Source organism: Hibiscus syriacus, unplaced genomic scaffold (genome assembly GCF_006381635.1).
Source record: "Hibiscus syriacus cultivar Baekdansim isolate YM2019G1 unplaced genomic scaffold, ASM638163v2 tig00109957_pilon, whole genome shotgun sequence".
NCBI lineage: Eukaryota > Viridiplantae > Streptophyta > Magnoliopsida > Malvales > Malvaceae > Hibiscus > Hibiscus syriacus.
The window spans coordinates 1,283,531-1,355,619 of NW_024062539.1; the positions used below are offsets into that span (position 1 = coordinate 1,283,531).

Consider the following 72,089-nt stretch of genomic DNA (forward strand, 5'->3'; position numbering starts at 1 on the left):
ACAAAATCCAACTTAATTATCAATTATAATATGGGTCAAAATATACATAAAATTATAATAAAACTATAAATTCCAAAAATAAATTATAAAATATTAAATAGACTAATTATTTAATCGACCATTTATTTTAAAATCATAAAAAATAATTAATTGTTAAATAATAAAAATATACAAAAATAATACTTACAAAAATTAAGGGTAAACTACACAAGTGACTACTCAACTATTGTCCAATTTCATTTTAATCATTGATGTTTCAATTTCGTCAATCAGACCATCCAATTATTTAAATAGTTCAATCAAGTCACTGTCGTTAAAATTTAATAGAGATGAAGATATCTTAGTTAATATTTTTGGTACAATTATACATTTGATCCGTGTTACTAACACAAAAAGTCAATTTGATCCTAATTTTAATTAAATACAATAAATTTAATGTTTTAATTAAATTGCAACATGTGTCAGTCCATAATTGGATGGTTAAATTTATTTATAATTTATTTATTTAATTCATTAAATTTATTTCCTTGAATCAGAGGGTGACATGTGTCACCCTTTTATTAAAAAAATGAAAGAAAATTGGAATTTGAGGAAATCAAACTAAGGGCGTGAGGTTGCCAAGCAAATGAGCTACCACGAAGGCAATGGTATTGAATGTTTTATACTTTACAACATATAATATATGTATTGTATACATATTTTTAAAATTTAATTTAAATTTATAACGTTTTATATATCTTAACTTGTTAAAATATATATTTTATTTTTTCATCCGACTTTTTTTAGTACAAAAAAGTTTAGGTCAGAGGTGGCTCCCCTAGTCCAGGACCTGGGTATACCTAAGACTCAATTGGGATTTACATAGGACTTTACAGATTGTCCACCAAGAGTGACTGTGATGGGATTCAAACTTGACCTTACAAGCTCAAATTTCTGAATATCAACCATTTGTGCCAACACTCATTGACTTTTCATCCAACTTATTAAGTATATTTTATTTTTATTTAAAAATATATTTTATTCCTATCTTAACTTTAAAAATATATTTTACTTTTTTATTAACTTAACAATATTTTTTATATCTTAACTTCATATATATATATATTGTAATACCCCAAATATCAGGTCAGAGACTTTATTGAAAAGATTTGAAATTTGAAGATTTATTTGAATAAATGGTAAAAGATGAGAAAATTGATTTGGAATAGTGTTTTAGACTAATTTGTAACAATGGATGAATTAAGAGGGTATTTTGATCTTTTAAGGGGAAATGCATTTAAAATACATTCCTTATTAGGGATTTTAAATAGGGAAAAAAGGAAAGTAAGTTATTTTTACTCTTATTCTTCTTCTTCACGTGGGTTGTGCTCTTCTCCATAACATAAGATCATAACCAAGTTCCTGAATCTAGCAAGAAAAAGGGTAAAGATAAAGTTGCTGAATAGCCAGACATCTCTACATCTTATTAGCGAGGATTACTAGGTAAGTGCATTTAGTATGTACTTATATATTATAATAGTCATAGATGCATGTTGCTTAATATATGTATGGTGATTACCAAATGGCACTATGTATGCAAATCTAAGAAATTCATAATAAGTTCATGAATTTCTGTATTGGTAATGGGTGTGCAACCTACGTAAATTATAATAAGTTTGTGAATTACTGTATTGGCACTACGTGTGCAAACTATATAGTTTATAATGAATTGAAAGAGTGAATTGATATTATGAATAATTATTAGAGTAGAAACTATTATAAAATAAAAAGATTAATGGTCTAGCTGTGCATTTGACAGAAAGGTGTCAATTATACCAGTAAGATGAAAGGTTAAATACCTTTGAGTAAAAGATTAATGGCCTAGCTGTGCATTTGACAAAAAGGTGTCAATTATGCCAGTTAGATGAAAGGTTAAATACCTTTGAGTAAAAGATTAATAGCCTAGTTGTGCATTTGACAGAAAGGTGTCAATTATGCCAGTTAGATGAAAGGTTAAATACCTGAGCAAAAGATTAATGGCCTAGTTATGCATTTGACAGAAAGGTGTCAATTATGCTAGTTAGATGAAAGGTTAAATACCTTTGAGTAAAAGATTAATGGCCTAGATGTGCATTTGACAGAAAGGTGTCAATTATGCCAGTTAGATGAAAGTTTAAATACCTTTGAGTAAAAGATTAATGGTCAAGCTGTGCATTTGGCAGAAAGGTGTCAATTATGCCAGTTAGATGAAAGGTTAAATACCTTTGAGTACAAGATTAATGGCCTAGCTATGTATTTGGGAGGAATGTGTCAATCATGCAAGTTAGATGAAAGGTTAAATACCTTTGGGTAAAAGACAAAATGCTTAACAGTGCAATTTGACATAAATGAAATGCATAATGGTGCATAAAAGGCATGAGAGGATGCCATAAATGAAAATGTGTAACGGTGCATTAAAGGCATTAAAGGATGCCATAAATGAAATTAATGAATAATTACTAAAGAATAATGGGAAAATGTACAGAAAGAAAGGTATGTTAGATATACTAAGAATGTTTACGAATATAGTATGAAAGAAATTTGGTTTAAATAATAGAGACTTTTGTAATCCTTATGGATAATACGAAGTAGTTCGAAACCAAATAAACATGATATACTTATGTATATAGAAATGTTTCTTTACAATACTATGTCTCATTAAATAAGTATTTCACGTGTGTTGATTCACGCGTAGGTAAAAGCAGAGATTAGTCGAGTAAGGAGTGCAGCCGTAGTAGCAGCTATCATCAATTAAGATTGACTTATCAATAACAATAGGACAATCTTATTTATTTTGAAAGCTTAGTTGGCATGTAATTGAACTCAAGTAAATATTTTGTAATGTATTTAAAGTGATAGTTCTAGTATTATGATTCTATGAATATTATACTTTTGTGGTTTTTAAAATTGAAACAAAATTTTAAGGGTGTTCAAATTACAAAAATGTTTTAAAAAATGATGTGACATTTGTATCTCGTGTACGAAAAGTTATACGGGAGATGGGTGTTACATATATATATTATTCTTTATTAATTTAAATAATATATTTTGTTATTATCTTAACTTCAAATATATATATATATATTATTCTTTTATTAACTTAAGATAATAATAAAATTATTATCTTAAGTTAATAAAAGAACAAAATATATTATTTATAATTAAATTAATAATAAAATATATTTAATAATTTGAATATATATATATATATATTTAAAGTTAGTATGTGAATTTAAGTTAAGATGTATAAAATAATATGAATTTAAATTAAATTTTAAACATTAAGAATACAAGGTATATATCATACGTTGTAATAGATAAATCATCCAATACCCTTGCCTCAGTGGTTGCTCATTTGCATGTTAATCCAAGCAACCCAAGTTCGAGTATTTTCTACACCAACACCTTCGTGTCACCACTAATTGAAGGAAAATAAATTTAATGAATTAAATAAACTATAAATAAATTTAATCATCCTATTATAAACTGACAATTATCCCAATCCAATTAGATTATTAAATTAATTGAATTTAATTAAAATTAGAATCAATTTGACATTTTGTGTAAGTAATAGGGATTAAATATGAAATTATACTAAAATTAGAATTAAATTTTTATGGCATGTCGCTTGATTGTACCATTTAAATAGTTGAATTATCTAATTGATAATATTGAAACATTAGTGGTAAAAAAATAAGGCAATAATTGAATGGTCACCCGTGTAGTTTACCCAAAAAAATTAATTAAGCACCGCATACTAGCATAAATCTATGAATATAAAATATAAAAGTGTATATATAATAGGAGTGGCAATACATTTCTAAATTATATTCAAAGATATTCTTACTAACATAGATGTCATCAGGGATGGATTAAGTAGGGAGCGGGCTGCCCATTTAAAATTATCATTATATTTTAGAAATCTATTTTTATTTTCTATTGATAATATGTTTTCGCCCCTAGAATTTTATAAGTTAATTCATCCTAAATTTTTAAAAATTATAACCCTAACATAAAATCATGAGTTAACCCTAAATGTCATAACTTCATACCATGAAAATTGAAAAGTAGAAACAAATTATCAATTAACAACTTCCTAAATCAAACATTCCATAAAGAAATACAATAAATATTATCTCACCAAACAAATCATGTATTGTAGAATATGATTTGAAATATGTCACGATGAGGGCTGACTTAGGGTTTGATAGTCGTGAATTGGGGGCTCAATCAAAGAAGAATTAGAGGTTCAATTGAAGGGAAAATCAAGACGAAGGTTAAGGATTCAAAATGAATTGGGAATCAAAGTACACAAGGGAAAGTGGGAGAAGAAATCAATGAGGCTGACAGCGGGTCTTAGTAGAGCTGAGAATACAATGCTGGACATGGTGGCCCAAGAAGCTAAGAAATATTATGAATGAACATGGCTAGCCATGATGGCCTACGAGGAATGAGCTAGAACGAGATTTTGTTATTAGGGTATAAGTCAGCAGTTAGTTATATTGTACAATTGTGAATTGGAATCGGTACCTTGTAAATATATAATACTTGCACATGTATGGGAACATTATCTTATAAATGAAATTGAATTTCTTTTCTCTCAATCTCTTATTCTCTTCTAAAAACCCTAATTTCTTATCACCAACTGCCCCATTCGTGATAAAATCTAAGCATGCCGCATAAACCTTTTGTCTCAATTATATAGAATCTTTCTTCATTTACAACCACTAGTCCTAAGATTGATCTTAGAAAAAACTTACGATAGATTAAAGTGGTCATCTGTTAACAGTACTTTCTCTAATGTAGGTTGTTCACATGCTATTCGAAGCTTAATTATGAGTTGTGTCTCATCTACACAAATCTAAATTCATTAGAATAGAGCCATGACTCCTGATTTTCGACTTTCAAGGGAGATTCATCAAGGAAATTTGTTGTCTCCATATTCGTTTGTTTTGTGTATGAAGCGACTTATGCTAATCATTTAGTGAGCGGTTGATGATGACACTTGAAAGTCGATTCAATTACCCAACAATGGTTTAATGCTCTCACATTTGTTCGCTAATGATTTAATTTTATTTGTGTAAGCATCTTTGGATCAACTTAATGTAACCTCAAGAATTCATAAAGATTTTTACGATAGCTCGTATCACAATGTTAGCATTTCAAGACTAATATTTAAAGGACCCATCTACTTGACATTGTTCAAGAGAATAGAGTATAAATGTTTGTATAGTGGAACCATAAGAAGAATTCGAAGAAACCAAATTATTTACCATTATCGAATATGTAGTGACATTAACATATCGGTGAGTAGAAAGCCATTGAAGTAAACTCATAATAAGTACTGTCAAAAGTAGTTGGTGAAGATGAAGTAATATTAGAATTGATATTGGGAGACCTCAGAGTCTGAACAAAAGTAGATATGCTAAGAAAGCTTTGGTCAAACCAATGGTAGCATAAATCAACTAGATGATCTATCTTAATTACCGAACAATATTAGAACCAAACTATAATAAATATGAAAAATAATCAGGATTTAATCATGTCAAATCATCAAGAATAAATACTAAATGTGGAAGTATACACGAATAAATTGATGGATTTAAATACTTGAATCTTTCTTCGATTATGATCTTCCACGAAGATATAATTCTATTGAGTACAAAGTCTCTAACAAGGATGAGAGAAAATACGATATAATCTATTTCTTAGAGGCCATAACCCCTTTATATAACTGATTTAATAATCAATTATTGTCTATACTTATAACTCTACCCCTCATCAAATTATAAATACAACTTTAATAGTATCTACACTTTTATTTCTATGGCACTTCTAATACATTATTACTTTATAACATAATTAGTCACTTAATTTGTGTCATAATTTATGATAATAATATACATTATAAATAAGTGTCCATAATTATGGATTTTAATCCAACAATCTCAAACTTGGGCAATATATGTTTCTTGATAACTATATAGCCTTATGAGCTCCAAATTTTGTTATCATGGACTAGATATTCTATAACAATCTCGTCCTTCAACTATATACATATAGGATCAAAGTGGTCTTTGTCATGCCAATCATGATTAAACCCATCAATAGTCACGTATACAAACATAATCAATCATGGAGAGTAGCATGAAAATTACATGCAATTTGAACCAAACATGTCTATTTCCAATTTGTCCTCTTTAAAAATTAGCGAGATTAATTTTTTTTTACCAAAGTCAGAGTATGGATAAACCAAAACAAACTTTATTTTTATAGAAAATAACTTTAAAATAAATATCCTTAAATTGAAGTAACTAAAATTATGTTTATAATAAACATGCATTAAAATTACAAACTCCCATTAAAATTGAATATCCTTAAATGATATTACACCCACATGAGTAGTGTGCCCATGAAAGACCTTGAGTGATAGTTCCTAAGTAAGCACACAATGATGAGTTTGTACCAATAAGCTCTATAAACACATAATCACTCTGAATTTTTTGTAACAACTAGAAACATAATGTAGGTGAGCATAGACTTAAGGTGTTTCTGTTATATATGAACTAAAGGACTATAACTTAATTGTCACAAAAAACTCAAATGGTCTTTTTTATCAATCCACAATTAACAGTTCATGTGACAAAAATTTGCATCTATATTCCAATAAATCAGAGTCCATAAACCTGATTATCTCTTACTTACTAGACCTTTGATATATGAGCATGTAACATTTTTGTTCTTAAATGTATTGTATGAATCAATTTGGCTACTATCCAACAATCCATACCCAAACTGCTTAAATACCTGCTTAATATCCTAAAATCATACGCCATGTCTAAATGTGTATAAACCTGAGTATACATTAAATTCTTTATTATTTTGAAGCATAAGGAATCTTTTTGCATTTTCTTAGTTTCAAAATCATTTTTAGGGCGTTGATCAAGGTGTTGGTACTGTCGGTGCACCTTATGGCTCAGCGAAAACAAACTCAACAGTCTCACCAGTGATCCATGTATGATAAAATTGAAATCGGGAGGAAGAGATACGATTTATCACCGTGGGCTCCTTCAATAGCAATAATACAACAACAACTCACGATCTCAAGAACGATTCAAATCCTAGCTTCTACGAAAAATCGTCTCAGCCTCTATTCAGTTCACCTGATTGAAAGTAGTTGAGAGCAATTTCTTTCTCAAAACAATTTTAAGGAATTTCGAAATTTTAGAATGGTAAAACGGCTGTTATACCAACATGTCCCTTTTATATCTGATGCTCTAACTATAAGGGTTTTAATATGAATTTAATAAGGATTATGATTACCCTAATTATATTCTTTTAATTAAATTTAATATTTAATGTGTAATTAAAATTACACGTGTATATATATCATATATTAATATTAACTATGCATTTTATTCATGTACAATAATTTTGTACATACGTAACACATTTATAAATTGCTCATTTTAACCATTGGGTATGACCCTGTATGTTTCCGTAACATTAGTAGTAATAATTATAACCATTCTAATATTATAAACAATGAGTGACATCAAGCAATATATCATTGTTACCTAAGTTTGTGAAGTCATGATTCGACATAATGTGTTCGTGACTAACTTTTTAAATATATTATATCCTTTTATCCTTTATATCTAGAATAGACACAAGTTTTGGAATAGTCACACTTGTATAGTCTATCTATTATTTCTTGAAATATAGAGTAGACTATAATAAACGAATAATTTGTGATACCTCATATCAATTTATTTGAGCATGGTCATGCATTTCTAGTCTCACTCAATCAAGTGGCCTGTGATATATTTCCTATTATGTTGAAAGGACAAATCCTATGTAGATCATTCACACCCTACAACATATATCGTGATATGTTCAATATCAGTCTTTATATTGCAACTTGTTACGGAGCATATTTAAAAGTATAAAAATACAACAATATATGTTGAGATAATAATGATCTCAATTCTAAGGATCATACATACAGTTGTCACCATGAGCAATATCGTGACCATCACATAATAATCCAAGACATATGCTCATATCGATTTAATCCAATACATTGTTCTCCAACAACATATTCATGTATCAATTCTGATATCTCTATGTCAATGACAACTTATTGTCATCAATCAATAGCACGTTAGTCTTAAGCGTATTATCATTGTTCATGCCCATAATAATACTTGAATAAAGATCTTTTAATAATAATCATATTATTATATGGACATTATTATCTTTTAGTTTATTTAATGCACATAAATATAACAAAATAAAATAATAATAATAATAATACCTTTATTTAATAAATACGGTAAAGAAAATGTGACAATACAATCATCATATGATTGGTCTTTGGGCATACTCTAACAATCTCCCACTAGCACTAAGACCAATCACTCATGTATCTAATACCAAGTGACTTAGTGTGACGATCATGCTTTTGGTGTGCCAGAGGCTCCATCAGGGGATCAACAATTTTGTCATCCGTGTGTACTCTGCATATCTCCACATTTCTTCGATCTATGATATCTCAAATGAGATGGAAACACCTAAGAATATGTTTAGGCCGTTGATGAGATTTGTTTTCCTTTTCATGTGCAATGGCTACATTGTTGTCAGAACACAGTTCTACAACATTTGATATACTAGAAACAACCTCTAGTTTAGATATGAACTTCTTGATCTAAACAACCTCTTTTGCTACTTCACTGACTGTAATATATTCAACCTTTGTTGTAGAATAAGCTATTGTGTCTTGCTTTGAGCTCTTCTAGCTCACGCACCTCCATTAAGACAAAACACAAAACTTGATTACGATCGTGAGTTATCATTGTCAGCTTAGAAGCTAGCGGCATTATAACCTTTTACACCAAGTTCTTTTTCGACTTCATAGAAAAGAAATGTATCCTTAGTTCTTCTTAAGTACTAAAGGATATTTTTAACTGGAACCCAGTGACCTTAATCGAGATTTACCTAATATCGACTCATCATGCTTAAAGCATACGTTACTCTGGTCGAGTACATATCATGGCATACATGATAGAACCAATAGCCGAAGCATATGGAATATTATTCATTCATTCTCTTTCTTGTGGAGTTGAAGAATACATTTCCTTCGAAAGAGAAATACCATGTCTCATAGGAAAAAAACCTTTCTTTGATTCTTCTATATTGAACCTTTTTAGAAATTTGTCTATATATGTACTTTGGCTTAGACCTATGAGTCATCTTGGTCTATCTCTATAGATCTTAACTCCTAAGATATACACTGTCTCACCCAAATCTTTCATAGAAAAACAACTACCTAACCAAGTCTTAACAGACTGTAAAGTAGGTATATCATTTCCTATGATGAGTATGTCATCTACATACAAGATTAAGAAAGCAAAAATGCTCCCACTAGCCATATTTTACACACAAGGCTCATCTTCATTTCTTCTAAAACCAAACTCTTTGATTACACCATTGAAATGAAGATTTCAGATTCGAGAAGCTGGCTTTAGTCCATAAATAGACCTCTGTAGCTTACAAACATTTCCAACATTTCGTGGAATGATAAAACTTTCTGGTTGTGTCATATACATATCTTCCTCGAGTTTTCCATTAAGGGGTTTTGACGTCCATTTGCCAGATTTCATAATCATGGAATGCAACTATTGCAAGAAAAATCTAGATGGATTTAAACATAGCAACATCACAAGGTTTCGTCATAGTCTATACCATGAACTTGTTGAAAACTTTTAGCAACTAATCGCCCCTTTTATGTTTCTACATTACCATCCATGTTGGTTTTCTTCTTGAAAACCCATTTACACCCTATAGGTTTGACTCATTCAGGTGGTTCAACCAAAGTCCATACTTGGTTTACTAACATGGAATCCAACTTAGATCTCATGGCTTCAAGCTATTTCTCAAAGTCTGGGCTTGACACTTCCATTTGATAAGTTCTAGGCTCATGTTGATCCATAAGAAGAATGTCTTCATATGTGGTAATGAGAAATCCATATCTCTCAGGTACATGGCATTCTTTTGTGGACCTTCGCAGTGGTTGTGTTTCTAAATCTGTTGATTTTCCTCAACAACTTGTGAAACATGCTCAACCTCTGGTTCATTTATTTGTTGTTCTTGAACTTCTCCAAGTTCAATATTTTACCCTTACCTTTCTTTGAGAGAAATTTTCTTTCGAGAAAGACTCTCATTTGGACAACGAACACTTTGTTCTCGTTAAGGTTGAAGAAATAATACCATTTAGTTTCTTTAGGATATCCAACAAATATACATTTATGAGATTTACGTTTGAACTTTATAGACATCAGATGTTTAAAATAATCTTCACAACCCCAAATCTTCATAAAAACATACTAGAATGATTCTCAGTCCATATCTCATATGGAGTATTTTGAACTGATTTAGTGGAACACGATTTAGTGCGAAAACGGATGTTTCAAGTGCATGTCCCCAAAAAGAAGTCAAAAGATCACTATGACTCGTCATAGATTGAGCCATGTTTAACAATGTTTGATTTCTTCCCTCGAAAACTCCATTCTACTGTGGCATACCTGGTGGTGTAAGTTGTGAGATAATCCCACACTCTTTTAAGAGTTCATCAAACTCTATGCTCAAGTATTCTCCACCTCGATCTGATCAAAGTTCCTTAATACTCTTGCCTAATTGGGTTTGAACTTTATTTTTAAACTATTTGAACTTTTCAAGGGCTTCAAATTTATGGTGCATAAGGTAAATATACCCATATCGACTAAAGTCATTAGTGAATGTAATGAAGTATTGGAATCCACCTCTAGTTGTGTATTCATTGGCCCACATACACCACTATGTATTAATCCCAATAAATCACGTGCTTGTTCACCTTAATTATTAAAAGGAGCCTTAGTTATTTTTCCTAATAAGCATGATTCACATACATCAAATTGTTCTAAAATAAATGAATATAAGAATCCATCTTTATGGAGCTTTGGTATGCACTTTTCACTTATATGGCTTAAATGACAATGCCAAAAATAAGTTTGCTTTAGTCGTTTATTTTTTTATCATTTAGTATTTATGTTATAAATGTTATTTTATTGATCCAAAATATAAAGAACATTAACCAATTGTGCCGAACCATAAAAGATATTATCAAGATAAAAGTAACAATAATTATTCTTAATAATAATCTCAAAGTCAATCTTGTCCAAACAAGAAATAGAAATAATATTTTTAGTCAAACTAGGCACACAATAACAATCATCTAAATGTAAATCAAGTCCACTAGGAAAAGATAAAACATATGTTCCTATAGCTAATGCAACAACTCTTGCTACATTTCTCACTCGTAGGTCCACGTATTCTTTAGCCAGATTCCTTCTCTTTTCTAGTCCCTGTACAGAAGTAAAAATATGAGAACCACAACTAGTATCTAATACCCAAGAAGTAGATGTTGAAAAATTAACATCAATAACATAAATACCTGAAACAAATGTTCCGTTTGCTTGTGCCTTCTTCACCCTTCAAGGTAAACATGGCAATTTCTTTTCCAGTGTCCGGTCTCGTCGTAATGGAAACATTTTCTTTTCTTTTTAACTCCCCTTTTGGGGTTCAATGCATTATTTCCTTTGGGCTTGGGCTTGTCATTACCCTTAGACTTTACCACTATTTTGTACTTTCCATTTCCTTTGTCCTTGCGGACCATCAGAATGGGCTTAGGTCTAACATTTTTCATGTTTCTCTCAGCAGTTCGTAACATGCCAAGCAACCACGACAAAGTTTTGTTGATTCCATTCATATTGAAATTAAAGACAATTTGATTGAAGCTATCTGGCAACAATTGTAGGATGACATCAGTAGCCAATTCATCCTTGAGTGAAAATCCTAGCTTCCTTAATGTTTGGATATAGCCTATCATCTTGATAATGTGAGCTCCTACAAGAGATCACTCACTCATATTGCATTGAAATAGATCTTTAGATATCTCATACCTCTTTTGATGTGTTGTCCTTCATATAATTCCTTGAGGTTTTTTATCATCTCATATGTAACCACGTCCTCATGTTACTTCTGAAGCTCAGGAGTCATGGTGGCAAGCATTAGACATCTCACGTCTAACATATCATCCATATGTTTTTTAAATTTATCTATGTCAGCTCTAGAAGCATTAGCTGTTGGTTCATTAGGAACGGGTTCTTCAATGACATATTTTTCCTTTCTTGTTTGATAACAATTCTCAAATTACAGAACTAGTCAAGGAAGTTTATGACATTCAACTTCTCCTTTCCAAGGAGTGATTGTAGTGATAAAGCATATTTTTCCATTTAATCTACAATAATGCAATATTAAAGTAAGTAAATTTACCAAATTTAAATTTTATAAATATGTCTTTATTTACAAATTACTCCCATTATTTTATTCAAAATAAAAACCCTCTTGTTTTAATTTCGAAAAAACGTCTTGAAAGTTTTTCTAATGAGTGAGGATCCAAATTTCACCCTTTTCCTAAATCAACTTGAGCTTTTCTTTTAGGATAATGGTTATTTAGGTATGTAAAACCTTACTAATTACATCATATGTAACTCCTCTATTTGGTGAACAACTCTTGCCCAAAATCTCATGATTCATCCAAATGATTAACCTCTAGGTTTCTAATCATATTAGAATTACCTAGCTAAGTTATTACCAATATTTAAACTGGTGAATATCAATCACTTATTCTTTTCATTTAACTAAGATAGACTCTTGTGCCATTGCTTTGGCAAAACCACATAGTATCGATCGAAGTCTTAATGAGGGTAAATATTGGACGGTTAAAATTAACTTAGATTATTTAGAGGGATTTCATAATTATCTCATCGATGTTCATTTTAATATTAGTCCCTTATTGATCTCATAAATGTTCATTATAGCATTAGCATGCTAACATACAATTCATCGCATCGTATACAAGATAGATATATGCAATAAATAAGATGAAATGGTTATAGTCCAAAAATAATAATAACTAAGATGGCCCATCCTAAGCCAATGAGAGAACCAAGAATCATAAAACCTAAGAATGTTTCTCAAACATCTTTTCGCCTAGGTCAATCCATTCTTCTACTCCTTTGAATCTTCATAGGATTACAATTTCATAAACTCATTTTATATACGAAGGAGTAAGATGGTAAGAGAAATACAATAGAAGTATAGTAAGGCATAACAAGCAATCTGTATTTAAAATTTTAAACCATTACAAATAAAAGGTTATAATCATGCATGTCAAACACCGTGAAATCAAATATATCATATATTCGTCATTAAAAATGTGTTAATAATTACCAATATGGGCCTTTAATCTATGTTGCTTAAGAAGGGGTCAAGGGGCATAGCCCTTTACGACGGTCGTTTGTAGCAACGCGGCTGGTGGGAAATCTTGAAAAACAACACTCACTGTTTCTATGAAAAAAGCTCACGATTTGATAACATTTATCAATAGAATCGTGTTTTTGGGATTTTTCAATCCCGAAGTTTTTTCACATAGCAAAAACCATTGTTCCTTTGCCGAAGACGATATGCTATAACGTACCCACAAATCATTACATCAACAATTAACATACGAATATCATAAACCCTTAGAGCAACAAGTACATGATTAACTCTTAACCACCGATTGTAAAGTTTATTAAACAGAATAACATATCAATCGTGGTTGTGATCAATTTCTTATTTTGCACAAATATCATATACTCGCCAAAAAACAGTAAAACTTAAACATGCATCTCATACATATCGTATCAACAAAGTATTTAACCTGAATCTGGATCGTACAAGTAGCTCTAATACCAATCTTGGGACTGTCGACGCACCCCATGGAGAAGCAAAAACAAACTTGGCGGTCTCATCAGTGATCTATATACGATAAAACCGAAATCGGGATGAAGAGATACCATTTCTCACCTTGGGTTCCTTGTATAACATCAACACAACAATCACTCATGATCTCATGAATGATTCAAATCCTAAACTCCACGAAAAATCATCTCGACCTCTACTCATTTCACCCGGTTAAAAGTAGTTAAAAGCAATTTCTTTCTTAAAACGATATTCAGGAATTTCAGAAGGGTAAAACGACTGCTAGACCAACATATCCCTTTTTTATATGATGCCTTAACTATTATGGTTTTAATCCGAATTTAATAAAAAATTAATCACTCTAATTATATTATTTTAATTAAATTTGGTATTTAATGTGTAATTAAAATTACACGCATATATATATATATATATATATATATATATATATATATATATACACATTTATTCATGTACAATAAATTTGTACATACTTAACACATTTATAAATTGTTGTTTTCAACCATTGGTGTGATCCTATAGGTTCCAGTAGTGTTCGTAGTAATAATTAGAATCATTCTAATATTATAAACAATGAGTGATATCAAGCAATATATCGTTGTTACCTAAGTTACAGGAAGTCATGATTCAACATAATATGTTTGTGACTAACCCTTTTAATGTATTATATCCTTTTGTTATTTATATCTAGAATAGTCACAAGTCTTGGAATAGTCACACTTGTATAGTCCATCTATTATTTCTTGAAATCTAGAGTAGGCTATAATAAACGAATAATTTGTGATATCTCACGTCAACTTATTCAAGCATGGCCATGCATTTCTAGTCTCACTCAATCAAGTGGCGTGTGATATATTTTCTATTATGTATGAAGGAAAAATCGTATCTCTGTCATTCACATCCTACTACATATATCGTGATATGTTCAATATCAATCTTTATAGTGCAACTTGTTACGGAGCATGTTTAACTGTATCAAAACATACAACAATTTATGTTGAGATAGTAATGATCTCAAGTCTAAGGATTATACATATAGTTGTTACCATGAGCAATATCGTGGCCGTCATATAATAAACCAAGACATATGCTCATATCGGGTCAATCCAATATATTGTTCTCCAACAACATATTCATGAATCAATTTTAACATTTCTATGTCAATGACAACTCATTGTCATCAATCAATAGCATTTTAGTCTTAATCGTATTATCATTGTTCATGCCCATAATAATATTTTACTAAGTATATTTTAATAATAATCATATTATTATATGGACATTATTATCCTTTAGTTTATTTAATACACATAAATATTACAAAATAAAATAATGGTAATGCATTTATTCAATAAATATGAGAGTAAACCAAATGAGATAATTACTTGGTGAAATTTGTTATACAATTAATGAGAGTCATATGTAAACTCATAAATGTATTTCCTTACTTTGTATATCATTAATTTTATATCACTAGACACAATTTTCTAGTTGCATCATATAAAATATTTCATCAATATTACCAATAAGAAACATAATTTTGAAATTCAACTTATATAACTGAAAATCAAATATGAACAACAAGTATCATGATTATTCTAAATTTCAATGAAATCAAAGAGAAAGTTTATACAAAACAATGTATTCTTTATGATTTTATCCTTTAGATGCAAGACATGTCTTATACTTGTCAACATAACCATTTACATCTGTCGGAGCCGCCTTTCGGTTGGTCCCGAAATTGGGCTTCGACTTGAATAATTGGGTTAAAGTCGCCACTGATCATTTTAAAATGATATTTAGGTAGTTCGGACACCATCTTACCTGATCTGCGTCTTACCAGAAACGTGTCGGGTTCGGGAGTCGGTTACGGTCAAGGAAAGATTAGCACCCTTGAACCGCCCTTTCGGTACTAATTAATTTTTCGGTTGTATTTAATAGCGAAAATTGAAAAAAAAATTAAATTAAAATTTAAAACATTCAATTCTAATTATTTACCTTTGACCGATTGGAACTACTACTAGAAAATAAAAAAAAATGTTAGATAGTCAATAAAAATATCGAGTAAAAATTAATTAAATAATAAGGGGAAAAATGAAGGGGATGTTAAATTTTAAAAGGAAAAGATGTTTAAAAAAACAAAGCAGAAAGAGAAAATATAAAATTTCTAGGAAAAAAATAAATAAAATAATAGAAAGGATAATTCCAAAAAAATAAAATAAAATAAAATAATAAAAGAAATCAAATGAAATGAAATAAAATAAAATATAAAAATATAAAAGAAATAAAAAAAATGTTAAGGTTTGAAATTAGAAAATGTTAGGAAGATAAAATAAAAACTAAATAAAGTAAATAAAAAAAGGGCCAAAATGAATTAAATTGGACTTTGTGGACTGAAATTGATACTAAAAAACAAACTGCAAAAAAAACAAAATTAGAGGGTTAATTCACAAAGTATAAACATGGACCAAATTGAATGAATTGAGAATCCAGAGGTAGAATTACAAATGGTGACTGGATTGTAATGTGATTCAAACTTCCAGGGATCGCGGAGAGAATTAAAAAAATCCTCTAATTGCAAGGAGGCTCCTGGTATATAAATACCCAAACACACCCCCTTGATATTCATTTCTCACATTTTCTCAAAGATATCATCTCTCAAACGCTCTCCACTCTCCCTCCCCGGTCGAACGCAGGCCGCCGCCCGATGGCTACTCCTCTGCACCGACCACCGCGTCGGCTGCCGCCGGCGGTGGCCAAAAAATCCTAACTCTCACCAAATACTCTCTCGTAAATCCAGCCTCAAAACAACAAAAAAACTCTAGATCGGAGTATATTTAGCCTGAAAGTTGTGGTTTCTTTCCCTTTTTGGCGAAAACTCTTCGCCTTCCCCGTGGCTCTTCGATTTGCTTTGATTTTTTTCTTGCTTGGATTTTCTGTCGGGGCTTTGGCCTTTGGGTTTATTCTGATTGTTTCTTGGTTCGATTTTGTTGTTTTTGTTGTGTGTTTGGGTTCTTTGGTTGTGACGATGGTTGTTGTTTTTTGGTTCACTGTGTGGGTTGTTCTCTCGATGATGTTGCTGATGGTTTTTTGATTATGGTATGATGGTTCACGGTTTCTCGTGTTCGACGTTGGCTACTATTTTCTCGGTGTGTTTTCATCGTGGTTCTGTTTGTTTCCCGTTGTTGGTTCTCAGTTTTCTCTAATGTATTTATACAGCCCCGATGGGGATTGTTTATGATGATATGGGGTTGATCCCAGATATTCTAGGGTTGTTCTATTCGTGGTGGCCCGGCCATCTCGGGATGGGTCAGTCTCGGGATAACGGTCGCTCGTTTCGCCCATGACCCTTTGACTCTCGTGCGGTACGGTGACTGAACATGTTTTAGGGTTTCCAAACCCTAAACTCCAACGAGCTGGATCAGACCCAAAGCTGGACCGGACTTGGACTGGACAGTTGACCCATTTGGACTTAAACGAGAAAAAAAGTAAAATAAAATAAGTAATAATAGTAAATAATAATAATAATAATAATAACTATATAATATACATTTTTAAAACTGTTTCTTTTAAAAACTATATATTATATATAAATTTTCAAAAATGTTTTTAAAAAACTATATAATTTTTAAAATGTTTTTAAAAACTATATAATTTTCAAAAATGTTTTAAAAACTATATATTATATATGTTTTCAAAATGTTTTTCAAAAACTATATATTATATATTTATTTTCAAAATGTTTTAAAAACTATATAATATATATATATTTCCAAGAAACCGTTTTCAAAACTATATATTATATATATTTTAAAAATGTTTTCAAAAACTATATAATATATACATTTTCGAAAACCATTTTCTGGAAATTATATATTATATCATTTCAAAAGTATTTTCAAAAAAAAAATTATGCTATTCTACTATATGTATATATAATATAATAAAATAAATAATACGAAAGGGAAAAAAACAAAATAAATTCGGACGAAAATGAGTGTCTACAACATCCATCTTGGTTTTAAATATCTATTTACAACCAATCAGTTTTGCACCTTCATGTAATAAGAAAAGTTCCTAAACTTTATTTTCTTGTATAGAACTTATACTCTTCTTACATGGAATTAATCCACTTTTGAGAGTTAGAACTTTTATGACATGACGAAAGTTTATTAGAATATCTTCCATTATTCCACTGTCATCCTTGTTTCTTGTAGAAACATAATAATTAAATTATTTTTTATCATCTCATGGATATTCTTAATGACACTAGTTCTTTAAGGTTGTTAAGTTTGTTCTTCCGTAACAATTTCTCATCTTAAATGAAGAGTTGTTCAATATTATCTTCTTGAGGTTCTAGATTCACTTCTGGATTAACGACATGTATGAACACATTGATATCATCAAAACTGATAATAGGAATTGAGTTATAATTCAATTCCCCTTTAAAAGCATTTATTTAAACCTTATTTCTCCCTCCAAACTCAACATCCTAAAAATTAATGTTATAGATCTCACCTTAAAAATATTTTTAATTATGAGATCAAAAAACTTATAACCCTAAATCATGCAAATTAACCAAAGTATCTATTTACTATTTTAGAATTCAATTTCTCTTAATATGTCCTAACTTATTAAAAAAGAGAACGACCCTGTATAACATATATTATTGTCTCTTTTGAATTGAACCTTTAACAACTAGATAAGGATTTTATTTTTGTCCTTATCTTTATATGCACTTTTCAAGTGAGTACTTTCAAACTTATTATGCTTCAACATTTCTTCCTCTTGCATATAATGAAAACGAGCTCATTTTGATTTCATTTCTCCCTTTGAGTTTATTAAACTCTATAGGAAGCTATACTGAAATCACAAGAACAAATAATTATTCAGAAAAACTTGATCTTAAGTTCCTTAAGTCTTAAAGCAATATGAAACATATCCATAATGTTCTCCCTCATATTTCCTTGACCCTAAAGTAATCTTTTTATATTATGTGCCCCTAAAGCCTTCTAAAATATTGTGCTTCATGACCATTAAAATTATACAATTTAAATAAATTTCACCTCTTAAAACACCTTATACTAATTAAGGATGTTTTCTCCCATGAGATGTGGAAATTATTCTTTCATTAGTGCAAAGTCTATGTTCATACAATCATAATCTTATGTAAGTGCATTTTCTCATTTATTGAGATTCGTTTTCTTATGCATTAGCATAAAATGTATAATATTAGATATTGTGATAACAATAAATAAATAATTAGCTAAATGCTGAACAAAACATAAACAAATTGAAGCTCACATCTTAAGTAAACAAATAAATTCAAAATTAATAGCTAATTCACATCTCAAGATACCAAACACTATATCATTGTGTCAAGTCTTTGGACACTAATATTAACAGTAAACAATACTCTTGTTGTAGTAATCAAACATTGATAATAAGCTATGTCGAACGAAAGACTAATCTTTAGACTAATGTAATGCTCACATAAAATACCTTATAATTGTCACATATTATTACCACAAGTATCTCTTGAAATTCGACTAAATATTAATTATCCTTTGAGCCAATTAATAAATGTATGAATCACTAGAAACATGTAATCATCTTTATATTTTAAATAAATTAGTCTACACAAAAGAGGTCACTTTGACGGTATTATATTTCAACTAATCTATCAAAATATCAGATATAACCTTAATATAAATTAATTTATTTTGAAATATATATATTCTAGTAACCAACAATAAAAACTGAAAAACAAAATTGAATATATATATATATATATATATATATATATATATATTTATTGCATGAACAATATAAATAAAACCATATAAATATTGTCAACCAATCAATTTCTCTTAATTTTATCTTTCAAATAAATTTAAAGATAACCAAAATAATAATAAATTTGAATACACTTAAACCTTATCTCAAGATATCAAATGCTCCATTAATATTTCATAAAGATGAAATATTTACCTTAAGTGATATTTGGTGTGGTAATCAACACACTAATAATAAGAACATGTCAAGCAAAAATCTTCCTTTGGATCGATTGCATGCAATTATGTTAACTATTAATCTTCATTTGGGTCGATCAATATTAACATATCCTAAGTTACATATACATAACATGTATAAAATATTTTTCATGATTGGGGTCACTTTAACGACTTATATCTTTAATTAAATAGCCTCAAAATAAATATTGGTATTCAATTTTAACATTTCTATAACAAGCAAAGGTCAGAATTGAAATTTTTTATTACACTACAATATCCGAATTAACCAAAAATAAGATTACATAAATTGTGTTATCAAAAAACTGAAACTCAACTCTTTAATTGTTTATGAAGAATTCCTTAAACTTGCACTTAGTTCAAAACTTAATAAATCACCAAAAAATAAACCGAATTCAAATAAATATTTAACCAAAGGTCAAGGTCAAAGTACATACTAGTGAATTAAATCTTTAATCAAACTAAATTGAATATATATTCTATAATCCATAACAATTAAAAAACACAAGTGAATGTTCTAATCACATCATGGTTTCCGAAGTAATCATAATAAGGTTATTTAAACAACGTTATTAGAAACAGAAAACTTACATATTTGACAAGTCCTCAAGGTTTTTTTTAAACCATGGATTCACCAAATCAAACCAATACATGATTTATCTTAATAATAGTGTCTACTTTTCCTTTTTCGACATCCAATTATTGATTCATCCAATGTCAATAATAAATAGTTTTAAATCCCTAACAAATAATGATGAAAACAAAGAGATGCAACAAATTACATATTATCATATTATTATTGGGGGCAACTACATATAACTATGCGAAACAAATACCATAAATTGAATTCATAACAACATAAAACATAATAACCCAACTTATTTTTAATGCACCAAACATATATTAACCGTACAACATGACTCCTAAGCAAGGGTTGTTATATAAACCTCATGGAATTAAACACATTTCATACAAAATTGCATAGTAATACGATAAAAAGTAAAAATCACATTTTTTGCCCTCAATTTCGAAGGAGTCTAGAGCAAGAGTAAATAAGCATTAAACAAATAACTAGAACCCGAAAAACAAGAATAATTTGTTACCTCAAATTTGTTTCCCCCTATTAATGTTATTAACGCAACAGATGTTGAACATTAATCGTGACGCTAAGTTGAGCCCCACAATCAAAAAAGTTTATCCATAATACGGACTACCAGTTTAATCGATAAATAAAATTTTCAAACAACTGTCGATTAATAATACAACCACATAAGGATTCATGCAAAATCAAATATGTAAAAAATAGAAGAAGCACTCATCGTGGATTATCAATTTTATCCTAGTGCATTATCAAACGCCATAAGTGAATTCTATAAATTTAGAAATTTAACATCAAAGCACCCAAGACTGTAACTACGATTGGAATAATAATCAAAGAGAAATTAAAAAAAAACAAAGATTGTCGTCAAAGTAATTCACAAATAGATAATCACACCAGTCCAATCATTAAATAAATTCATTTGACTTATTGTATTATAAAACCCTAAATCAATTGATTCTCAATGATTCAACATGACGAGCAGATTATACTACTTATTAGAATCAAACCATAGTAAATATGAAAACTAACCAGGATCTAATCATGTAAATAATCAAGAATGAATACTAGAAGCGGAAGCGTCCATGAATTAACTGATGGGTTGAAATCCTCGAATCTTTCTTCGACTATGATCTTCCAAGAACATATAATTCCCTTGAGTATAGACTCTATTATGGGATCAGAGAAAATACGTCATAATCTATTTCTTGATGACCATAATCCCTTTATATAGTTGATTTAAGAATCAATTATATATGTACTTATAACTCTGTAAGTAATATTTATACTTTTATTTCCATGACACTTCTAATACATTATGACTTTATAACGTAATTGATCACTTAATTTATAATAATAATGGGTAAACTACACGGGAGACCACCAAACTATGGTCATTAATCAATCTTGCCATCGAACTATTTTTTGTCTCAATTCGACCACCAAACTTTTTAATTGATTCAATCAGACCACTCTCCATTAAAAAAATAATGGCACGTCCGACGTGGCTGTTATAAACTAACGCCGATGTTTTTATATTATTATTAATGCCACCTGAGAAGACACATGGGGTTTTTTCACACAAAACCCATTAGGTTCCTTCCACCATCCACCTTTCACCATCCTCGCCACCACCTTTATTCCTTCAATGATTGAGTTTGCCTTCAATCTGGGTATATAAACTGCTTAGAAAGAAAAGCAAGAGAGAGAAGAAGAAGAAGAAGACTGTGAACGACGGTAGTAACAATGGAAACAATAATAAATGGTTGGGTTTCTCTCTTTCACCCACATGAAAATGGAGGTACCTACTGATCCCCAACATCGACATCATCACTACCATCAGTATAGTCAAGCTTCACCAGCTATTGCTAATGTTGTTCCTACAAGCTTCTACTTGTCTTCTTACTTAAACGGGCCTAGAATCTGCTATGGAGTTGGAGAAACTGTAAGCTTTCACGCTCCATTGTCTGTTATGCCGCTTAAATCAGATGGCTCTCTATGTTTTCATTTTTCACATGCTTCTCTTATTTGCTTTTTTCCTTATGTTAAACTTATATTCTCATATTTTTTCTGTTGAAGGGATTGTGCCCACTTCTTCCCCAAAACTGGAGGACTTTCTGGGTGGTGCAACAATGGATACACATCAATATGGAAACCACGAAAGGGAGGCAACGACTCTAAGTTTAGATAGCAACGTGTACTATCACCAAAAGGGAGATGACGTCGGAACCGGAAGAGGAAAACACGGTGAAGAGAGGGCGAGAGAGCCTAATTACGCCATAGGGAAATTCGAACTGAGCGGTGGGCCAACAAATCAGAGGTGCTTCAATGGAGTCTCAGGGCTTCAAACACGAGAAGATCGATGGAAATAGACAAGAGAGAGGTGCTTCAATGGAGTCCAAAGCCAAACGTGAGCAGGTGCAGGTGCTTCAATGGAGTCTATGGGCAAACGCGAGAGCGATAAATAGACAAGGAATAGCATGGAAACGGCCGACGAACTGAGGAACATTGATAAAGAAGAGGGTGGTGAGAAACTATAACAGCTATCTCTAGAAGAAATATCTAAGCTAAGAGGAATAGCTCAACAGAATTCGATGGAGACTTTACGCGCTGCCAAAGAACGGTATAACAAAGCAAAGGAATCGGCCGCCCAAGCGCTTAACACCGCAGTCGAGTACACCAAAGATAAGGGTTAACAAGCAAGGGAAACCGCTCGTCAAAGCGCTCAGTATGCGGCGGAGAAGGGTGGACAAGCGACGGATATTGTTCGTCGAGCTGCTCAGCAGGTGGCAGAGATGGGTGGACAAACAAAGACAAAAGGTTGTGGAGAAGATGGAGATACATGCTTGAAATTATCTATTCTTCTTCCTTCACTCTTTGAGTGCCATTTATTTATTTTCTTATGTTTTAATTGACGTGCAGTGGTGCATGTCCATGACGTGGCGTGGTGCATGTCCAACCTAGAAACAATACGCTTATTGAGCAGCCACGTCGGACTCTCCGTTATTTTTTTAACGGAGAGTGGTCTGATTGAATCAATTAAAAAGTTTGGTGGTAGAATTGAGATAAAAAATAGTTCGGTGGCAAGATTGATTAATGACCATAGTTTGGTGGTCTCCCGTGTAGTTTACCCAATAATAATATATATTATAAATATGTATCCATAATTATAAATTTTAATTGAACACACAGTGAGCATGTTCGGCCTCTGATTTGAGAAATACCAGCTACAATTAGCATAAATCCGCCATATTAAAACAAAATATAAAGTTGAAGGAAGTTTATTGAATATTCGGTCCGTCTTGCAATATTAAATTAGCATGTAATTTATATACCGTCTCAGAATAGAGTCAAAACCATTTGCCATATCCTTGAAACCAACCAACATATATAAAGAGAAATATGCCCACCTTATTATACGGTAATTTTAGTAAAAAAATCCTCAAAAATTCATTTATTAAAAAAATAACTCCCATTAAGAATTATTTAAAAAAAAATACCTCCTAAACTGTTTACGTAAAACTACCTCTCGTTCTACAAAACACGATTAAAGGGCCTCCCTATGGTACCACTGAATGATAGGTGAACCAGTGTGCTGCTGTAAATTTACGCGAATGTCCTTGTTGCTTTTTTTGAGTGAAAGGAATATACTTTGGCATATTCCCATTCCCATTCCCATTCCCATTCCCATTCCCATTCCCATTCCCAGCCTAATCAATTAATTGATTAATTTTGCGATGTTGTTCTCCTTCAGAAATATACCTCTTTTCTTTTTTACTTTAGATATCGTATATTTCAGAGTCTAAATGGCATAATATTAAATAGATTTTATCTGCTACGTAAAAATAAAAATAAATAAATATTTAAAGTAGTGGGTAATATTTTCATGAAAAAAATGACATTTTATATGATAAGTTAAGTATGATTTGATTGTGATAATTTATTATTGGATAAAAGGTAAAAACACTCGTAAAAAGTTAAACTCTTATAAAACAAAGTGTACCCAATTAAATTCTTATGAAAAATCCATTCTGTTAATAACAATCACCATTTACTGATTTAATAGTTAATATTAATTTTTTTTATAAAAAACATTTATGCAAGATAAGATGTATCGTGATAATATATATAGTAAAAACTTATTCAATCTTAATTAATTGATTCAAATTTAACTATTCTTGAATGTGTAAATGCCTATTTTCTATTTATTTTAAGCGGTGGAACAATCTTCTTCTTTTAAAAGGAAAACATTAAGGAGAACAACGTATAGGCTGTTTACAGGATTAAACTTTGAGATTAATGTCATTAGAAGATTTGATAATAAATTTTTTATTATTTCAATTATAGTTGTATCAACAAAGAGAAATAATATGAACGTGTATATTTAATCGATTGATCAAGCTGTTCATTTTTGTTTCCCCATATTAATTGATTAAATTGTTCGTCTTTGTTTCATCATATTCCTTTAGATTATGAATTCCAGATTCATTAGGAGCACTACCTTTCCTTCCCTTAGAGATTAGAGTTCTCATTCTCCTTTATATTAGTTAAGATCGTGATTAAATTTAGAATTTATTAAAATAAAATATGCAAGTCAATTCTTCATAGTCTATATAAATAAAGTTAGGTACTTTTAAACAATGCATTAATTTTAGTTTAATTGTATTTTAAATTTAGAAATATTAGGTTAAATGAAATACATATGCATGATTAATATTATTACTCACGTTAAAACAATAAAATTACTTAGAAATTATTCTATAAGATAGTTGAATATGTATAATGTTCATTAATATTAATTGCGACATTAATATAATTTATTAATTTATTTTTTAAAACAATATATATATGACATATTAAATTGATGATTTTAATTTATCTATTGTTATCTATATCTTATAATAAAACCTAGCACCCAACGTCATAGCAAATTAAATGAAATAAAAATAAAATATAATTTATTTTTTTTAAAAATAATTTTAAAATAGTAAGTTAAAAAAAGATAATTCTTTAAGTAAATCGCAATACTTTTAAGATTAAACAAATAAATTAATTATCCCAAATTTATATTTTAATTTAATATATTTGTTATTTGTAACTGGGAAGAGAGTAATAATTGGAAAACAGAGGGGGATATTTGGAATGAAAAATAAATAAGTTGGGTTTGGTTGTATCGCCCACAGCTGCAGTCTTAAGAGTGTGGATTTGATGTAGTATAAATAAAAGGAAAAGCATCACTTCCCATCCCACTGAACCTAAAACCAAAAACACTCTGCCACACCAACCAAAGATCAAAACACCCCAACCTACTTCAACCACTGTTCTACCGAATTTAGATTTAAGATTCAATTACCCCTAAATCAATCAAACAAGCAACAGAAATGGACTCCGATTACGGCATTCCCAGAGAGCTCTCCCATCTCCAGAAACTCCGATCTCTGTATCAGCCACAGCTCCCTCCTTGCCTCGAGGTTTCTCCTTCCTCCACCTGCATCACGTGTTTTGTTATCTTTAATCCTTGATTTTCCTCTATTTTTAGTCATTTTTTTGTAATTCTGTTTCTGTTTTGGCTTTTGTTGGATCTGATTTTTTTTATTGCTAATCTTTTGCTTCTGCATGTAGATTGATTATATTTGACCGGCCGTTATTTGCTATATCGTTTTTGTTACAAACGAGGGATTCGTTTAATGTTTCAGGGAACTGCTGTGAGGGTTGAGTTTGGTGATACCACTACATCTCTAGACCCAACCGATGCTCAAACCATTGCCCGTGCTTTTCCACACACTTTTGGCAAGCCTTTGGCTCACTTCTTTAGGCCGACTGCCAAAGTACCTGCTCCTCAGATTATAACTGAGCATCCGGCTATTAGGTGCTTGTGTTATATTACTCTCATGATCCCTCCGTTTTAGGCTCATTTTTAATTCAATAGTTGCTTCTACTTGCTAAACCCTTCATCCTTTCACCTTCCCGTGGAATTGTTGGCATTAATTCATGGTCGTATGCTGCTGCATGGATATATTTATTTGTAGTTTTGTACAGATATTTTTATTTGTCTAATTACCAGGTCTTGCATGACAGGGTTGGACTTGTCTTTTGTGGGAGACAATCCCCTGGTGGGCATAATGTCATATGGGGCCTGCACAAAGCTCTCAAAATTCATAACCCCAATAGCACTTTGCTGGGCTTTTTGGGTAAGCTACGCTCTCAGCTCAAATGATGTTATACTGTCCATGCCATGATACACATACTCCATACATTTATATTAATGCACAAGCTCAATAACACATACATTATTATAAATACACCATACACATCTACATTTCCATAAATAGATACACGCTTATGTGTTGTAGATGTTGGGATTTGCTTATTTTTGTTTTATTTTTCTAGTATTCCGTTGCAATACAATTGTATGTTTGTGCTTGTTATTCTCTACGTGACGGGTATTCTTCTACCGCTCCGGCTAACAGGTGGCACTCAAGGTTTATTTGCGCAAAAAACTCTAGAGATCAATGATGATATTCTTTCGACCTACAAAAATCAAGGTAGGTTCTTTAATGAAGCAATCTTTGTAAAGAAACAGCTTTGATTTCATATGGTCCTATAATTTAACATTCTAGATATGTTTTTTGATTGATAAGGTGGTTATGATCTGTTGGGACGGACTCAAGATCAAATTAGAACAACTGAGCAAGTTCAGGCTGCGTTAACTGCCTGCAATGATTTGAAGTTGGACGGCCTTGTAATTATTGGAGGTGAATTAATTAAGGTTTACAACATGCCATGATAAGTGAGTGGAAGTGACTAAGTAAGAGTTATGTTTGGCTTGTAGGTGTAACATCAAACACAGATGCTGTCCAACTTGCTGAAACATTTGGTGAAGCCAAATGTCCAACAAAGGTAACTTTTACTACTAGATCTCTATACGCCAACAACTGTTTTGGTTATTATTTCCAATTGGATGTTCCCGCCAATATCTTGACGTGTATTGTGTTTCCAGGTGGTTGGTGTTCCTGTTACACTGAATGGAGACCTTAAGAATCAATTTGTTGAAGCTAATGTTGGTTTTGATACAATATGCAAGGTATCAATCCTAAACATTTGGGAATTTTTATTGTAGTAATAGTAAAAGAAATTCAGGAGAAAAGACTCGGACAGATTCAGTAATTATTTATTTGCTGATGATTTGGCTCATGGTCAAATAAAAACAATTTAGAAGTTAATTGTGCGGAAAGTAAAGCATAATGTATCAAAGGGATGGCCTAATCCTTACGGATCATACATGCAAACTTGTAAATCTGATGTGCAATTCTCTTTATATAACATGCAGGTCAATTCCCAACTTATCAGTAACGTCTGCACTGATGCTCTCTCTGCTGAGAAGGTAAGTTTTTTCCATCATAAGATAGTATCTCCTAGGTGATTGGTCACATCAATCTCTTTTGGCATGTTGTATATTGAAGTTATGAAAGAAGCGAGTAAGAGCTGAGATGAGTGTGGTTTTAGCTTTCTGTTTTCTTACCCTAGCTTCCTTTCTTTTTTAGTATTATTATTTTATCCGTCTTATGGGAAGGAAGGCATCACATGTTGCCTTGGAATGCACCCTCCAGTCTCATCCAAATATGGTTAGTTTTTGCTTACTAATTATATTTGTTAGTTACATCTGCTACAGAAAATGTTTATTTTCACTAAGCATTTGACGTGTTTTGACAGGTAATTCTTGGTGAAGAGGTGGCTGCATCAAAACTTACACTTTTTGACATAACAAAGCAAATTTGTGATGCAATTCAAGCTAGGGCTGAGCAAGGTAAGATATTGCAAGTTGCTTTATTTCATATTAGAAAGAGCTCAGTTGTCATTGTTGCTCCCTGACCTTGTGTGTTCGAACCAGACAAGAACCATGGGGTCATCCTTCTGCCTGAAGGGCTTATAGAGACCATTCCTGAAGTGTATGCATTATTGAAGGTAACTAATGTTAAATAGTGCCTTGTCTCTAATTCCCTTCACATCCTTGCGCTCTAGGAAAGAGGTTTTTCATTTGAAGCTTCGATGTGACATTAGCTTGTGTTGATGATATTTACTTCAGGAAATTCACAGTTTGCTCAGGCAAAACGTATCTGCTGACACTATTTCTTCCCAACTGTCACCTTGGGCATATGCTTTGTTTGAATTTTTACCACCTTTTATAAGGAAACAGGTGCTGCTTCTAATTTCCTATAATTCTTAATGATTAAAGATATGTGCACATGGTGGACAAATTAAAGAGCTTAATGAGTGTCATGTTCGATGTTACAGCTTCTCCTCCGTCCTGAATCAGATGATTCTGCTCAGTTGTCACAGGTAACTAGCTTGAGATATAATTACTTATTAAGAGAATACCCCATCAAATCTTTCCAATTGATGATATCTTTTATGCTTTTTCCAGATTGAGACAGAGAAACTACTGGCGCATCTTGTAGAGGATGAAATAAATAAGCGCCTGGTAGGGAAATTTTCTCCTTCTGTTATCTACCTATTTGATATTTTCTTGTTGACCCTAAACTTTTAAAACCATTAAATGAGTTTTTCTGCCTTTCTGTCAACTTAAGTCTTTCCCAAGAGAACGCTGTAGTAGTATCCCTTTGAAAGAATGTATATTTAACTATTAATCTTAGTGTTTTGGGACTATTATTCTTTACTTACTTGTTTCTCTGTTGTTCTGTGCAGAAAGCAGGTACTTACAAGGGTAAAAAATTTAATGCTATCTGCCACTTCTTTGGCTATCAGGCTCGTGGATCCTTGCCATCAAAGTTTGACTGTGATTACGCCTACGTAAGTTAAAGTGCGGTTATGTTTCCTTTGCCTGTTTTAATATTCTACCTTTATTAATAATGATGAATTTTCACAGGTTCTTGGACATGTCTGTTACCATATACTTGCAGCTGGTTTAAATGGTTACATGGCAACTATAACTAACCTAAAGAATCCAGTAAACAAGTGGCGCTGTGGTGCTGCGCCTATTACAGTTGAGTTTTGTTTATTATAATGCGTGATTTAGGTTAGCTATTAACCCTCATTTCATTTACTTTCACTGCATATTCTCACTATATGGCTCGACTTTGATTGCATTTGTTAAATCTTAGGCAATGATGACTGTGAAGCGCTGGTCCCAAAATACCAATTCTTTGGCAATTGGAAAACCGGCTATTCATCCAGCTACTGTGGATTTGAAAGGCAAAGCATACGAGTAAGTGTTGTTTACGATTGTAATTGAAGCAGTATTTATAATCACTCATTCTAATTTGGGCAAACCCTTTAATTGCTTGCAGGCTGCTGAGACAAAATGCAACAAGGTTTTTGCTGGATGATATCTACAGGAATCCAGGACCCCTTCAGTTTGATGGACCAGGGGCTGATGCTAAGGTGGTAACGCTATGCGTTGAAGACCAGGATTACATGGGCCGTATCAAGAAACTACAGGAGTATCTTGACAAGGTGAATGATTTGTTGATTCAGCCGTTGCATGGATTTTCGTAATCTTTGGTTCTGGTTTTTTATTTTGCTTCCATTCAACTGGAATTGCTGAGGTAATACAGCCACCATATATCCATAACGTATGTTTTTTTCTTTCTTTCTTTCAGGTCCGTACCATAGTGAAACCAGGGTGTTCTCAGGATGTTCTGAAAGCGGCTTTGAGTGTAATGGCATCTGTGACAGAGGTTCTCTCCGTGATGTCTTCATCTTCATCCGGCGCTCAAACCCTGTGATCCAACAAACCAGTCATCGTTTTTTTCTTCTTTTTCTCTTAATTATCCTCAACCATCTTTTTTTTTTGTGAGAAACTGATTTGGAGTACCCCCCCCTGATTTCTTGTTTTCGGGATGGAAGATATTGTCCTTTTTTTTATTAAAAAAGAGAATATATTAATAATCATAGTTAGTGTCTACGCTGGTTAACAATATTGTGTAGGCAGTCCTAGAGCTACTTGGTTATACAAACATAATTGTATATTTCTATAATAATTGAGGAATTAGGAGTGGAGTTAATGTATCTATAATCACTTTGTTGAATTAACTTAACATAATTTTTACTAACTTTTGATTTTGATATAACATAATTTTAAATATTTTAAGTTATTAAAATCTACATTTTAAGATTTTATAAATAATTTATTGTAAACTATTTTAAAGTGTTTTTTAAGTGTGAAAAATAATCTAAGTGTTGTTGAATAATTTCATAAATTATAAGTATTGTTTCAAAGTTCAAAACATTTGATTTTTAGCCAAAACTCCTCCCATCTTGAGCCCAATATGTCAATATCGAAACCAAAATTTCAGTAAGTTTTTTTTGGTATTAATATTATAGTGTTGGTATTGATACAGGTTAGAGAGTACTGATATTCACATAAACAATATCGATATTGGTGGTTTAACAATATCATAAATAATATCGATATTGGTGGTTTAACGGATATAATTTTGACTATTAGGATGGTCTGTCTTGATACCAACTTTTCGGTATCGATATTAAATGTGCAGGTGAGCATTAAATGTTTAAAATTAATGAATCAAACGGCTTTAATCAATCCCTAACGGATCCAAAAGGCTAGATTAATATTAAAAGATATAAAAAAGACCAAAATTCAATCCCTAACGGATCCAAAAGGCTAAATTAATATTAAAAGATATAAAAAGACCAAAATTCAAATGAAGAACAATAAGACAGTCAATTGTAAAATCATACTAACATCAATAGATGTGAGCTACATTGTTAAACTTACTTAAGTGTGATTTGAATGAGTGTTTAAATTGTGTAAACCCATTTGTGTTGTGAAACTTTTTCCTTTTGTTTGTTAAATTTGTATAAACCTTGAAGTATCCATAAGTTTTCGTTTGTAAATTTAGTGGATTTGAAAAATCTTTTGTAAATTTAGTAAATTTGAGAAATCTTTGTTGTGAATGTTAAGGCAGTGGATGTAGACTTTATGGATGTCAACGGGCCGGGTTCAGGCCGGATATTGGTCCCTCCGTCCCCGTCCCCGTTTAAAAAATCCATACTTGTCCCCGCTTAAAAAACCGTGGGGATTTAAACGGGGATCTCCATCGGGTAATTGGGGAAAACCGCGGGGAAACGGGTATCTCCGTTTAGCATAAACGGTTATTTAAACGAGTATCGGGTCGAGTATATATATATTTAAATTAAATATATAAATATTATATATATTTTTTAATTTAAATTAAATTTATTAATATTATATATATATATATATAATAATTATTTTTAATATTTATCGGGTCGGGTATCGGGCCGGGTAATCAGGGCGGGGATTATCAAACCCATCCCCGTCCCCGTTTAACATAAATGATTTTCCCCGTCCCCGTCCCCGTTTAGCATAAACGGGTTTTCCCCGTCCTTGTTTAATTCGGTTTTCGGTTTTCCCTGTCGGGTTCAGGTTTTTTTGCCATCCCTAGTAGACTTAGGTGGTGTTTGTTTTCGCAGAGGTAAAAGGTATGCAGTCTGCGGACCACATCTGCAGGCATCTGCAGCAGAAGAGATGGACCAAAAGTCTGTAGTCTGCAAGAAGAAGACTATTTGTTTTTTATCGTCTGCAGACTGCTAAAATAAACTGAAATATAAATAAACTGATTTTTTAAACTTAAAAGAGTTTTGCAATATTGAGATTTAAATAATTTTAGCTTTACAATACTGAAATTTAAATAATCCATACAACTAAAATAATAAATTATTTAAAATAAATCAATCTATATTTTAAAATAAATCAATCCATACTAATAAATTATTTAAAATAAATCAATCCATATTTTAAAATAAATAAATCCATGCTAATAAATTATTTAAAATAAATCAATCCATACTAATAAATTATTTAAAACAAATCAATCCATACTAATAAATTATTTAAAATAAATCAATCCATATTTTAAAATAAATCAATCTATACTAATAAATTATTTAAAATAAATCAATCTATATTTTAAAATAAATCAATCCATACTAATAAATTATTTAAAATAAATCAATCCATATTTTAAAATAAATCAATCCATACTAATAAATTATTTAAAATAAATCAATCCATAATTTAAAATAAATCAATCCATACTAATAAATTATTTAAAATAAATCAATCCATATTTTAAAATAAATCAATCTATACAAATAAATTATTTAAAATAAATTATTTTAAAATAAATCAATCCATATTTTAAAATAATTTATTTTAAAATAAATAACCTTATTAAATTATTTAAAATTATTTTAGTAAATAACTATATTTTATAATTGTTCTTGAAGAGGTTTGAAGACCTTTGAATACATAAAATCATGTCTGCACCAAGAAGAGCTCGCGCAGACATTAGAAGAGCTTATGTATTCTAAAAAACAAACGGTCTACGAAGCTTAATGTCTGCGCGGCGCAAACATAAGAGGTTTAAAGATGTGGAACAGTGAAAATAAACACATACTTAATTTAAAAATCGAACCAATTTAAATCTTTTGTGCAAAATTTTAATTTCAACGGCTTCTACCTCAAAATTTTTAAAGGTTAATTCGGTTTTCAATTGATCGATACACTTCAAATAAATTATAAAAAATTATTTTACATAAAACGATATTTTATCCCATGATAAGTGTGATAAAATAGTTTAATATTCTTTAAACCAACTCCAAAAGAAATATTAGACTGATTGATTCAAAATTGTTAACGGAGAACAGAAGCTACGGGAGTATTTTTTAGTGTTGGGTAGGTAGGTCGTCTCCGTTTTCCTCTTTGTTCTCGCCTGAACTATGGAAAACATTTCAGTACAATATTCCTCTGCTATTCCGAGTCAGATGATTTTCTCCATGACAAATAGAAGCTTAATGTCTACTCGTCGCTGTATAGCTGGTTCTCAGAGTCTTCCAATATGAGATCCAGGTGTCACCGTGCATCTATCATTTCTTTCCTTCTAGGCAAAATTATAACTGTCCAACATACCAAAGTTCTGTCTTAATGAGATATCTTCAAGAAATCTCACATTCCTTCTACAGTGTCACTGAATTCATCAACATTTATTCAAGATCGAATCGGTGCCGCCCCTTGGCCTGAGCTTATCATGTTCTGATCATGGATGTCACTATTCTCAGATGCAGTTGATGTTGGTGCACTTTGGGTCACAAATCTGCGTGTTAAATCCTTGAAACTCCAGTCAGTAAGATAACTTGGTCTTGTTATAACACCGTTCAATTCGATATCTCCAGCAAGCATAGCCACTACGCGGGACATGGATGGCCGCATCGATGGTGATCCCTGAGTGCACAAAAGTGCCACCCTGACCACTCGAAGAGCTTCATTTTCATCAAACTCGATTAAATCTTGATCAATCAGATCCAGGATTTGGTTATTTTCATATAGAACCCATGCCTGGAAACATTGTTGAAAACATATTCATTCATCATGAACTTACATGTCCTTTTGAAGCCAATGGAAAGCAAGCGAGTATAAGGATTGACTAATACTTACCCATTCGAGTAGATATATTTTATCATCCTCCATGCTCTTATCAGAGTTTGGTCTACCACTAAGAATCTCCAAAGCAACAATGCCAAAGCCAAAAACATCGGCTTTCTCAGTGAGATGCCCACGCATTGCGTATTCCGGCGCAAGGTAGCCACTTTTAACATAAAATTACTATATCTGGTTATGTGTTTTAGATGATTCCTGAACTATATATGAACTAAAGTCAAAAGGGGCTTACATGGTTCCTGCAACTCGGGTGCTTATGTGCGTTTTCTGGTCATCATACAGCTTTGCCAATCCGAAATCAGATATTTTGGGGCACAGTTCTGCATCAAGCAGAATATTACCTGCCTTAACATCTCTGTGGATTATCTTTGGCCTAGACTCCTCGTGAAGATAAGCTAACCCCCTTGCTGTTTCTAAGCATATATTATAACGGGTAGGCCAATCAAGATGCAAGCCACTATGTCCTGCGCATATAAATCATATAATTCGAATCCATTCTTCCTAAGTTTTATGGTTTTAAAGTTGATTAGTTAATGCAGGAGAATATTAGTTTGATCATACCAAAGAGTGCCTGATCAAGGCTTTTGTTTTTGAGGAACTCGTAAACAAGAAGACGCCTTTTCCCTTCGAAGCAGCATCCGTGTAGTTTGACAAGATTGCGATGTTGCACGGCTGATATGGTGGCGATCTCGGCAATAAATTGACTCTTTCCCTGGTCTGATGCTATTGAAAGTTGCTTCACTGCTACCACTGTCCCATTTGAAATTGTACCCTATAAGGTAAACTAACTTAGCAATGAACTTTTTTCCTTTTGTCTGGCAATCACCATGTTTGTTGCATCCTAAAACTGTAGAACATACTATACCTTGTAGACAGCTCCGAAACCACCTTCTCCTAACTTCTTCGAAGGACTGAAGTCTTCGGTGGCCGCTTTTAACTCGGAATAACTAAATGTGATTAGTCTAGGACAGATATCATGCAACACTGCATAGTCAAGTAAGGCCATTAGTAGGCTGTATGTTGGTACAATGAAATGTAAAATAAAAGAGTTCTCTCATATCACCGATCACCGTGATTCGAATAAAACCGATGCTCTTACCTTCCTCGTCATCTTCTTTTTTTCTCTTTACGTAAAAAATTGAACATATAAGTGTCGAAACCAAGACCACAACAGAAACTGTAAGAACAACAATCAGTTTTGTCCAGTTCTTCTCTTTAGACCCAATGGCAGTTGGTATGAAATCTGAGAAACAAAATAGATGTATTAAAAACAGAAAACAGGTAATAAGAACATGAAGCATATATCACATAAAGATATGCAAGTGTTGATGTGCCTTACTTGGAACAACACTAATAGCTGAAATGGAAGGACCATAATAACCTTGTTCTGGTGTACAGTAAGTCCCCTTACCAGCCCAAAACAGGTGAATTTCAAGATGGTTCTCAGTTACATTAACAGTGAAATTCTTAGTTATTGCTCTCTCAACACCGCCTGCCTCCTTCGATATATCAAAATCCCTTAATTGCCGAGTTCCCTGATGAAGAGTTGATGAGGTACTATAGAAAGTATTCAACTTAGAATGGATTGAATATCTACTTAGAATTATTACCAGAATATAAACGTCAAAAACACGCCTCGCTAGAGACTTCCAAGACTGTGATGATCGGTCTGGGAAACCCGTTTCTGCAAAGAACAAGTTTACGGTATAGAGCCCATTCTCAAGGCCTAGGCCATAGTATCTCAGGGACCCGGGGGATAGCCTTGAACTCTGATACAGCTCCGGAGTGTTAGTACCTCTCACTTGGGCTAAGGTGTTTTCCTCATACTGTTCATTCTGTCTATCTGCAAACAAACCTACATTGCTAACTGCCCAATTCTGTGCGCTGTTTACGACATATGTGGCTGCGCCAAGGGGTCTGTCATCAGCCTCATATTCTATCCCATTAGAAATTATCCGTGAACCTCCACATTTGATCGAGAACTTTGCATCTTACAATGCAGACATTGAAATACGTTAGCAAAGGATTAAGCACTAGTCAGTCATGATTTAAGTCTTATAATTAAGAATTCAGTAACAGATTATAGTTCCAAAGTTTTAGTTAGTACATCGTGGAGCATCTCTGTTGCAGGGGAAGCTTCTTTGAAGGCATTCTATTCCTGGTAAATTCCTGCCGAATCGTGAAACAATTTCTGGATTAGGATCATTAAAAGAATGCATTTCCTGGAAGAGATAATAGCAAGCTTTTGGTTTCCTAGACCATAACTCACCAAATGTTCAAGCTGTTAAGTGAGAAGTTGTTGCCCACTAGGTTCCTACATAAAATGCCATGAAACAAGTTCTTATTGGTATTCATTTGCAATTGATTCAACAATGAAGAAGCTCCATTCGAGGACCAAAAAAGCCATAAATTAAGAAGCAGTGTTGAAATCCGAAAGCAAATGCAAGTAAATGAAGTATCCTGGTTTAGAAAACATACAGTTGTAAGCCCGAGTTCACCCAAGAAGGCAAATTTCCTGACAGTAAATTGTATGATAAATCTCTGCACGTAAAAGGATATTAGCTGAAAGTGAATATGGAACTTGAAGGAATGTAATATTAAACAAGTTGGACTGATAGAATGACTTACATAGTCTGAAGAGCTTCACTCTTTTGACTGGGAATGGCACCTGACAGACTGTTATTTCCAAGAAACCTGGCCATTTCAATAGTATTCAAGAGAGAAATAATGTCAAGTACAAAAAAAAAAAAAGGGAAAAAATCATTGAAGGGGATAGTTTTATTATTTATTGTTTGTTTGTTTGAAGCTTACAAGTGCTCGAGAGAACCCATTGTAATCATATTACTTGGAATGGAGCCTACTAAGTTGTTGAAGCTCAAGTCCCTGGAACAGAAAGAAAATGAAAACACAGGCAGTGAATATCATAAAATTATTGAAGCAGATGATTTTAAAATAAAAAACTTACAGCTTTTGTAAAGACTGCAGTTCTATGATATAAGACGGCAAAAAACCTGTGAGCAAGACATTTCTTAGAACCCTGCGGAAGGGAAAAGCAATTGTTAATCCATAAATGTCATAATTGTTTTCCCAAATCAATGAACGTAGATGAATACAAGTGAAGAGTCCGATTAACTCACAAGTCAGTCAAGTTCTTTAGATTTCTGACAAAATCAAGAGAAGAACTTCCATTGTATATATCACTAATTCGCCTACAAGATGTGCAAGCATCAAAAAACAAGGTACATATTTGCATACATGTATCACGTATGAATATGTTATCTCTACTTACAAAGAATTCAGCGAGGTTAAATTCGCAAAACTCGGTGGAATCGGTCCTCTGAAAGAGTTCCCTTGAAATCTCCTGTATAAAAATATTTGACCGACTAGTCAAGTTATCCTTCTTGATGTCTGATTCAGAGAGGATTTATACGAAGATGAACCGAGATATTTTGATGAATTACAATGAAGTAAGCTTTGTCCAGTTATTGCCAACAAAGTCTGGTATTTTGCTTGTGAATGCATTGTCAGATGCCCACCTGATATTCAACAGAGCTTACTAAGATAAGGACTTAATGTAATTCATGCCGTTTGCAGGAGTTTTCTTACACAGTTCTCAGTTCTACAAGGTTAGCAAATGTTGAGGGAATCTTGCCACCCAATCCACAACTGTTCATGTTCCTACCAAATTCAAAGGGTAACCTGTAAACACAAGCATGCACATCCTGCTACAAAGAACTAAAGAAAGTTGGAACTTACAATTCTCCAAGCTTGACTAGATTACCAAGTTCTGGAGGGAGTGTCCCGGAGAAATTATTAACACCGAAGTTCCTGCATCACGTTAATCCTTGAAGAAACTTTCGAAAAGAACCCGGTTTTTTTTTTCATAAGCCCGGTTATATCCATCATTTCAATACAAAGATTCATTGAGAGTTTTTGATTCTTACAGATAATACAGCTCCTTAAGGTTTCCAAGCTCCTTTGGAATAGGTCCAGATAAATCGTTGTGGGAAATTGACCTACACAAAGTAAAACCCTTGTCTATCATATACTTGTATGGTAGGGACAGTGTCACACAAATATTTGTATCTGACACTCGCGCTCGACTCCGAGTAACACATCGTAATGCTGTTGGGTTACCAATTACATGTTATTGAGAGCTTCATAAAGGAAACTACTTAGGCCTGTACATTTCTTTGTTTCTGTTATTTCAAAACTTGTTCTTATGGCATGAAAACAAACAAACAAACTGCGTCCACCAAGAACTAAATGGTTTTATCAGATTATCTTTCAGTACTCACAGCAACCCTAATCTAGACAACTTTCCAACAAATGCCGGCAAACGACCAGAGAAGAAATTTCGATCGAGCTTCCTGCATCACCAAACAGTATAAATGATTATGATCAGCTATTGTAAAACCAATCATTTTCCCTACCCAAAACACATACTGTAACCAATATAAAATCAGCATTCATTTGCAAAATATTCTAAAATCTTACAAGAATGTCAGGTAAGGCAAATCCAACAGCTCCTCTGGTATCACCCCTCGTTTATCTAAAGCATATACCCTCCTGATAGAGCCAAAATATTAGTACAAAATGGTACGTTCATTATTATTAGACTTAGAGCAAGAAGCATACAGGCTTGTAATGTGGCAAAGAGTGTTATTTCTGAAAGAACAATCACATCTGATAGCAGGGTTATTGGAAGGATCCTCGAACACAGAATCACTTTGGCTGAGAGCAAATCCACTACATGGCTCTCCACTGATGTTCCATGTATCCGCTGCTTGTGTATCCCATTGTTGGAAGATCGAGTTCAATGCCCTTACTGTGTTCCCCATTCATAAAACAATTGGTGAATTCAACGGTTCATTGCTTCATAAATATATACACACAAAAATACAGAGAGATGTAGAGTACCTTCGGAAGGATCTGTGGCAGCTTTCTGGGCATTAATGGATTGGCTGCACCAAAAGGAAACAACCAAGAAGAAGAGCAAACATGTCGAAGAAGACAGCAACAGCTTCATCAGCCTTAAAGTCATCCTATGGGAATTATCATGAACCTGTTTAACCAAAGCTCAATTTATCAGTGTTTATTCCTGCTCGATTATGCAACTCTGAAATTTGGAAAAATCAAAGTCCACTTCAAGTCTTCAAGTTGGAAAAATGTTTTTTTTATTAGGCTTTAATTGAAGTATTGGACCAATGAATTGTGGAAGAAACTAGAAATGTAATTATTCTATTAGTTAAAGAAGACTAAAGCTTCTACCAACCCTGAATTGACTTCTAGATAAAAGAAAAATCTTACGTTGATGTTGAATTTTAAGTAAAAGCTTTTGATATACAGACAACGACTAATGGAAGTAGGACTAGGAACCCATTATCTTCTTAATTTATATGATTTGATAATTAATAATCAAAATCTTTCTGGTTCATCAACAACACGCATATATGCTTACACTTGAAGGACAACCGCTAAAGTCTTGACAATGAGAAAAAAGCCAATAATGTGATGAGTAGTCTCAGTCTGCAAATTTCTAGAAACAGTGTAGTAGTGTAATTTTTTTTATAAAGCTAAGGTGATTATAAAGTAATATATGTTCTAAATACTCTCAACCATTTGACAATGAACGCTATATCACCCTTCTGAAGCCGCTAGTACTCGAATCCGTGACCTCTAGGAACATCAATGATTCGTGTATTAGTGTAATCTATTTTGGAGAGTTGGCCACAACCTACCATTGTTTTTTTTTCTTTCTCGGTAATATGATTTTATATATTAAGGATTAAAAAAACAATCCTAAAACTTAAGTTATGTGTCTCATTAAAAACCTCTCTGAACTTAATCGGAGGAAAAGAGTAAAACAATTAGGTTTATGTTTGGTTTCTTATTCCGGTAAACTTCAAGAAGGTGAAATTCATCTGTACATAGCTCTTGGTTGACTTGGCCCATCCACAGATTTCATTTATACCGTCCAAAATAAATTTTCCAAGTTCTTTTTTTTGGGTGTAATTTATAATTTTACCCTTATTTTGGCTGAGCTAATCATGCTAGGCTCATGCTTTTCATTATTCTTAGATGCAATTGGTGTTTTTGTATCTTGGGTCACAAAGCTGCTTGTTAAAGTCTAGGGGTTTATCACGTAAAGAGGTGTATATGGTTCCTGTATTTTACGCTAGAGAGGAAGATAAGCTAACCCTCCTGTAGTTTCTAAATAATTAGTATAATTAGAATGATGAATCTATAAAGAATTGAATCACCTATAGCCAACATAATTATCTTGTTCTCATCAACATAAATATTAATAAATCAAATTAAAATATATTATGATTAATATTTTCTCAATTCTTTCTCTACCAAGATTCAAATATATCTAAAATCCTAAAAAATTACGCAAAAAAAAAAAGCAACAACTTTTTCTCATACACTCTTATTATTCTGTTTCTTTGGATAACACCGTTATATATCGTCATTCTCTTTTATTATTATTGTCAAAAGCAATTACTTCCTTACCTTTAGAATTAACTGCAAATTTCCTTTTTCTCCAGCTTACAACCTGTGTCATTGCCCATCACCTACCTTATCATAACATCATTCTCATCTTCTTTTTCAATAAACAAAACTGATGTAAAACGAAAATGTTTATATTGACTGACATAAATAATAAATAATAAGTGAATAAATATGAAAAATAAAAATTATACAATTATTATATTTTGTAGTCATAGTTTTAGAAGTAATTTCATTCGGATTGGTGTATTCTTAAAAGTGGGCATTGCCCACTAAAACTAACATTTATTGATTAGTTTTCGAACTAGACAATTAATAGAATGTATAAATTTTAAGGAAAAAAATATTATTATTATTGTTGAACGATAATTTACTTAAAATATAAATTATTTTTAATTTCATAACTCAATCAATAGTTACAACAGAGCTTTTATACAAGATATTACTAAGAGTCCTAGCTAAGGTAAGAGTTTTAGCTTAGTTAAAAGTTATCTCTATCTGTAATAAAAACTAGAATTAAAATGAATAAAATTCTAATAAAACTAAAACTCCTGTACATAATATAACTCGCATTCCCCCTCAAGCTTGGGATTATATATTATAAAGACCCAACTTGGATGTGATCTCGTCGAAATTGATCCTCGGAGGTGTCTTAGTCAAGACATCGACTAGTTGATCTTTTGAAAAGACATAGTTTAGTTTTACTGTTCCACCATTCGCATTCTCAACAATGAAGTGTATGTCGATCTTCACATGTTTAGTTCTGTCATGTTGTACTGAATTCTTAGCAATACTTATGGCTGACTTACTGTCACTATGAAGCTCAAAGTCGGTTCTATCACAAACCTCCAACCCAGTTAGAAGTTTTTGTAACCAAACACCTTCATAAGTTTCGAGTGCTATTGCTTAATATTCTACTTCAGCACAACTTCTGCAAACTATAACTTGTTTCTTGCTACTCCAAGTCATTAAGTTTCCCCACACAAACGAACATTTTCCCATAGTTGATCTTCTATCTGTTAATTCTCCAGCCCATCCTGAATCTGAGAAAATCTTGATTGTTCTATCTTCATGTATTATGCAAATTAACCCATGTCCTGGTGTGATCTTTAAATACCTCAAAATTCGATATACCATCTCCAAATGTTTTTCTCTAGGATCATTCATGTATTAATTCACAATGCTAACAGAGAATGCTATGTCTGGCTTAGTAAGTGACAAATAGATGAGTTTACCTACTAACCTTTGATATTGTTCCTTATTTATTGGATTCCTATATTTTCTTAACTTCAAATTTGCTTCCATGGGAGTTTTCGAAGGCTTGCAACCAGTCATTTTGGTTTCGGAGAGTAAATTTATTTACTGGATTCCTATATTTTCTTAACTTCAAATTTGTTTCCATGAGAGTTTTCGAAGGCTTGCAACCAATTATTCTGGTTTCAGAGAGTAAATCCATAATGTACTTCTTTTGGTTTATAATAATCTTTTTTGTAATACCCTAAACCCTATTAAGCCTAAAGAGCCATATTAGGCTACTGAGGCAACCCTTGATTTCCAAAACCTTTTCGTTTTCTTTTAAAACACACTCAATGGTATCATATAACATATAAAGCAGTTATTAAAACATTTTAAAACCAGAGCTCCATGACACATAATTTAAAATCAAAATAATACATCCCATTGTTTGATAAAATAAATACATAAGTAAGGTTATCTGAATACACATGCCCACTAAAGCTACAATACTTTACTCTGAAGGAGATGTTGGAAGTCTTGCTGCAATGATACACCACAAACTATCTAAGCTACTGACCTACCACGAAAAACATCCGAAGGCTGAGCTTACAAAGTCTAAGAGCATAATCGCTAATCTAGAGCATCATAAGAATTTCATAAACATAAGTGTGCTAAAGATATGATACTAAGAAGTAGGCACATTCGTGATCTTGATCAAGTGCTACCAATTTAAGACTTTACTGTTCTACTACTGATGCATGAGACTTACGCTTCCCTTAGTCCTCGGATAAGGGCCTCACCATAAGTCACCTTTATCGGGTCTCTACTCAGACAGACTGTAACTACTTTGCATTATCTAATTGTAACTCTAACTCAACTTGACATTATCAAAATGCGATTATGACTTTGTTGTGTACTACTATATGCAATGTTGATTATTATCTGGTCTCACAAAGCCATTAGACACTAGCAACTACTGATATCACGTCCGACTAACCCACCCCTAGCGAGTGTTAGGCCTCGTGCCCAAATTAGCCGTTAAAGTGCCTCACACACTTATTATGGCGTATCTGAGTAAAGACATTACACCTGCCAACCCACCCCTCACGAGTGTTAAGGCTTTGGCACATAGTCAGCCACAGAAGTGCCTCGCGTACTTGCTTCATGTGTTCTCAAATATCTTATACCATTAAAAGATATTCACTACTTGAATTGGGCTGATGAGACTATACATGTATACCTAAGGCCTAGAGGCCACATGACACTTACATCGCTAATTGACTCTTTGTGAGTGTTCAGGCCTCGCACTCTCACTAGCACCTGAAATGCCTCACGCACTTACAATACCCCACCAGGGCTACTAAGGTAACCTATGTATAACCTAGCATAACTGGACTCACTAAGGTAAGGTCATCCTCTCTCTAAATGCTATCTCGTTCTTTCTCTATCTAGAATGTTACACGAATGCATAATGGCATGATACTATTTTTATTTACTATGATGTTCCACTCTGGTCGCTCGTTACTAAAGTGTAATTTACTTATTATCTACTTCTAGCCAAATCTCTATACGATATCGGGTTTAACTCTGAGTAGTGACACTCTAATCGCTCTTATTGAACTTCGTCTCAATACCCATTGGATTAAAAGGACGACTTACACCTCTTAGGTTCACTGACATTCTCGAAGCCCATGCTCTCCACTATTTCTGAATCTGACTCACTCATTGTACCGTTGGTCGATACATCATTGTAACGATCCTCATTCTCCACCATTCATATACGTGCTCGACTAAAGATACTTTGGCGTATACTGCTTAGAATGGTTACCTATGTTGTGATACCACTTCTACGATTGTTTATATGTATTTTTAGACCTTCAGGTCCCTTATGGACTTATTCTTACTATTACGGGCCTTATTCGGGTCAAAACTGACCATCCAAAGAGAGTAGTATTGATACTCTACTTGTAGTATCAATACCCTAGGGTCAAGTATCGATACCCTTATGAGTATCGGTACCAAAAATGAATTTTGTTTCTGAAATTGAGGCCCAATATTGATACTACCATCTTGTGTATTAATACTGCATATCGATACTCCCATCTTGAAATCCCTAATTTTAGCCCCAATTCATCCAATATTGATATTGTTTATCCCAATATCGATACTTAAACCCTGAAATAGTTATTTTGGCCCGAGAAATCACCCAAAAAATATCCTAAGGGTAATAGTTTAGTTCCCAATCAAGTGCTAAAGATTTAGGGAGTTAACTAGGGTCTTAAAGTAGCATAACAACATCTTTTTAACCTCTAAATCATGATTTGATCATGATACCAAATATAAACCCTAAAATAATTAAATACTCAAATCTTGCAAATCTTTATAATTATGAAAATCTTAGCACTCCAAAGGATTAGAAATACAATACCTTGGAGTTAAAAGCCCAAAATGAAGCCCATTGCTTAACCAAACTACTTTCCTTGATGATTTTGGTGAAAACTCCCACTTTTCTCTTTAACTATAAAAACCCAAGGCTTGATTCTCTTAAACAACGTTGTTGGAGGAATTATGAACGAAAATGAAGCATAGAAGGGGCTCAAGATCTTACCTTTAGCTTGGCCTTTTGAAGAGGAAGAAGAAGAAGGAAAATGAGAAAGTAAAGAAAATGAAAGAATATAAAGGCTCATCTTTTGAAAATGGGGAAATAACGCTTTTGGTCATTCCTCATTTTTCTACTAATTAAAAATCTCCTTTTAATAACTAATTGAGGCCAGATCCTAACCCAATTAAGCCCAACAACCTTAAATTATGAAATTCATAGGGTACACTTACCTCTCAGGTAAACCCAAAACTACTAGCCCAAAATTTTGCATGTTACAACTTTCCCCTCCTTAAAAGAAATTTCATCCTCGAAATTTATTTGGTCTCAACTATGACACATCCATAGGTCATTCAATACTCCTCCACACTATTAGACTACTTTCTCATTACCCTACAACTTACATTTTCTTTGCTCAACTGATTGAGCGTCTATACTGATCACAACTGGAAATCAGCTACTTATCGAGCAAAACTAACAACATCTGGCTCTCTTAGAGAGCATGCCTCACAAAACAAAGATATAACGTGACTGCACTCTGAGTTATTGATTATGAGACTCTACGTCTTACGCTTACTATCTCTTTCCACCATAGAACTATCTGATGATGACTAACGCTAGTTGAACGACCTTAACGCACTCGATCTCTTTTATTCTAAAATACTAAAATATATGGTGTTGCACAATGCTGCATACTGCTATGTGTTGTATATAGCTCGTGCTCATATACCAACACGAAGACACCACTAATGAGGCTTGGCTTCCTTAGTTGATACACTTGCTGATCAATATCTTAATTATATTATCCTTTTTAATTAGGGTGAAATTCCGGAACTACTGCATCAGAACATACACTTTGCTAACTTACTCCTCGAGAGTACATGGGGCATCAACGCCCAGTTAGTAACTGAAGTGCCTTAGCACTAACTGAGATACATCTTGATATTTCTAGCTAGGTAACTGGGGTACTCTTAATGCTCTCGTGGAGATCCTTATCTCAAACACTGAACTTAGGATTACTAACTCGCTATGGGTGGATCCTACGAACCCTCTCAATTATCGATGCGAAAAGTCCTTTTAGTCTCATATCTAATTTGAAAGCCCATACTGATATTCCCCTAGTAACACACACAAAGGTAGAAGATTTTATGGCTTGACATTTTCTTAGAGTTGACTCTCAACTCAGCAAGGGATAACCATTCATTATCACAACTGTAGACCCACAATTCCTGAGGTCACACAACACTTGTACTAACAACTTCCCTTAGGTCGTCTACTAAATCTGACTAAAGTCCTCGAAAAATATATGAGATCACTTTGGTTTATTCCATTAAGGTCCACCAACTAAACACTTGGATCCTCACAATCCAGTTCCCTACACAAAAACTTTTCCTACTTAGCTCACTTGACACCACCTAAGAATACATGCTCTTACGCCTACTAAATCCACATAAAAACGAGATAGCTAAAAACATATCTGACAACTTATCTATGACGTCAACATCCTGAACTTACATCTTTATGATTTGACAAGTGGAATCACACACTTTCGAATCGAAAACAGGTCGATATGCTCCTCTGTTCTCCTATCTGGGTATCAAACTAACAACTCTCCAAGGCTCTCTACTATGATGAGCTACTGGGATCACTCCCCTTGGCCGAGCTGAAACATCACCATCCAGCCTAGGATAATCTCTCGCTAGATGTGCTAAGGATCCACATCTATAACACTTCCTAGAAAGTTTGTAGCACATTCTTAAATGATTTTTTCCATAATGCTCGCACTCTATATACCTTAAAACTCTATCAACGTCTCCAAAGCTCACCGTAGATAGTGAAACTGGTGGTCTCGTACGAGACCCTATATCTAACCTTTGACCTAACTAGAGTGATAAAGTTGGCATCACTCTTCTCCGCTCATGTATAACTCTGGTCCTCTTTATGATTGATTGTGACATATCTACTAGTTCCCTAGTCCTCAAACTTGAGGCACTGGACTCATCCAATAAAGTCTCCCTCATACTTTGTATTCTCTGTATGATCTTAGCTTATCGTGCTAACTCTAAAAATACTATAGGCAGGTCTGCCGCCAACTGTTCAAGGATCTAGTGACGAAGTCCATTAAGAAACCTCTTACACCTCAAGGATTCAGTCACAACCAACTTTGGAGCGTAATAACTCAACCGAAGAAATTCTCTCTCATGCTCATACACTGAATAATCTTCTTGAACTAGCTGAGAGAACTGCCTCTTCAAACCACACTCGAAACTATCATCGTAAAAACTCTACAACAAAGATTAAGGAATGATGCACTATCAAGATTCCAGACTTATATAAGTACTTTCATTACCTAGGGGCATGTATTCACTAACACCTTACTAAAACTGATCACTGGGTCCTAGGACCGACTTAACCTGATGCTATGATACCATTAAATGTAACACCCTAAACTCGATTGGGCCTAAAGTACCACATTAGGCTACCAAGGTAACCCCCGATTTCCAAAACTTTCTCATTTTCTTTTAAAACACACTCAATGGTATCATACAACATATAAAGTAGTTATTAAAACATTTTGCAAACCAAAGCCACATGAAACATAATTTAAAATCAAAATAATACATCTTATTATTTGATAAAATAAATATATAAGTAAGGTTCTCTAAATACACATTCCCACTAAAGCTACAGTACAATACTCTGAAGGAGATATTGGAATTCCTACTGTGATGATACACCACAACTGCCCAAGATACTGACATACCATAAAAACATTCGAAGGTTGCACTTAAAAAGCCTAACAATATAATCGCTAATCTAGAGTAGCATAAGAGTTTCATAAACATAAGCATGTTAAAGATATGATACTAATCAGTAGGCACATTCGTGATCTTGATCAAGTGCTACCTACTTAAGACTTTACTGCTCTACTACTAATGTAGGAGATTCATGCTTCCTTTAGTCCTCGGATAAGGGCCTCGCCATGAGTCACGTTTATTGGGTCTCTGCTTAGACTGACTACAACTATTTTTCATTATCTAATTGTAACTCTAACTCGACTTGGCATTATCCAAATGTGACTCTGACTTGACTGTGTACTATTTATATGCAATGCTGACTAGTACCCGGTCTCACAAAGACATCAAACACTAGCAACTGCGGATATCACATCCGACTAACCCACCCATCGTGAGTGTTAGGCCTTACTCCCAAATTAGCTGTCAAAGTGCCTCGCGCTCTTGCTGTGGTGTATTTGGGTATGAACATTTTACCTGCCAACCCACCCCTCGCAAGTCCACCCCTCGCAAGTATTAATGCTTCGACACATAGTCAGCCATAGAAATGCCTCGCGTACTTGCTTCAGATGTTCTTGAATATCCTATACCACTATACGATCTTCATTACTTGAACTGGGCTGATGTGACTATACATTCATACTTAAAGCCTAGAAGCCATATGACACTGACATCGCTAATTGACTCGTCATGAGTGTTCAGGCCTCGCGCCCTCACTACCTCCTAAAATGCCTCACGCACTTACAATGACCCACTAGGGCAATTAAGGTAACTTGGGTATACCCTAGCATAACTGGACTCACTAAGGTGAGGTAATCCTCTCTCTAAATGTTGTCTCATTCGTTCTCTATCTAGAATGTTACACGAAGGCTTAATGGCCTGATGCTGCTATTATTTACTACACTGTTCCACTCTGGTCGCTCGTTACCTTAAACGAAGTCTATATGCGATATTGGGGTTTTACGATGATTTCTGAGATTACTTTCACTGATTGTACTATCTGTTAACTCGGCACCTGACTCGGGTACAACTCTAAGTAGTGACACTTTGATAGCTCTTATTGAACTTCCTCTCAATACCCCTTAAATTGAAATGATGGTTTACACCTCTTAGGTTCACTAACATTCTCAAAGCCGTTACTTTCCACTATTTCTGAATCTAACTCGTTCGTTGTACCGTTGGTCGATACATCCTTGTAACGATCCCTATCCTCCACCATCCGTATATGTGCTCGACTGAAGTTACCTTGATGTATACATCTTATAATGGTTTCCTCAATTGTAATCTCGCTTCCACGATTATTTCTATGTATATTGAGGCCTTCAGGTCTCTCAGGAACTTATTCTTACTATTAAAGATCATTCTTAGCTCTTACGGGCCTCATCCTTGTCAAAACTGACCATCCAAAGTGAGAAGTATTGATACTCTACTTGTAGTATCGATACCCTAGGGTCAAGTATCGATACCCCTGTGAGTATCGGTACCAAAAATGAATTATGTTTCTAAAACTAAGGCCCAGTATCAAAACTGCCACCTTAAGTATCGACACTTTAGGGGAAGTATCAATACTCCACTTGGCAGTATTGATACTCCCAACCTAAAATCCCTAATTTTAGCCCCAATTCATCCAATATCAATATTGTTTATCCCAATATCAATGCTCAAACCCTAAAATAGTTATATAGCCCCAATTCATCCAGTATCTATACTGTTTATCCCAGTGTTGATACTGTAGGAGACACACACCTCCCTTAGTCCTCAGACAAGGGCCTCGCCATGAGTCACCTTTATCGGATCTCTACTCAGACTGACTGTAACTGCTTTACATTATCTAATTAAAACTCTAACTCGTCTTGACATTATCCAAATGCAACTCTAACTCTACTGTGTAGTAACTATATGCAATGTTGACTTGTATTTGGCCTCACAAAGCCATCAGACACTAGCAACTATGGATATCACATTCGACTAACCCATCCCTCATGAGTTTTAGGCCTCGTACCCAAATTAGCCATTGAAGTGCCTTGCGTTCTTACTGTGGTTTATCCGGGGTAAGGACATCACACCTGTCAACCTACCCTTCGTGAGTGTTAAGGCTTTGGCACTTACCACAAAAGTGCCTCACGCACTTGCTTCAGGTTTTATCAGATATTCTATACCACTAGAAGATCATCACTGCCTGAACTGGGCTAATGTGACTATACATGCATACCTAAGGCCTAGAGGCTACATGACACTACATTGCTAACTGAATCTTCATGAGTTTTTAGACCACACACCCTCACTAGCTCCTAAAGTGCCTTATGCACTTACAGTGCCCCACTATAACAACTAAGGTAACATGGGTATACCCTAACAAAACTGGACTCACTAAGGTGAGGTCGTCCTCTTTCTAAATGTTATCTCGTTTGTTCTTTATCTACAATGTTACATGAAGGGTTAATGGTCTGATACTACTATTTTTTTCTACACTGATTCACTTTGGTCGCTCATTACTAACATGTAATTAACTTCTTTTTTTGTCTCTAGTGAAGTCTCTACGTGATCTAAAGGTTTTACAATGTTTTCTAATATTGTTGTTCACTAACTGTACTATCTGTTAGCCTAGCACTTGTCTCGGGTTCTCCTTTGAGTAGTAACACTCTGATCATTCTTATTGAACTTTCTCCCAATACCCCTTAGATTGAAAGGACATATTATACCTCTTAGGTTCACTGACATTCTCAAAGCCTACACTCTCCATTATTTCTGAATTTGACTCGCTCATTGTACCGCTAGTCTATACATCCTTTTAATGATCCTCCAACTCCACTCTCCGTATACGCGCTCAGCTGAAGATACCTCGAGCTATACAACTTAGAATGGTTACCTCTATTTTAATTTCGCTTTCATGATTTTTTCTAGGCATGTTCAAGCTTTCAGGTCCCTCACGAGCTCATTTTTACTATTACAGATCATTTTTATCTCTTATGAGCCTTATCTGGGTCAAAATTGACCATCCAAAGTTAGTATTATCGATACTCTACTTGTAGTATCGATACCCTAGGGTCAAGTATCGATACCCCTGTGAGTATCGGTACCAAAAATAAATTATGTTTATAAAATTGAGGCCCAATATCGATACTGCCACCTTGAGTGTCTATATTGTAGGGGCAATATCGATATTTTTAGCTTAAAATACCTAATTTTAGAAATAATTCATTCAGTATCGATACAATTTATCCCAATATTGATGCTTAAACCCTAAAATAGTTATTTAGCCCCAATTCATCCAATATCGATATTGTTTATCCTAGTGTTTATATAGTAGGAGACACACACTTCCCTTAGTCCTCAGATAAGGGCCTCGCCATGAGTCACCTTTATCGGGTCTCTACTCAAACTGACTGTAACTGCTTTACATTATCTAATTGAAACTCTAACTCGACTTGTCATTATCCAAATGCAACTCTAACTCTACTGTGTAGTAACTATATGCAATGTTGACTTGTATTTGGCCTCACAAAGCCATCAGACACTAGCAACTATGGATATCACATTCGACTAACCCACCCCTCATGATTTTTAGGCCTCGTACCCAAATTAGCCATTGAAGTGCCTTGCGTTCTTGCTGTGGTTTATCCGGGTAAGGACATCACACCTACAAACCTACCCTTCGCGAGTGTTAAGGTTTCGGCACATGCCACAGAAGTGCCTCACGCACTTGCTTTAGGTTTTATCGGATATTCTACATCACTAGCTCCTAAAGTGCCTCATGCACTTATAGTGCCCCACTATTACAACTAAGGTAACCTGGGTATACCCTAATAAAACTGGGCTCACTAAGGCGAGGTCGCCTCTTTCTATTGTTTTCTGAGATTTTTGTTCACTAACTGTACTATCTGTTAGCCTAGTACTTGACTCGGGTTATTCTCTGAGTAGTGGCACTCTAATCGCTCTTATTGAACTTCCTCTCAATACCCATTGGATTGAAAAGACATATTACACCTCTTAGGTTCACTGACATTATCAAAGCCTACACTCTCCATTATTTCTGAATTTGACTCGCTCATTGTACCGCTAGTCTATACATCCTTTTAATGATCCTCGTTTTCTACTATCCGTATACGTGCTCGACTGAAGATACCTCGAGCTATATAGCTTAGAATGGTTACCTCTATTGTAATTTCGCTTCCATAATTATTTCTAGGTATGTTCAAGCTTTCAGGTCCCCCACGAGCTTATTTTTACTATTATAGATCATTTTTACCTCATGCGAGCCTTATCTAGGTCAAAACAGACCATCCAAAGTTAGTAGTATCGATACTCTACTTGTAGTATAGATACCCTAGGGTTAAGTATCGATACCCCTGTGAGTATCGATACCAAAAATGAATTATGTTTCTAAAATTGAGGCCCAGTATCGATATTGTACCTTGAGTATCGATACTATAGGGGCAATATCGATATTTTCAGCTTGAAATACCTAATTTTAGAAATAATTGATTCCGTATTGATATTGTTCATCCCAATATTGATGCTCAAACCCTAAAATAATTATTTAGCTAAAATTCATCCAGTATTGATATTGTTTATCCTAGTGTTTATACTGTACGAGACACATACTTCCCTTAGTCCTCAGACAAGGGCCTCGCCATGAGTCACCTTTATCGGGTCTCTACTCAGACTGACTGTAACTGCTTGACATTATCTAATTGCAACTCTAACTCGACTTGGCATTATCCAAATGTAGCTCTAACTCTGCTGTGTAGTATCTATATGCAATGTTGACATGTATCTAGCCTCACAAAGCTATCAGACACTAGAACCTACAGTTATCACATTCGATTAACCCACCCCTCATGAGTTTTAGTCCTCACGCCCAAATTATACGTTAAAGTGCCTTGCGTACTTGATGTAGTTTATCCGGGTAAGGACATCACACCTATAAACCTACCATTCGCGAGTGTTAAGGTTTCGGCACATGCCATAGAAGTGCCTCGCGCACTTGCTTCAGGTTTTATTGGATATTCTACACCACTAGACGATAATAACTATCTGAAATGGGCTGATGTGACTTTACATACATACCTAAGGCCTAGAGGCTACATGATACTACATTGCTAATTGACTCATCATGAGTGTTTGGACCACGCACCCTCACTAGCTCCTAAAGTGCCTCATCACTTACAGTGCCCCACTATTACAACTACGGTAACATGGGTATACCCTAACAAAACTGGACTCACTAAGGTGAGGTCGTCCTCTTTCTAAATCTTATCTCGTTCATTCTTTATCTAGAATGTTACATGAAGGCTTAATGGTCTGATACTACTGTTTTTTAATACACTGCTTCACTCTGGTCACTCGTTACTAACATGTAATTAACTTATTTTTTATCTCTAGTGAAGTCTCTACGCGATCTCGAGGTTTTACGATGTTTTCTGAGATTGTTGTTCACTAACTATACTATCTGCTAGCCTAGTACTTGACTCGGGTTCTCCACTGAGTAGTGATACACTGATCACTCTTATTGAACTTCCTCTCAATACCCCTTGGATTGAAAGGACATATTACACCTCTTAGGTTCACTGACATTTTCAAAGCCTACACTCTCCATTATTTCTGAATTTGGCTCGCTCATTGTACCGCTAGTCTATACATCCTTTTAATGATCCTCGTTCTCCACTATCTGTATACGTACTCGACTGAAGATACCTCGACCTATACAGCTTAGAATGGTTACCACTATTGTAATTTCGCTTGCATGATTGTTTCTTGGTATGTTCAAGCTTTCAGGTCCCTCACGAGCTTATTTTTACTATTACAGATCATTTTTATCTCTTACGAGCCTTATCTAGGTCAAAACAGAACATCCAAAGTTAGTAGTATCGATACTCTACTAGTAGTATCGATACCCTAGGGTCAAGTATCGATACCCCTGTGAGTATCGGTACTAAAAATTAATTATGTTTCTAAAATTAAGGTCCAGTATCGATACTACCACCTTGAGTATCGATACTATAGGGGCAATATCGATATTTTCAGCTTGAAATACCTAATTTTAGAAATAATTCATTTATTATCGATATTTTTCATCCTAATATTGATGTTCAAATCCTAAAATAGTTATTTAGCCCCAATTCATCCAGTATCGATACTGTTTATCCTAGTGTTTATACTGTAGGAGACACACACTTCCCTTAGTCCTCACACAAGGGCCTCGCCATAAGTCACCTTTATCTGGTCTCTACTCAGACTGATTGTAACTGATTTACATTATTTAATTACAACTCTAACTCGACTTGGCATTATCCAAATGCAACTCTAACTCTTTTGTGTAGTATCTATATGCAATTATCTGTTGAAGTGCCTTTCGTACTTACTGTGGTTTATCTGGGTAAGGACATCACACCTGCCAATTTACCCTTCGCGAGTGTTAAGGCTAAGTCACATGCCACATAAATGCCTCGTGCACTTGCTTCAGGTTTTATCGAATATTATACACCACTAGACGATCATCACAACCTGAACTGGGCTGATGTGACTATACATGCATACTTAAGGCCTAGAGGCTACATGACACTACATTGCTAACTGGCTCTTCATGAGTGTTTGGGACATTCACCCTCACTAGCACCTAAAGTGCCTCATGCACTTACAATTCCCCACTATTACAACTAAGGTAACCTGGGTATACCCTAACAAAACTGGACTCACTAAGGTGAGGTCGTCCTCTTTCTAAATGCTATCTCATTCGTTCTTTATCTAGAATGTTACATGAAGGATTAATGGTCTGATACTACTGTATTTTACTACATTGTTTCACTCTGGTCACTCGTTTCTAACATGCAATTAACTAATTTTTTATCTCTAGTGAAGTCTCTACACGATCTCGAGGTTTTATGATGTTTTTGAGATTGTTGTTCACTAACTGTACTATTTGCTAGCCTAGTACTTGACTCGGCATTATACTATTACAGATCATTTTTATCTCTTACGAGCCTTATTTGGGTAAAAACTGACCATCCAAAGTTAGTAGTATCGATACTCTACTTGTAGTATCGATACACTAGGGTCAAGTATCGATACCCCTGTGCGTATCGTTACCAAAAATGAATTATGTTTCTAAAATTGAGGCCCAATATTGATACTGCCACCTTAAGTATCGATATTATAGGGGCATTATCGATATTTTCAGCTTGAAATACCTAATTTTAGAAATAATTCATAATATCGATACTGTTCATCCTAATATTGATGCTTAAACACTAAAATAGTTGTTTAGCCCCAATTCATCCAGTATGAATATTGTTTATCCTAGTGTTTATACTGTAGGAGACACACACTTCTATTAGTCCTCAGAAAAGGGCCTCGCAATGAGCCACCTTTATCGGGTCTCTACTCAGACTGACTGTAACTGCTTTACATTATATAATTGTAACTCTAACTCGACTTAAAATTATCCAAATGTAACTCTAACTCTGTTGTGCAGTATCTATATGCAATGTTGACTTGTATCTGGCCTCACAAAGCCATCAGACACTAGCAACTACGGATATCACATCTGACTAACCCACCCCTCATGAGTTTTAGGCTTTACGCCCAAATTATACGCTGAAGTGCCTTGCGTACTTGCTGTGGTTTATCCGGGTAAGGACATCACACCTGCTAACCTACCCTTCGCGAGTGTTAAGGCTTCGGTATATGCCACAAAAGTGCCTCGCGCACTTGCTTCAGGTTTTATCAGATATTCTACACCACTAGACGATCATCACTGCCTGAACTGGGCTGATGTGACTATACATACATACCTAAGGTCTAGAGGCTACATGACACTACATTGCTAACTGAATCTTAATGAGTGTTTGGGCCACGCACCCTCACTAGCTCCTAAAGTGCCTTATGCACTTACAGTGCCCCACTATTAAAACTAAGGTAACATGGGTATACCCTAACAAAATTGGACTCACTAAGGTGAGGTCGTCCTCTTTTTAATTGTTATCTCGTTCGTTCTTTATCTAGAATGTTAGATGAGGGCTTAATGGTCTGATACTGCTGTTTTTACAACATTGCTTCACTCTGGTCGCTCGTTACTAAGATGTAATTAACTTATTTTTTGTCTCTAGTGAAGTCTTTACGCGATCTCTAGGTTTTACGATGTTTTTGAGATTGTTGTTCACTAACTGTACTATCTGCTAGCCTAGTAATTTACTCGGGTTCTCCTCTGAGTAGTGACACTCTGATCCTCTTATTGAACTTCCTCTCAATACCCCTTGGATTGAAAGTACATCTTACACCTCTTAGGTTCACTGATATTCTCAAAGCCAACACTCTCCATTATTTCTGAATTTTACTCACTCATTGTACCGCTAGTCTATACATCCTTTTAATGATCCTCGTTCTCCACTATCCGTATACGTGCTCGACTAAAGATAATTCAACCTATACAACTTAAAATGGTTACCTCATTGCAATTTTTCTTTCATGATTGTTTCTAGGTATGTTCAAGCTTTCAGGTCCCTCACAAGCTTATTTTTACTATTACATATCATTTTTATCTCTTACGAGCCTTATCTGGATAAAACCTGACCATCCAAAGTTAGTAGTATCGATACTCTACTTGTAGTATCAATACCTTAGGGTCAAGTATCGATACCCCTGTGAGTATCGTTACCAAAAAAGAATTATGTTTCTAAAATTGAGGCCCAATATCGATACTGCCACCTTGAGTATAGATACTATAGGGGCAGTATCGATATTTTCAGCTTGAAATACCTAATTTTAGAAATAATTCAGTCAGTATCGATACTGTTCATCCAAAAATTGATGCTCAAACCCTTAAATAGTTATTTAACCCCAATTCATCCAGTATCGATATTGTTTATCCTAGTGTTTATACTGTAGGAGACACACACTTCCTTAAGTCCTCAGACAAGGGCCTCACCATGAGTCACCTTTATCGAGTCTCTATTCAGACTGATTGTAACTACTTTACATTATCTAATTGCAACTCTAACTCAACTTGGTATTATCCAAATGCAACTCTAACTCTGTTGTGTAGTATCTATATGCAATGTTGACTTGTATCTGGCCTCACAAAGCCATCAGACACTAGCAACTACGGATATCACATCTGACTAACCCACCCCTAATGAGTTTTAGGCCTCATGCCCAAATTATTTATTGAAGTGCCTTGCGTACTTGCTGTGGTTTATCCGGGTAAGGACATCACACCTGCCAACCTACCCTTCGCGAGTGTTAAGGCTTCGACACATTCCACAGAAGTGCCTCACACACTTGCTTTAGGTTTTATCGGATATTCTACATCACTAGACGATTATCACTACCTAAACAGGGTTGATGTGACTATACATGCATACCTAAGGCCTAGAGGCTACATGACACTACATTGCTAACTGACTCTTCATGAGTGTTTGGGCCACGCACCCTCACTAGCTCCTAAAGTGCCTCATGCACTTACAGTTCCCCACTATTACAACTAAGGTAACCTGGGAATACCCTAACAAAATTGGACTCACTAAGGTGAGGTCGTCCTCTTTCTAAATGCTATCTTGTTCGTTCTCTATCTAGAATGTTACATGAAGGATTAATGGTATAATACTACTATGTTTTACTACATTGTTTCACTCTGGTTGCTCGTTACTAACATGTAATTAACTTATTTTTTGTCTCTAGTGAAGTCTCTACGCGATCACGAGGTTTTACGATGTTTTTTGAGATTGTTGTTCACTAACTGTACTATCTGCTAGCCTAGTACTTGACTCGGGTTCTCCTCTGAGTAGTGACACTCTGATCGCTATTATTGAACTTCCTCTCAATACCCCTTGGATTGAAAGGACATATTACACCTCTTAGGCTCACTGACATTCTCAAAGCCTACACTCTCCATTATTTATGAATTTGACTCGCTCATTGTACCGCTTGTTTATACATCATTTTAATGATCCTCGTTCTCCACTATCCGTATACATGCTCGACTGAAGATACCTCGACCTATACAGCTTAGAATGGTTGCCTCTATTGTAATTTTGCTTCCATGATTGTGTCTAGGTATGTTCAAGCTTTCAGGTACCTCACAAGCTTATTTTTACTATTACAGAACATTTTTATCTCTTACGAGCGTTATCTGGGTCAAAACTGACCATCCAAAGTTAGTAGTATCGATAATCTACTTGTAGTATCGATACCTTAAGGTCAAGTATCGATACCCCTATGAGTATCAGTATAACAAATGCATTCAGTTTCTGAAATTGAGGCCCAATATTGATACTACCACCCTGATTATCGATATTGTAGGGGGAATTATCGTTACTCCCCTTGGAAGAATCGATATTTCTAGCTTGAAATCCATAATTTTAGCCATAATTCATCCAGAATCGATACTTTTCATCCTAATATTGATGCTCAAACCCTAAAATAGTTATTTAGGCTCAGAAAGTCACCCAAAAAAATTATCCTAAGGTCCACAGTTTGGTTCCTAATAAAGTGCTAAAGGTTTAGGGAGTTAACTAGGGTCTTAAAGTAGCATAAACATGTCTTTTTAACCTCTAAAATGTTATTTGATATTGATATCAAATATAAACTCTAAAATGATTAAATATTCAAATTCTAGCAAATTTTTATAATTATGAATATCTTAACACTCCAAAAGATTAGAAATACACTACCTTGGAATAAAAAGCCCAAAACAAAGACCTTTTGCTTAGCCAAACTCCTTTCATTGATGATTTTAGTGAAAACTCCCACTTTTATCTTTAACTATAAAAACCCAAGGCTTCATTCACTAAAACAACGTTGCTAAAGGAATTATGAACAAAAATAAAACATAAAAAGAAGCCAAGATCTTACCTTTAGCTTGGCCTTTTGAAGAGAAAAAGAAGAAAGGAAATGAGAGAAAATGAGAATGAGAAGAAAATAATATAAAAGCTCATCTTTTGGAAATGGGGAAATAACTCTTTTGGTCCTTCCTCATTTTTTTGCTAATTAAAAATCTCCTTTTGATAATTAATTGGGGCTAAGTTCCGACCAAATTAAGCCCAACAACTTAAATTATAAAATTCATGGGGTCTACTTACTTCTCGAGTAAACTCGAAACTACTATCCCGGAGTTTAGGGTGTTACACCTTCTCTCGATATTGCCACTTGCATGCCCAAAAAAATATGTCAAGGTCCCTAAGTCATTGGTTTCAAATTCTCTTCATAGTAACAACTTCAATTTTTTGATTTCTTCTAAGTTGTCAGCTGTGATGATGATGTCATCAACGTAGATAATTAAGATTTTTTTTCTTATTTGGAGCGGTCTTGTCAAACAAAGTGTGATCAGATTGACATTGCTTATAGTTGTCTTACAAAAGTACCTTCATGAATCTATCGAACCAAGCATGAAGAGATTGTTTAGACCATATAGATATTTCAATAATTTGCATACTTGTTGATTTCCAGATTGTACTTTTATCTCTGGTGGAATTCGCATATAAACCTCTTCTTCAAGATTACATTGAGAAATACATTTTTGATATCCAGTTGATGAAGTATCCAATCTTTATTTACTGTTAAGGATAATAGTACTTTACAGTATTGAGTTTCGCAACTGGGACAAATGTCCCTTAATAGTTTACTCCATGAGTCTGAGTAAACGCCTTTGCCACGAGTCTACCCTTATACCACTCAACACTTCCATCTTTCTTGTATTTCACGGTAAAGATCCATTATACTAAGCGATTTCTTGTCTTTAAGAAGATCAACATATACCCAGGTTTTGTTGCTTTCAAGAGCCAAAAGTTTTTCTTCTATTGCTTTATTTCATTCGAGGCTTTTTAAATCTTCTTCTATGGTCTTTGGAATGTGGATACTGTTAATCTTAGTTGTAAATATCTTAAAAACATGCATTAGTTTACCATAAGCAAAAAAATTATCAATAGGATGGGTCGTGCACCTTCGTACTCCCTTTCTTTAAGTAATAAGTGACTAACTAGTATCAACCAAAACTTCCAAATTACTTTGATCACATTTTTCAATTTCCAAGGAATTTAAGTCTGGTTTTGGATCTTGGTAATGTATAGGTCGTGTGGGAACAAGGATGTGTGTAGGTCGTCATTTGTAAGTAAAAAGATCGGTTTAGGAAGTAAGTGGGGACACATATGGATTTCGTGTTTTAGGAGTGTCCACTGGTTAATGGTTTGATGTATGTTTTCAATATCAAGTGTGGTAGTGGTGTTAGGTGGTGTTTGTGTTTAAGGGAGTTCTACCTTACTTCATCTTCTATCTACTTATTTATGTATTACATTTTTATAAGCATCATTTTGCATATTAGGAGATGATTGATTATAAAATGTTATTATTCATTTGCATGATTTTATTTTGTATGAATTTGCATGATTAATCAATAGTTTCATAACATCCATTTGCATTAATAAACATGCTGCCATTAAAGGTATGCATTTGATTTAAGCATATACTTCATTAGTACATATAGTTCATTTAGTTATGCAATTAATTTAATTAACTAGTTCATTAAAGTAGCTCCTTTAATGTTTTTCATGACATGTTTATTTTTATTTTATTCAAGCTTGAACATTTGCTATTTTTGTGTTTAGGTGCGCAAGGGGAGTTGAACATTCATAACAAATTAGTCAGAATGTCTTCCATTTTTGGATGCGAAACAAATGTGTTTGGGTCCTAAAATGAATTAGATGTTATTCTTATATATCTTATATTTCTAATACCTTTTGAATTACATAAATTCTATATCAGAAGCTTGAGAAATTATCATTTTACCGAAGACAGTGCAGGATGGAATTTCATTACGATAATGGCATACAAGGAAGGATTGAATATTCAAAGGACTCACCAAATTTACTCACTCTAGTGCATGGACATCCAACATACATTCATCCATGAATGGGGTTCATTAATAGCAAATTAAGACCTTCTTTATCATTCTTTTGAGAACCTATTCAAATTCTACAAGGAAGACAAGCCTTAAAAGTTGTCTTTATCGTCATTTGGAGGCTTTTCATATTCTACAAAGAGATATTCATTGAAGAAATTCTTAATTCTTACTATTATAACATTCAATAGGGTTAAAGGGCTTGTAAATGAGCATGGAATAGCAAAAGACACTCCCCTTTTGGAAAACAATTCGTCTACATTCATCGAATTGTCCACATTCATCCTTTACTTTTCAAAAGGAAGCAAACCATGGAATTTCAAGAGCCTCCCTCCTTTTGGATGAAACTAAGGCTACATTCATCATATATTATGTCCAAATTCATTTTAAGAACACTATATTGGTCAGCCACATAAAGAGAGAAGAGAAGACAAGCTAATAAAGTGTATTCATCACCATTAAGACGAAACATTCAAAACCATTTGTAGGGCTCTTCATATGGTACCTATCCACACTATGAATAGGTACCTTCATTGCATTTGTAAACACACAACTTTATTTATAAAAATACCTTTGAGAGTTTGTTTTCATTCTAGTTTTTTGAAGAACTTTATTGGCTTCAAGATAGTCTTGTAGTCTTCATTCATCCCATCAGCTTATAACGTTGGTTCCTAGCTCATCTATAGCTAGTGGGTCATGTTCCAACTCCTATCACATTGATTCCATTCTTTTATATTATCAGTTCCTAAGTCCATATAGTTAGAGGGTTACAATTCATTTCCCTTTCACAAATTCCCTTAGTATACGCCAACATCCTACATCCTACACTACATATCCTTCATTTTCATTCAACCATAATTACCTTCACTCTTTCATCACTTTCAAACCATTTCCACCTAACTTTCATCCTTTTAGTTTTCATTCTTCATATTACAATTTCCTTCTTACTAAGTTGTTCATGCAAGTTCAAAGTTCAAGCAAAGCAGAACCGAAATTCTTGCTAGAATCACGATCGGTCAACAACATATATGACTCAGGCCACACAACGGGGATCATATTAGGTAGGTTCAGTAGGCTAGAGGTTGATGGAAAGTTTGATATTAACCAGAAAAAACTAAAATTCATACTTACTCTCCTCATGGGTTTCGAATTTAGAGAAGAAATGTTTATGTTCAAGGAATGTGACATCCATAGAGGTAAACAATTTATTGGTAGAGGGACAACAACACCGATAACCCTTTTGAAGATAGAAGTACCCAACAAAGGCACACTGATTTACCCAGAGATCAAGTTTGAACTTAGTATGATTATGATCATGAACAAAATTAGTTTAACCAAAGACACGAAGAGGAACACTACTAGTGAACAATTTAAAGTTAGGGAAAATTTGGGGAAGAATATCCCGAGGAAATTTAAAACCAATAATTTTAGTGGGCATGTGATTAATGACACATGTTACAGTTAAGAAGGCCTCACCCTAAAGATATTTAGGAACATGAGTAGAAAAAAATAAGTGCTTAGATTACCTCAAGTAGATAAAGATTTTTACGTTTGGCTAACCTATTTTGTTGATGTGTATCGACACATGAAGTGAGATGGATAATATATTTTTCTTGAAAGAAAGATCCTAAAGAGTGCGAAAAATATTTACTATTATTATTCAACTTAAAAATGCCAATAAAACTCTGAAATTTGTTCTCAATCATTTTATGGAATCGCTTAAAAATATCCCCAGCCTCATATTTATCTCGCATGAGAAAAATCCATGTAATACGAGAATAATCCTCAATAAAAGAAACAAACCAACGAATGCTATTTAAGCCTTTGACATGAAAGAAACCCAAATTTCACTATGCATCATTGAAAATGGCTTGAGAGAACGAGACGGAGAAGAAAGATATGTATTACGAATGTGTTTAACAATATGACAAATATCACAAGAAAAAGATGCGAGATTTTTGTTAACAAACATTTTGGGAAACAACTTGGCAAGGTAATGAAGACTAGGATAACCTAACTGAAAAATGCAATAAAACATTTTTAGAAGATATATCGGTAAGAGATGGAGATATTGAAGAAAATAAGGATACAATAGTAGAGGGTACTTGGGTCAGAGGAGATGTTTCAAGGATGTAAAGTCCACCTCGACTCCTAGCATTGCCAATCACCATTCCTGAGCTCAAATCTTGAAATTCACAAATATCCGAGTTAAACCAGAAAGTGCAACCCAAATCCATAGGCAATTTACTGATCGAAAGAAAATTGCAAGCCAAATTCGGAACATAAACCACTGTCTGCAATAGATGAAAATGAATAGTCAGTCATTCAGACACTAAAAGAAGAAATTGTTTTGTAAAATTATGAAAGAGGGTGAAATCACCCGTAATATGACCACTAGCTCCAGAATTAACAATTAATTAAACAAAACCCGAAGATAACCGACCAAAGTTAGGGAAACCTTCACGCACAACACATGCGTGTTTGAGTTCGGAAGATAACTAAGTCGATTAAGTTAATTATTTGAGTTCGACCTGGAGAGTGCCTACTAACGACTTCGACGTTTTTGATGGCTCAAAGTGGAAAATCTCGAGGGTGAAAAAATATGGTTTTGTAACAAGGCATGAACTCTGACCCATTGGAAACTGGAGGCTGATGCTTGGTAGAGACGATAGTGAGATCGAGATAAAGCGCAGATGCTTGCGGCGGTCGATAAGAAGCGAGCATGGAGGTTTGTGACAATTCACGTTCAATAATAAGTATTAGGGTTTTGCTGAAATCTTTTTGTTGCATTGATGATCTTAACGAAAATCTGCTTGTGTTAGGATGAACTATCAACAGTGAGAGAAAACAGGTAAGGATTTCCCCAAAACTGATACCATGAAGAATAATAATTTACTAAAAAATAATCTATTTTTAATTCAATACCTCAATCAATAATTACAACAAAGCTTTTATACAAGATATTACTAAGAATCCTAGCTAAGGTCAGAGTTCCAGCTAAGTTAGAAGTTATCTCTATATATAATAAAAAACTAAAATTAAAAAGAATAAAATTCCAATAAAACTAAAACTCCTATACGTAATATAACTCATAACTATATCAGATCACATCAAACGTTTGTTTCAATTTTAACATTAATATGACCTATTTATAATAATATTTTAATTAAATAATTTATTTATGACTTCTTTAAAAAATGACATTTATTTTTAAAAATCATAATTAAATTACACTAGATGTAACTTACCTTAAAAATTATAGATCTCTTCATATACACTTTCATGTTAAGTATGCCACAATTAAGATATAATATACATTTTTTATGTGTAGCGGTGGTGTACATTATACAGGTGGTTATAGTCTTATTGAAACAATTTAATGAACAGAGGAAGAACACAAGAAAAACTAAAGAGCATTTAACTTCATCGTCTTTAATGTATACATGAACCAAGAAGAAAATGAATCAACTAGGAGCAGTAATTGAAAAGGTATGGATCGGTTTAAGAAAATTAATCATAAAAGAAAAGGAATGTACAAAAAGTGATTTTTGTCCTTAACCATTAAGCACATTTTTTATAGCTAGGCTAGTAAACGAACTGAACGCACACGAACAGAGGTATGTTCATGTTCGTTCATTTAATAAATAAACGAACATAAACGAACACGAACATAAACGAACAAATTGTTTTTTGTTCATGTTCGTTTATTAAAGAATATAACTTGTTCATGTTCGTTCATTTAATAAATAAACGAACAAAAACGAACACGAACTTAAACGAACACGAACATAAACGTTGAAGACCCTACCTTTCATTGTTCTTTCATGAAAAATAGTCGACAATGCAAATCAACCAAATCTACAATGATAAATAGTTTAAGAGCTGATTAGAAGTGATGAAATGTTTGAAGATATCAAATATTTCGATCGATCTTTTAAAGATATTAAATGATTCACACGACTTTAATTTAACGCTATAACATTTATCTTAGTGGTCCACGATTACATATGAACAATCATTTTCCACTATTTTATTCTAATTGTTGACGAAAACGAGTAAAGAAAACGAAAGAACACGAGAATTTTACGAGGTTCGGCAATGTGCTTACGTCCTCGGTGCCTAGGCGGCGCTAGAAGTTTTATTCAATGATATTTTAGGTCTAGGTTACATCTCTATTTATAATAGAAAACCCTGGTACATAGTTACAAAATCAACCCTGTACCGTACCGCGGGGGCTGCGCCCCCGCACCCCCAACCCACATAATTTGTAACCCCACAACGCTTTACTGGTATATTTATGAGCCATACCTAACAAATCTCCACCTTGGCAAATATCCTGCCTCTTGAAAATTCAATGTGGGTTGGGTTACCTTGATTCTTTAACAACTCGAAACATTCAACAAGTCCAAGCAATGCTTGAACTTGTCTGTCGTAACTGGCTTGGTGAACATATCAGCGGCATTCTCATCAGTATGTACCTTCTGAAACAAAACCTCTCCAGATGCAACCAACTCTCTGATCTTGTGGAACCTTACATCAATATGTTTAGTTCTAGCACGATACACCTAATTCTTAGCCAAGTGAATAGCACTTTGATTATCACAAAGCAACTGAACTCCACCTTGTTGAACACCCAACTCCTTCACTAAACCAGTAAGCCATAAAGCTTCTTTTACAGCTTCAGCCGCTGCCATGTATTCAGTTTCAGTTGTAGATAGTGCCACGACAGATTGAACAGTAGACTTCCAACAAATAGGCCCTCCACCAAGAGTAAACAAATACCCTGTCGTAGATCTTCTATTATCCAAGTCACCTGCATAATCTGAATCCACATATCCTACAACCAAAGGATTATCCCGCTGACTCCCAAAACCAATTCCATGTCCCACAATACCCTTTAAGTACCGAAAGATCCACTTGACTGCATCCCAATGTTGCTTACCAGGTTTAGACATGTACTTACAAACTTGACTAACAGCATGAGCTAAATCAGGACGAGTACATACCATCGCATACATCAAGCAGCCAACAGCATTAGAATACGGAACCTTTGCCATATTTTCAGCTTCCTTATCTGTCTTAGGGCACTGTTCTGATGAGAGCTTAAAGTGATTCGCCAATGGAGTGCTAACTGGTTTCGCGCTGCTCATCGCAAACCTTTCTAGCATTTTCTCAACATAACCCCGTTGAGATAGCCGCAGTTTCCTTGAGTCTCTGTCCCTGCAAATTTCCATTCCAAGAATTTTCTTTGCAGCACCTAAATCTTTCATATCAAATTCCTGACTCAATAAAGTTTTCAAACTGATAACATCATCCATGTTCTTCGCAGCAATCAACATATCATCAACATACAGTAATAGAAAAATAAAAGAACCATCATCAAGGCTCTTAACATAGACACAACAATCATACTCACATCGGTTGTAGCCAATCTTGATCATATAGGAGTCAAACCGTTTATACCACTGTCTCGGAGACTGTTTTAACCCGTACAAAGATTTCTTCAATCTGCAAACTAAATGCTCGTTTCCAGGTTGAGTGAAACCTTCAGGTTGCCGCATGTAGATCTGCTCCTCTAAATCACCATGCAAAAAAGCAGTTTTAACATCCATCTGCTCTAAATGCAAATCCCAACTAGCCACCAATGCAAGTACTGCTCGGATTGAAGTGTGCCTGACCACAGGAGAAAAGATTTCATCATAATCAACTCCTTTCTGCTGTGAAAAACCCTTCGCTACCAAACGAGCCTTGAACTTCTCCCCCTCTTTTTCTGTTACTACTGGTTTCTTCTTATACACCCATTTGCAACCAATCGGCTTCTTACCCTCAGGAAGGGGAACTAACTCCCATGTGCGATTGTGATTCAAAGACTCCATCTCCTCAACCATGGCTGCCATCCACTTGTCGTTTTCCTGACTAGTAACGGCATCATGAAAAGTAACTGGATCATCATTGCTAACAGTAAGTGCAAAAGATACCAAGTCTTCAAAACCCAATCTGTTCGGAGGCTTTATATTCGTCCGTCTCACCCTGTCTCTGGCGAGACTATAATCCTGCAAATCATCCGTAGTGGAACCACCAGAAGTCGGTTGAGAAGTTTCTGGTTTCTCAACTGGAAACTGCTCGAAATCTACCACTGTCGTGTCTTGCTTCTGCTGCAACATAGACTGTTCATCAAAAACGACATCTCTACTAATCACAACTTTCTTCGCAACTGGATCCCAGAACTTGAATCCTTTGACACCTTTCTTGTAACCCAGAAAAATGCACTCCTTCGATTTTGCATCAAGTTTGGATCTCTAATCAGCAGGTACATGCACATAAGCAGGACAACCAAAAATCCGTAAGTTATCAAAACTAACATCATGACCAGTCCATACCTCTTCTGCAACTTTCCCAGCTAGCGATGCCCTTGGCGATCTGTTGATAAGGTAACACGCCATGTTAACAGCCTCAGCCCAGAAGTGTTTGGGAAGCCCCGCATTCAACCGCAAACATCTGGCTCTTTCATTCAACGACCTGTTCATTCGTTCCGCAACACCATTCTGTTGTGGTGTCTTGCGCACTGTAAAATGCCTCTGAATCCCATGCTCCTTACAGAATTGTAGGAACTGTGAATCTGTGTTCTCCGTACCATTGTCAGACCGCAAACACTTGATTTTTCGTCCTGTTTGGTTTTCTACCTCAGCTTTCCACAGCTTGAACTTCTCAAAAACTTCAGATTTCTGTTTCAAAAAATACACCCAAACTTTCCGTGAAAAATCATCAATAAAAGTAACATAGTACCTAGATCCACCCAAAGACGATGTCGTGGAAGGCCCCCATACATCAGAATGCACATAATCAAGAATCCCTTGAGTTGTGTGCTTCGCAGTCTTGAAACGGACTTTAGTCTGTTTACCAAGAACACAATACTTGCAAAAATCGAGCTTACAGCTTTTGACACCATGCAACAAGTTTCTCTTGTGTAATTCTGCCATACCACGTTCACTAAGATGAGCAAGGCGCATATGCCACAATTTTGTCGTATCATCACAGGACTCAACAGAGTGAACTCCACCTGCAACGGTACTCCCTAACAATCTGTAGATATTCCCTGCAGTCATTTTGCCTTTCATCACAGTCAATGCTCCTTTAACAATCCGAATGGTTTCCCTATCCTCGTCAGCCTTAGGGATAAAACCATTCTTGTGCAAAGTGCCCAAGGAAATCAAATTCTTCTTCAAGTCTGGGATATGTCGAACACCACTCAACGTCCGAACGGAGCCATCGTGCATCTTAATTCTGACATCACCAATACCAACAATATTACAACATCGATCATCACCCAAATAAACCGAACCAGAATTAACCGGCCTGTACGTCGAAAACCATTCCCTATTTGGCGTGATGTGATAAGAACATCCAGAATCAAGAATCCAAGCATCCGTCAATTGTGTCGTTGAAATAGAAAGCATATCACCCTCACTGCAATCAGAAGTATCATCCTCGACCACGTTCACAGACTTGGATGAGCCATCACGCTTCTCATCAGTCTGCTTTTTCAACTTCGGACAGTCTCGCTTCATATGTCCCGCCTCCTTGCACTTGTAACAGTGAATCGTCTTCTTATCCCTGGATTTGGATCTGGAATTCCGCTTCCCGGACCCTACCTTCTCTGGCTTCCGTCCACGATCTCGATTACCCTTGACATATAAGCTATCGGCTTGAGAGCTTTCCCCTGCATTCTACTTCCGCTGGTTGTGAGCCAACAAGGCTGCAGTAATCTCCTCAACGTTGATAGTCTCTTTCCTATATATAAGAGTAGTCACCATATGTTCGTAAGAGGAAGGCAACGAACACAACAGAATCATCGCTCTGTCTTCATCCTCAATTTTCACATCAAGCCGAGCCAGATCAGAAACGATTTGATTGAAGACATTCACGTGTTGCGCCAAATCGTGATCGTCCTGCATTTTCAGCCCATACAGCCGCTGCTTCAGATACAATTTTGTCGTTAAGGATTTGGACATAAAATGACTTTCCAACTTCCTCCAAATTTCGTCTGGAGACGATAGATGCATGACGTGATACATGACCTCGTCCGCCAAGCATAATCGTATGGTTCCTGCCGCTCGCTGCTGCAATTCTTCCCAATCTTCCTCATCCATCGACGTCGGCTTTGTAGGTCGCAAAGCCTTCAAGATCCCTTGCTGCGCCAATAGATCCTTCACCCTCGTTTGCCATAATCCGAAGTTACCATGACCATCGAATTTCGCGACTTCGAATTTTGCTCCTGACATCTGATACCAATTGTTGACGAAAACGGGTAAAGAAAACGAAAGAACACGAGAATTTTACGAGGTTCGGCAATGTGCTTACGTCCTCGGTGCCTAGGCGGCGCTAGAAGTTTTATTCAATGATATTTTAGGTCTAGGTTACATCTCTATTTATAATAGAAAACCCTGGTACATAATTACATCATGTCCTCTTTACTGGTATATTTATGAGCCATACCTAACACTAATAAATTCGCCGGCTAAAGTTTTGTGATATCAATGTCAGACTTTAGTGAGGTTTGTTAATAATGGTCCTTTCCGTTGGCAGAGTAGAAAATTTAATAGCATGAAGATTTCAAACGGTACAAATTGGACTACAAGGCAATAACATAGATCCGAAATCCCTTCGATGCTACATATCGTAACTGATATTATTGCTAAACCATCATTCAAAATTTTAACGTACCTAAAGTCTACTCCACAACTAAAGGTCACATAAGAACTATGAAAACAAAAGTTCATTGTCAAAATGTATTTTCTACTTATTAATGGATTCTTCCTGGAAAACTCATTACTTCTGCTATCACACTCTTTTTCAAAAATTGCATAGAAACCTTTGTTTTGTTTTCTGGCAAATTCTATATATTTTTCTCTTTACTGATGCTCATATACTTTCGATTGTTACCTTTATCTTCCCATCTATTTCTAGAAAGAAGTATGATTTTTTTTGAGTTTTAGATGTGAAGATACCCGCAATAACTTTACATATCAACTATTAAGTCAAATAAAACAGAGAAAGATATGAAAACAGACCTGTAAAACTTCAGATTGCACTATAATATAACTTGTTTTGAAGCTTTCAACGATCATCTCCACTCTCCAGTGAACACTAGGGTTTGGTAAAAAAAAGGGGAAAATGAATATAGGTGCAAGGTGCCTCAAGGTTAATATATTGGATTTAATCTCCAAATAAAATTGGGTTAATTATGGAGTTGGTCATCAGAATAACAGATTAATTAATACTTTTAAGATACTTACAAATTAGTCACTAAAATTGATTTAAGAAGATTGGATTAAACATAAATGAATGAACATAAACGAACATAACCGAACGAACATAAACGAACGAACATAATCGAACGTTCACGAACGTAAATGAACGAACGAGACCTATGTTCATGTTTGTTCATTTAATTAAACGAACACAAAATCTTGTTCATGTTTGTTCATTTAATAAATAAACGCACATAAACGAACTTCCCACCGCACGGTTCACGAACGGTTCGCTAAACGTTCAGTTCATTTACAGGCCTATTTATAGCCCCTAACTAGTCACATTGATCAATATTATTAGTTTGACCCGTTAAAGTTTAGTTGGGCTTAATCAACCCATCAACATAACAAAAATACCAACAACATCCAATAACCTTTAATAGACTCCAAACTTCAACAGCCTCATAACATTCACCCTATTTCTCAAGTTTTCTCTGTTTGCTTTTTTAAAAGTTCACTCTGCGGCTGATACAACTCCAACCTTCTGCATAGACATAACCGTTATTCTTGAAAACGAGATGTGGTAACAACTGAGTGAGAACATCAACAATTTGAAACTAAGCAGGAATATAATTAACTTTTTAGAAGTATACCAAATGCTTTCTCCCGAACAAAATGAATATCTTAGCATGCAGAACCGAATTAACTACCATAGCCACAGTGCTGGTGTTATCACACCAAATAGTAGAAGTCTTCGAAGTCTGCACACCCATTTCATTCAACACAGCTGGAACCCATAAAATCTCAGATGTACCATAGGCAAAACTCCTATATTTGGCCTCTGCAATGGACTAAGAGACAAAACGTTGCTTCTTTGAAAACTAAGACAATAGGTGATTGCCTAGAAAAATACAATATCCTGATAGAGACCGGTAGTCATAAGGATCACTACCCCAGTCAACATTCGTAAAGGATTTCAGAACAAACTTAGCTTGTTGAGGAGCAATCCAAAGGCCATAATCCAAAGTAGCTTTAAGATATCTCAATATACGCTTAACCCCCGACCAACGTGATCCACAAAGATTTTGCATAAACTGAATCACTTTGTGTACGATAAACGAGATATCGAGTCTGGTGTGACAAACATATAATAGGCCAACACTATAATACATCTGAGCATCGACTTGAGCTCCTCCACTCGATTTGCTCAACTTAGGAGTGACAGGAATAGGTGTGTCAACAGACTTAGTGTGAGCATGTTGAATATACCAAGAAATTCTTCAACATGCTTCCTTTGGCAAAGAAACAATCCAGATGTTGTTCAAACTACCTCAATTTCCAAGAAGTGATGTATGACACCAAGATCCTTAAGAGAGAATTTGTCATTACGTTTTTGTTTAACTTTCCGTAACCAAGATTTAGAGGATCCAATGATCAATATGTCATATATATAAATTATAATATATATAACTGCATCATCAGTTATACAAATGAACAAAGAATTATCAGCTCAAGGCGAACAAAAACCTAATGAACACAAGTAATCACACAGTTTATTAAACCAAGTTTGCAGTGCCTGACGCAAGCCATAAAACATTTTTCAGTTTACACACAAATGGTTAATCATTTTTTCCAACTTGCACAAAGCCTTCAGGCCGTTCCATATAGTCTTCCTCACAAAGATCCCCTTTGAGGAACACATTATTTACATCAACCTGCTGGACCTACTACCCATGAGACACAACAATGGACAACAATAAATTCAATGTAAAAAATCTATCAACAGGGCTGAAAGTGTCCACAAAACCGCACCCTGGGACTTGCGAGAAACCCTTGGATGCAAGTCGGGTTTTGTAACAACTAACTGATCCATCGAAATTTTATACCTAATTCTAAAAATCTATTTATAGCCAATCACCTTACTAAAAATCTATTTATAGCCAATCACCTTACTTTCGGAAGGCAAAGGAACCAGCTCTGAAGTGTCATTATCCATTAAAACTTTATACTCAGATTCAACAACCAACCTTAATTGTTTGTTAACTTTAAAGCATCTTGCACACGAGAAGAAGTGACATCAAGAACAGTATTATAAACCTTGGGTTTAAACAACCCTGCTTTATTCCGAGTGCCCATTCGATGAGTGTTGCAGGATTGCTCAATAACAAGCTCAACCGAAGCAGCTACAGTAGCAGCTGGCTGTGCATAACCTTCATCTTGACTTTCCAAAGAGGGCTCTTGAAGATCATCATTGCCACCCTTTACAAGAACACCAGGAGAAACGTTATCATTATCATACTACACATGATTAGATGTACCATCAGCAATCTCATTATAATGAAATGTTGATGCTCCGGTATAATGATCGGGCATTGTTGAATGGCAACACTTAATGGAAAAGAGAAAGCTAATGGTGATAGCAAATAAAACGTGGAGTAATAGATTTTTTTTACTAACAGTAGAAATGAATTACAATTGATGATCATCATATTACAATGATTGTGTATTTATAACCCAATATTAACAACCTAACAAATCTAACAAATTCTCAACTAATTGTTGACAACTGTCATTTTTGATGTCAAATAAAATTCCTTCTTCTCAGTTAATAAATAAGGAAATTCGTAGTAAAGAGAAGTAAAGGTCGTTCCTTAGGGACTTGGTAAAATTCTAACTTTCTGTCTGAATTGTTTAAACCAGACGTGAAATAGTAAAATGGGGGTTGGTAAAAAGATATTTAAATAATAATAAAAATGATTTAAAGTAAAATAAAGAAAAGATTTTA

The 72,089-nt window shown here is 34.2% G+C and overlaps 2 protein-coding genes across 2 annotated transcripts; one reads left to right on the top strand and one right to left on the bottom strand.

Annotated features, from left to right (window-relative positions):
- Positions 1-25,757: 25,757 nt before the first annotated feature.
- Positions 25,758-30,437, top strand: LOC120211086 (pyrophosphate--fructose 6-phosphate 1-phosphotransferase subunit alpha-like). Its single transcript, XM_039209709.1, has 19 exons — positions 25,758-25,985; positions 26,211-26,383; positions 26,593-26,705; positions 26,985-27,059; positions 27,156-27,269; positions 27,347-27,414; positions 27,515-27,598; positions 27,845-27,898; positions 28,059-28,139; positions 28,228-28,321; positions 28,406-28,479; positions 28,601-28,711; positions 28,810-28,854; positions 28,940-28,996; positions 29,221-29,325; positions 29,402-29,518; positions 29,637-29,740; positions 29,823-29,988; positions 30,135-30,437. Exons 1-19 carry the CDS (start codon positions 25,896-25,898, stop codon positions 30,258-30,260), a joined length of 1,851 nt encoding a protein of 616 aa, XP_039065640.1. The 5' UTR covers positions 25,758-25,895; the 3' UTR covers positions 30,261-30,437.
- A 3,131-nt stretch (positions 30,438-33,568) lies between these two features.
- On the bottom strand, positions 33,569-39,058 carry LOC120211022 (probable LRR receptor-like serine/threonine-protein kinase At1g56140). The gene is made up of 24 exons (XM_039209649.1): positions 38,939-39,058; positions 38,657-38,846; positions 38,516-38,587; positions 38,317-38,388; positions 37,963-38,034; positions 37,775-37,846; positions 37,625-37,696; positions 37,480-37,554; positions 37,308-37,379; positions 37,156-37,227; positions 36,984-37,055; positions 36,830-36,901; positions 36,647-36,712; positions 36,497-36,559; positions 36,288-36,332; positions 36,126-36,187; positions 35,629-36,008; positions 35,358-35,553; positions 35,118-35,261; positions 34,884-35,002; positions 34,580-34,790; positions 34,251-34,482; positions 34,016-34,166; positions 33,569-33,916 (listed from the first exon to the last, which is right to left on the bottom strand). The coding sequence occupies exons 1-24, from the start codon at positions 39,045-39,047 to the stop codon at positions 33,569-33,571; spliced, it is 3,039 nt and encodes a 1,012-aa protein (XP_039065580.1). The 5' UTR covers positions 39,048-39,058.
- Between the last annotated feature and the right edge of the window lie 33,031 nt (positions 39,059-72,089).

What these genes read in the sequence shown, in the direction of transcription:
- LOC120211086 (XM_039209709.1), top strand. Translation starts at nt 25,896, where the DNA reads ATGGACTCCGATTACGGCATTCCCAGAGAGCTCTCCCATCTCCAGAAA. An exon ending in ACTGAGCATCCGGCTATTAG is followed by an intron (nt 26,384 to 26,592) that starts GTGCTTGTGTTA and finishes CTTGCATGACAG; the next exon opens with GGTTGGACTTGTCTTTTGTG. An exon ending in ATTCTGCTCAGTTGTCACAG is followed by an intron (nt 28,855 to 28,939) that starts GTAACTAGCTTG and finishes TGCTTTTTCCAG; the next exon opens with ATTGAGACAGAGAAACTACT.
- LOC120211022 (XM_039209649.1), bottom strand. Translation starts at nt 39,047, where the DNA reads ATGAAGCTGTTGCTGTCTTCTTCGACATGTTTGCTCTTCTTCTTGGTT. An exon ending in TTAACCTCGCTGAATTCTTT is followed by an intron (nt 37,228 to 37,307) that starts GTAAGTAGAGAT and finishes CACATCTTGTAG; the next exon opens with GCGAATTAGTGATATATACA. An exon ending in AAATATATCTACTCGAATGG is followed by an intron (nt 33,917 to 34,015) that starts GTAAGTATTAGT and finishes CAATGTTTCCAG; the next exon opens with GCATGGGTTCTATATGAAAA.